General features: G+C 42.9%; 1 long non-coding RNA gene across 1 annotated transcript; it reads left to right on the top strand.

The window, feature by feature from the left end:
• Positions 1-2,707: 2,707 nt before the first annotated feature.
• LOC140847279 (uncharacterized) lies at positions 2,708-35,769 on the top strand. The gene is made up of 3 exons (XR_012127118.1): positions 2,708-4,571; positions 31,774-31,876; positions 32,240-35,769. It is a non-coding gene; the product is annotated as an uncharacterized lncRNA (long non-coding RNA).
• The last annotated feature ends 25,744 nt before the right edge of the window (positions 35,770-61,513 follow it).

Here is a 61,513-nt window from a genome sequence, read left to right as displayed (position 1 = left end):
TCAAGTTTCCATTTACATATATTATCCTTGCATTCCTAGTGAACCCCACCTGGTCATGTGAAGAAAAGAGCATAACAGGCCAGACACTGCTATTTTTAGAAAAGTCTGTTTGCAAGGTTGGCCCTTGGCTGGTGGTCTGGAAAGTTGGCATCTCCACTGTTCCTTAACTGATAAGGCTGATGGGCAGTGTGATTTTTCCTGTACACCAGTTTTCCATCCAGGAATCTGGCATTTTGGGAATTGCCAGGCAGAAGATGTCTATGCAATGACCACTAATAAAATCCTCAGGCACTGAGTCTTTAACGGGCTTCCTGGGCAGAAACATTGCACACATTCTTGTATTTTTCACTGCTAGAGAAAGGAGTGTACTTGATGTGTTCCTCACAAGACGGAAAGGGTGTAAATAGCTTGTGCATGGATTTCTTCAGACACTACCTGGGTCTTTTTCCTTCTGGTGATCCTATCGTGTATCCTTTCATTGTAATAAACCTTTACCATGAATACAATTGTAGGCTGAGTACTGTGAGTCATTCTAGAAAATCTTCAGATTTACATTTGCTAATATCTTATGTCTTCTTATCAATATTCTTCAGATCAACTCCTATTTATCAAGATTTTATTTCATGCATATGTTTTAGATACCTTGACATATAGCAACTTCTTTAATCTTTTGAGGTATAACTCATTTTACATGATAACTCATTTTATAGCTGAGAAAACAGGCTCACAGAGATGGAGTGACTCAGCCACAGTCATGCAGCTACTGACTGCACAGCAAAGCTTGGAACCACGGCCATCTGCTTCCACATTAGGGTGACCAACCATTCCGGTTTGCCCTTGACTAGAGGGTTTCTGGGACTTGGCACTTGAGTTCTGAAACTGGGATGGTTCTGGGCAAACTGGGATAATTGGTTACCCTACTTCCAGTCTTCTGCTGTCTTATACTTACCCTAACTGGAGACTTCTATTTACCTAAAGAAGAGCTTATCCCCATTAGGAGTTGGCATCTTAGACCCTGACTAGAAGAGCCAGACACCTGGTCTCTCAAGAACAGTTTCCACAGTCCTTAGAATCAAGCACTCTGCCCCTCCCAACCTGCTTTGCTCTGCCCGCTCTTTCCCCCTTTCCACCAAACCCTCTCTTCCCCAGCTCTGTCCACCACATTTTTCAGCATTACTGTTTTTAATTTCCTTTACCATCCCCTTCGCAAAAACTTCTTTCCTGATTTAATTTCCATTTCTCTTAATTCAATTTCATTCTCTTGATTGTCATTAAACTCTTAAAGTTGTTTCCAAAGAATTCAACACAAGGCCTTGTGCTTAGAGATTAATTGTCACCATTTTCCCTTCAAACACAGGTAGTTTCTTACTTCTCCTCAATTATCTCTGGGAGAAAGGAAAGTGACCATCCTTCTTCCCAGGGCCTCTCTGAGAACAAACACTGCTGGCGGCTGCCTTTGGGGACAGAGAGAGAAGGCAAGTCTCTTATTTTCTTCCTCCTGTTAACTGTAATCTTAGGATCTGAGCGTAGCCAGAGAACTCCAGGCTCCTCAGGACAGCTCAGGTTGTGAACAGACTGGGGGGCTTTGGGGGCAGAGATGATGGCTATCTGCCAGGAGGGGTTTGGGATGGTGAGGACGGGGAGCAGAGCCTGGCTCTGGCCTCAAGCATCCTGCCCAGCCAAGATCTCTCAGAGGAACTAAGGCTGTACCTCAAAGGAACAGAAACACTTTGGCTAGAATTTCCCTTCCCTGAAATGTCCCCCTTAGGAAATGAAAACTTCAGTGTTCTTTCTCACCATCTTTCTCAAGTTCTTTTTACGGCAGCCCTTTGACCTTTAAGAGACCCCGCCTTCCCCACCAGCCCTTGAACTCTATTTTCCCCAGCTCTCTCACCTCTGAACCTTCTCTGTATTTGCATACAAACCTTGAACAAAGGGTTGCAGGAGGAGTGGGGATGGCGCCGTGGGGCTCTGGCCAGCCTCCTGTACAATCCAGCTGGCCGCAACCACTGATCCTGTGTGGGTGAAGCACTCGAGAATCAGAAAGCACGCGTCTGGGTTCTGACACCTGGCCGGTGCTTAGGAGCTGCACGATCTTGGTGCTCTGCTGACCTGGAGCCTCGTTCCCTCATCTGCAGATATTCAGACAGTACCACGTAAAAGGGATATAGGGCTGAATTTTATTTTGTGTCAGGGCTAAATTAAAGAATGCAAGTAAAGTGTTTAACCCTGTGCCTGGCACTTAATAAGCCTTCAATAACAGGTAGTAGTATTTACACTGAGTAGCATTTGATTCTCTATGTCATAGAATCCCCAACTTTCAGGTCTGGAAAGAAAATTGAAGTTCTTCAGGCTACCCTTCCCTGACCTCTTTGAATATGAAATCCACTATTCATTCTCTGCCTCTGCTTGGGTGCTTCCTGTGGGGGGTGTGCACTGCTCTTTGGGAACCCCTGCCTTCTTTGGGCCACTGTATAGATGCCAAGCAGGAACTCTCTCTTCAGGTTTGATGTACAAGTGCAGGAACAGGAGTCTCCCTTCTTGGCTAAAATCATTTGGGCTGCTAGAGACAGGACCAAATGATGGTTTGGAGGATAATTTAGCAAATAACTTGATGGCATACTTACAGGTCAGGGTGGGGACTCTGGATGCTCCCCTCGCCTAGCTCCTGGGAGTCTAGTTCATCCGCAGACAAGGCCCTGGGGTTGAGGAGGACCCCAGTGAATGCAGGTGCATTTTATAGGCAAGGCCTCAAAGATCCCCAAGGAATCTTTGAAATCACCTTTCTCCTGGGTTCAGGGGACTCATAAACGATACCATCCGTCCCTGGTTATTCCTGCTCATTAAATGCCAGAATAAAGAGCTTCAAGCTCACGAGGGGCTCCATTCCCATTACTTCAGGACGCTTGGCTGCATTTATGATGAGAAGGCCCTGGGGTATTTAATAAACTGCTAGATTTGTCTAATAAAATCCTCCCGTGGCCTGGCTGATGTTACCAGCTTAATGTCACACACTCTCGCACTATTGGGACAGTACCAGAATGTATTTTAAATTCCCATTGTATCTATTTCATTTTTATTTAAAGGAAATGATTTCCAAGTTTTAAGGCAGATTTTCTGATGTAAACATACCTATGTACCTAGGTATGAGGAGCTAGAAATGTGGTATCGTATGTATCAAGTCTGTAAGGGGCTGGTCTACGGCTAGGAAGGAGCAACTATGCACTGCTGGCTCATCTAATTGTAGTTCCAAACTGTTCTCCTTGGAACTGTGATTCCTCAAATAGTGGATTCTCATAGTTACATACCATATATTTATATAAAGCTGCGTTTATCCTCATTTAACAATAGATTTAATCTTCTGTTAATGATGTTTTATATAGTCTCCTAGAAGGTTTGGATTGGGCTTTAGAACTTAATCTGGCAACCCCTCCTGTTACAGAAGGAGAAACTGAGGCCCAGGGAGGGCACGGGATTTGCCCGAGAGCACACTGGTAGTAAGTGTGGGCTGGAATTCAAGTCTAGATCTTAAAAATTCAAAGGTGGTGCTCTTTCCACCATAATAAGGATCCCTTAGTATATATATATGTGTCTGGCTTTCATGGACACCCTGACATGGGAAGGAGGCATGTGCACATCAATGTGTTTATGGTGAGGGAATCTGGCTGCTTGCACCATCACTGGCCCCCAGGATCGTGGGGCCTGTCTGGTGCTTAGGTGACTCTTCTCTTGCCCCCCTCGCTGCTCCCTTGCACCCCAGGTGTAGCTCTGGTGTAATGAAAGACAGGCAGACCTTGAACTGGAAAAGCTGGCTTCACCCCACCTCTCTGGCCCAGCATTTCCTCATTTGTAAAATGGAGTTACTGCTCCCTGAAATTCTCACGTTAACCGCAGGGCCCGCCTGGGATGCAGATGGTATTGGTTCAAACTCACCACACGTGTAGTGAGATAGGGTTCATCAGTAGTCTCTCTGGAATGAAAGGGAGTTCATGTTTCCTTATCTCCTGCTCTATGATCCTGTTTATTTTTAATTAATTTGGTAGACAGATCAACTTGCTATCTCACAGGTGCTGTCCCTGCCTCACACCACAGTGATGAGGAAGCACAACCCCCTTTTCTTGATCTCCACCCCCATGCACACAAGGCCTCTACTTAGGCGTAGCAGACTTTATAGAAGGCTCAAGGAAACAGAGAAGTTTGCCTCACCCTTGTTAGAGCACTATAGCCTTCATCCCAGAAATTCCTTGCTCCTTACTTCAAAACACAGATAGCTTAGCTCATTGATCTCTATCATTTAGGAACTATGTTTTGCTGCAACAGAGACCTATAAAACAATGCCTTAAATAAGGTTTAAATATTTCTTCCATGTAAAAGAAGTCTAAAGATAGGCGTTCTAGGGATGGTGTGGTAGTACTGTCATCTCATCAATGTTCTAACCTCCTCTTGTCTCTGTTTTGCTTTTTTTATCACAGGCCTATTGTTTCCAATCAAGATCACCTCAGGACTGCAAAATGGCTGCTTCAGCAGCAGTCATTACATCCGTTTTTCAGGCAGTGGAAGATGGAAGACCAGTAAGTTTACCAGCTGAGTCAGTCCCCCTTTCAGGGAGCATTTCCAGAAGTACAGCACCACAGTTTATTCCTTCATTCCATTGGCCCGAAGAAGTAAGCTGCTTTTATCTGGAAGGGAGTCGGGGAAATCCAATTTGTCATCTGGGCACCTTCCTACCTCCGGCAAAACCAGGGCCCTGTGTGAGTAAGAAGAGAGGAATACATTTTGGGTAGGGTGAGAGCAATGTCTCCCACAACCCCCAACTCAGTCCTGGACCTATCTTTGCATAGCCCATGACTCACTCCATTTAAACTAAGAGGCCACCACACTGCTGAAGGGAGGGAGCTGGAGTAAAAGAAATGGCTGTCTTTCATCTGCTGTGCTTACTAACAGTCTCTGAAAGTGGAAGGGGCAGCAGAGAGATTTGTCCTCCCACTGATGGGAAATTTACCACCCTCCTTGGAAAGCAGAAGCAATTATAGTTAGCCAGTTGTCTTTTATTTTCCTATTGCTATACCCAAGGATTGCTGTGAGACTCAGAGGACAGGTATGAGGAAGCATGTTGTAAATTAGAAAATGCTATTTCCTAGTAGCAATGATCATTTATAATTCTGAGAGTTGTCATGTCTACTAAAGCTGCCTGCTCAGTTGAAGAAAAGGGTTTTCTGAGAGCCAGCCAGACTGAGAGCCAGAGAGGAGGGGAGAGGAGGGCGCGAGAGGGAGGTGGGGAGAGAGGAGGCAAGTGGGACGGCAGAGTGGAGGCTTTTTTAAACAGAGGCAGAACAAAAATATATTGACATAACTGAATGCCATGACTGACCCAAGGACACGTGCAACTGTCTGGGAGACAGAATCACTATTCTTTATACTCAGGTGTCTCCATTTTTAAACACCTCCCTCATTTCATAGTGATATATGTATGTTGAAGACTATGTAAAACAGATGAAAAGACACAAGGTAGCCTTTTTTAAAAAAGCTGCACTTTCCATGTATAATTGACATATAATAAACTGTCTATATTTAACATATGTATGGAAGAAACATTAGCATTTGCTTTAGAGCCTTTTAAAAGTAAAAACTACGGATAGAGTTGAAACCCAGCTGGCCTCCTGTCCCCTCCCTTCTCTCTCCAGAGGTCACTCTCAAGTTAGTAAGTCATATTTCTGTCCTCACTATTACTTTGTTTTTAATACCAGTACACAGTATTATCCTGTGTGTTCAAAACATTTCATAAGCACTACCACAGGGCTTGTCTTCTATTTCAATTGGCTCTTGTTTTTTCATGCAACACTGTGGTTTATCCATATTAATAATGCAGATCGAGTTCATTCATCTTATCTTCTAGATTGTACTGTTTCCTCTGACATTTCCATGGTGATAGATATGATATCACTCTTATTGGTTCTAAGGCTTTGTACATTCTCTGGGATTTTCTCTGATGATAATAAAATCACCTGGAATGACAGTTTTGTTTCTTACTTTCTATCCCTAAACCTCTCATTTCTATTTCTAGTAAAATGTTGAATAGTTGTTAAAGAGGGATTATTTTCTTGTTCTTTTGCTGATTTTAAAGAGATTGTAAGGTTTGCATTTTTAGGTGTGATGCTTGTGGTAGGTCTTTGGTAGATATCTTTTTATCAGATTAAGGGATTTATCTCCTAATACTGGTCTGCCAAAAGTTGTTTTCCCCAATTGCATTCATAACTGACTTCATTAAGTTTATTTTTCTGCAGCTTTTGCTATAATTATGTAATTGTCTCCCTTCAATTTCCTAATTCAGTTAATTATATTAACAGATTTACCACTGTTAAAGTATTCCATCTTATTTAGGAAAAGATAAGACAGAGAACCATCCTTTATTTGGTCATGATGGACTTTTTATACATTGATTAAGATTGCCATCTGTCTGCTTTATGTGTATCTATTTTTTAAATTATTGTATTTGTGTACATATTTGAGATTGGGGGGATCTGTATATCATAACTGTCCTTATAATACTTTGTTTTTGTTATTTAGACTTTATTAGCTTTGAAAAATAAGTTGAGGAGTTTCATCTTTTTTTAGTGTCTGGAAAAATTTATATGTAGTTGGAATTGTCTGTTTTATGAAAGTTTAGAGGATCCACCTGGAAAACCATCTGGAACCGTAGTTTCTTTGTGGGAAAATGTAGAAATTACAAATTTAAGTTCTTATTTTGTTATAAAACTAATTGGATTTTCCATTTCTTCTCAAGTTACTATTGGCAAATGTGGTAGTTTAGATCAGGGGATGACCAACTTTGGCCTGTGAGCCAAATGCAGCCACTGCCTGATTTTGTAAATAAAGTTTTATTGGTCACTTACCAACTTTACATTTCCCTGTATGGCCCCGGAAGATGACTGGTTAGCCAGAGACGGGTAAGATTCCTCAAGGGAGGAACAACCTAAGACAGGCACAGTCGCAGGGGGGCCATCAGGTGAGAATTTGGGGATCAACAGAGGTGAGGCTCAGAACCTCACCCCCCCTGCTTTGAGAGAAATCTTCTGCATCCGTGGATGTCTTGCTGCCCTTGTCTAGCCTGGATTAATACTTAGTCCATAGGCACACACCTGATCATCTGATCATCTATATTTGCCTTCTTACAGCACTAAACTATGTTTTCTACCTTTATCTTGCATCTACCTACCACTTCAGCATTTTATTAAAAATAAAAATAATAATAATAATAGGAGAAATGTGGGATCAACATATAAATCAAGTACAAAAATCAAATGAATATTCATATTTGACCTGATGGTTTATAGGTCATATTGCATGATCAAAACCGAAAGTTTCTGTGATGAATGCCCTTGTACTGTTCACCATGTAAGAATTTATTCACTCTGTAAGAATTCGTTCACCATGTAAGAACTTGTTCGTTATGCTTCAGAAGATTGGAGACTGACGAGAATTAGGCTTGAGATGGATTAATGATTGTACATTGAGCATTGACCCCCCTATACTGAATTTTATTGTTGTTAACAACCATTTGATCAATAAATATGAGAGATGCCCTCTCAAAAAAAATAAAAATAAATAAATAAATAAATAAAGTTTTATTGGAATACAGCCATGGTCATTCACTGACATAATGTCTATGACTGCATTCCTGCTACAACAGTAGAGTTGAGTATTTGCAACAGACACTGCATGGTCTGCACATCTTGAAAGAGCTACTATTGGGTCCTTTATAGAAAGTCTGGCAATTCTTAAGCTAGGTTTTTTCTAGCTTTTCCTAGAAAATTAACATCCATTCTATTTGTCTAACTATTTCTTTCTATTTTTGTTTTTTTCTCTCTTTAGTTAGAACTCCTATTATTTGTATGTTGGAACTTCTAATCTATTTATTAGGTTTTCTTTTACATATATATTTAAACTTTTCTGCTGCCATCCAGGAGAAGTCCTCAGTCTGATCTTTTAGTTCACTAATTCTTCAGGTGAATCTGTCCTACCATTTAGCTGATCTAATGTGAATTATTTATACTTGGTTTAAAAAAATAATTTATTGTCCATGTCTCATAATGAAAATGTGTTTATTTTAAGTTTTCATCTATTCTGCTTCATATGGTAATAGTGTTCAGCATGCTATTTTTATTGTTTTTTTTGGGGGGGGGGACAGTCTTACTTTTCAGATATCTAGTTTTTTTCCAGTGAGCTCATGCTACTTTGGTAATGTACACAGGGGGATTTCCGACAGAGAGCTCTAGTCTGTGTCTATCCTTGTGCGCATAAAGTGTGGGTAGTGGGTAGTGACACCACAGGGCCTCTATTCTATTGATCATGTCTGACTGCTGACTGCCTGGAAAGCAAGGCTTTGGTTCAGGGTTTCAACTTTAAACCTTTGAGTACCAACTGCACTGTGGTGTCTTGGACTGGATCCTAGAATAGAATAAGAACACTCATGAAAAAATGGATAAAATCTGAAAAAAGTCAGTAGTTTCATTAATAGTAACGTACCAAGATTAATTCTGACAAATGCACTACAGTTATGCAGGACATTAACAGCAGAGGGACTTGGGAGAGGAGTATGCCAAGAAACCTCTGTACTGTCTTTGCAGCTTTCCTGCAAATCTAAAATTATTTGAAAATAAGAAGTTTTAAAAAATGTTTTTTAAAATAAGTGAGCTGTACAGTCATGATATATGTACTCATCTGTAGGTATATTTCACTTAAGTAAATGTTTTTTATTAGACACCCACCCTAGAACCCTTTAAGTAAGAGCAACGCTGGGAAGACAAAGCCACCCTTATACACCAGCCTCTGAGGGTCTGAAAGGGGAGAGTTGAAAGGGTGAATGTGCAAGGGAAGTGGTCATTCTTTATTTCAGTTTGTCCCACAGTTCACTGCTGCTCTTCTTTTTGGAAGTTCTTCTTTTCTGTGTTTCATTTTGCCTTGGTTCTGTTGTAACGCCATCAAGCTCACTAATCCCTTTCTCCTGCATCCTAACCTACTGGTCATCCAAATCAGTGTGTTTTCCATCTTATATGTTGCAGTTTTTATCTCTGGAAGCCTTATTTGGGTCTTTTTGTTTATTCTCCAGTTTACTCAACTTTTTGAACATTGAGAGTTCAATGTAATAACTGTTTAGGGTCCTCTCTGCTAATTCTAACCCCTGTGTTAGTTCTGAATTGGTTTTGATGGACTGGCCTCATTATGGGTCATGTTTTCCTGATACTTTGCATGCCTGGTAAACGTTGACTGGATACCAGACATTGTGAATGTTACCTTGTTGGCGCTGGATATTTTGTATTCAATCAATCTTGATTTTTGTTCTGGGATGCAGTTAAGTACTTGGGAAATGGTGCGATTCCTTCAGGTCTCAGTTTTTATGATGTGCTGGGTGGGTCTGAAGCACTGCATGAGGGCTGGTTATATTCTTCACTGCTGAGTGCTTTACCCCGTGCCTATGAACAGCGAGTTTTCCTGTCTGACTGGTGGCTGTGGGCCCTGCTCCCATTCCTGAGTGACCTCTGAGCCCTGTTGCCCCTAATTCTGTTGACTGGTTCCTCCCTCCACCTCCAGTAGCTCCCTACAAGTGTGTCGTTCGTTGATGGAGGCACAGATGTCCGAGGCGCTCTGCATGAGCTCTCCTCTCCGGCGCTCTGGGTCATAGCCTCTGGACCCTCAGCTCCATCTCTTTAACTCAGGGGGTCTGCCCGGTTCTGCCCCAGCTCCCCTCATGCTGCCCAAGGCAGTAAACTGGGGCAACATAGGGCTTACTGCATTTGCCTCTGGTCTCTCAGGCGTAGTTGTGACTGCCAGTGTCTTGAAAAACCACTGTTTTATGAATTTTGTGCTTTTTTCTCCCTCCCTCCCTCCCTCCCTCCCTCTCTCCCTCCCTCCCTCCTTCCTTCCTTCCTTCCTTCCTTCCTTCCTTCCTTCCTTCCTTCCTTCCTTCCTTCCTTCCTTCCTTCCTTCCTTCCTTCCTTCCTTCCTTCCTTCCGTCCTTCCTTCCTTCCTTCCTTTTTCTTCTCCTTCTCCTTTTTTTGTTGTTTCAAGCAAGAGGGTTAATCAGTCCCTGTTACACCATCTTGGCTGGGAGCCCAAGTCCCCACATTCTTATTTTGTTCCCTATATTTAAGTGAGATGTGCTTTCCAGGTCTATTTAGGGGCGGTTCTGTGGAGAGGTCAAAGAGGGGCCAGGACAGCCTTCCCAGTTTCAAAGTGCAAGGCTCCCTCTTCCACTGGCACGGTGAACAGCTCACTGTATGGCCTGTCTGTAGCCACTTAGCCTCTCAGAGCTAAGCTCTCCGCCTCCAGCGTGGGTTTCATGGAGTTCTGCAGGCCTTACCTTCCAAGGTGGATGTGGCACAAGTCTTTAAACACAGAGAAAACAACAGACTGTATTGAACGGGAAGCCCATTTGTGAAATGGCAGGGATGAGGGAGATGCCAGGCTGGGCACAGAGGCAAGGTGGAGGCAGGGCTGAGGCCAGCAAGATGTCTCGACACACGTGAGAGCCACGTTTAAGGAAAAGTCCTCTCTTTCATTCACATGTCCCACGTCTGGGGCAGGGGCAGTGGCAGGTATGGAACGTAAGTCTGCCCAAACGGAGGAGACGGCCGGCGTAAGGAAAGGCCCACGTGTGTGTCTCAGTAGGATGCTGAGCATTTGAGAAGACCCTGGTGTCTGCAACTGACACGTGTCAGAGACGGCTGGCTGCCTGCTGGAGAGAACTGCTGCTTTTCAGGGCTCCCAGAGTTACTGCAGAGGGGTTGTCTGCTCGGGGACTACACTTCCAGCCCCCTCTGTAGGTAGACATGCAACTTGGAGCCAGCCCACGGAATGTGAGTGGCAGTGATGTGTTCCTCCCATGTGGGCCAGTCCGTGTGTTCCTCCGCTTCCGGCAGGTGGGAATGGAGGCGACCCCAAGGGCAATCCTGAAGTCCCTTGGGGCCGATGGCAGAGCCTGCATATCTCAGGGCTAGTGCAACTCACTAGGGCATAAACAATTTTGCTATCACGGTGGTGGAACTACAACATCATATTAAGGGCATTCTCAGTAATACAACAAATTGATCATTTGGAAAATTGACTTTTGACAATCTGGTTTTCAGCAAATTCTTCCTTGAGGATATATATATATGTATTTTTTACTTCACTTGCTTCCTTTAGAAAGATCAAGTAGTGTTCTGAGTAAAATAACACACCAGTTTTAGGTAAAAGGCAGCTGATGTTACTCACAGATTTAGTTCATAGATGTTCTATCCTGTGGCTAGGTCGGGAAGGACTTGCCTTCGTTGTTCTTCTACCCATAGGATGCCAAGCTCCCTATAATGCTCCTTCTCTCTTAAGAGGAAGAAACCAGGGAAGTAGAGAGAGGGAGAGAGAGAAGGGAGGTCACTGAGGATTCACTCACTTAAGGTCACCAGTGCTAGCCTAGAAGCAGACCTACACCACTCATGGGGAAAAGTAAAGAACATCTATCTCATCCTCTGGCCCGCGTGTGTGCCCCCTGGATTATGTCATTACTAAAACATGTCCAGTAATGTCCTGCCTTCTTAGTATTGGGAGTATAACAGTGCAGTTGTAGGTCTAAGCCCTTCATTTCACAGGTGGGCAATCTGAGACCCACAGAGAACAAGGGGCTGCCCCAGGGCACTGTTTGTAAATTGCAGAGTTGGGTTTTCCCACCTTTACTTGATTGAAAGACTTCATAAGGCCCCCTCCCACTCCTCACACCCATATGCACCTTCTAGCAGCTGCACTTTCCTTCCTGTGAGTTGGTGAAAACCACACGGTGGGCCTGCAGGGCGACACGCCCGCCGTCACTGCTCATGTGTCATCAGGCAGGCTGCACGGTGCCCCAGATGGAAGGACGTGGCAGAGGAGCTTCTTGCACAGGGCCTCCCACCCATGCGTCTGCTCCTAGTTACATTTCTCAGGGGAATCCCTCCTGCCTTCTGCTGGTGGCCTCATGGGGCAAATGGCTTGAGTCACTCTCACCGCAGCACTCAGGTGACCTCAGAGGGCGACCACAGGGCTGGGAGCTGGAGCTGTCTGGAAAGTAGTTTCCCTTTTAATGTCTGTCTAGAAGGGCTGTTGCTCTTTACCCCTCTCCCTGGTCCTGTCTACCTTCCCTGTGCTCCTCTTAGTTTGATTGTTCTAAGCCACGACTGTGACCATGACTTTCCGAGAGCTGAGAGAGGCATGCAAGCCCAAGCAGGGCCTTCAGGGAAGCTCTCCAGCCCCCTGTGGCTACCCTTGCCTTATGTATCTTACACAGTGGGCATGCTGTTGCTATTTCAAGAGCATTGCTGCCTTTGCACCCCTATGCTCTTGCTCAAGCTGTTTCTTCTGTCTAGACTTTTCTCCCCCACCTGGATGGCTTGGAAACACTCCCTCCTCATTCTTTTGTTTTTAAAATTACTTATTTAAAAAAATTGTGGTAAAATATATATAACATAAAATTTATCATTTTAACCATTTTTTAGTGTACAGTATAGTAGCATTAAGTACATCCACACTGTTGTGTAACCATCACCATATAGCCTATCTCCAGACCTCTTCATCTTACAAAACTGAAACTCTGTGCCCATTGCACAATGACTCCCAGTTCCCCTCCCGACTAGCCCCTGGCAGTCACCATTCTATTTTCTGTCTCTATGAATTTGACTACTCCAGGTACCTCGCAGGGATGGAGCTGTACTGTATTTGTCTTTGTGTGACTGACATTTCACTTAGCATATGTCTTCAAGATTCATCCATTCTGTGTCAGAATTTCCTTCCTTTTTAAGGCTTAATAATATTCCATAGTATGGACAGACCACATTTTGTTTATCCATTCATCTTTCGATGGCACTTAGATTGATTCCACCTTTTGGCTATTGTGACTTAATTTGTGGCCTAACATATGGTCTGTCCTGGAGAATGTCCGATGTGCACTTGAGCAGAATGCATGTGCTGTTGTGGTTGGTCTATTATGTATTACGTCTGTGAGATCTAGTTGGTTTATTGTGTTATTTAAGTCCTTTAGTTGCTTATATTCTGTCTGGTTGTTCTATCCATCCATTATTGAGAGTGGGATAGTCATGTCCAACTGTTATTGTAGAATTGTCTATTTCTACCTTCAGTTCTGTCAATTTTTGCTTTATATATTTTGGTGGTCTGTTATTAGGTACATAAATATTTCTCTTCATCCTTTAAGACTCTATTCATATGCTGCCTCTGGGGCCCTCACTCCATGCTTCCCCTCCTTGAAGTATATAACGTGTTTGCCGTTTGATCTGAAGTACCGTGGGCCCTCTTGCAATAGTCAAGGAGCTTTTTCTTATTTTGAACTAGGATCTGCCCCTTGTGAGCACCCTCCCACTCTTTCCTCTGGAGCCCTGCAGAGTAAATCTGCTCTCCCTGCCCCTGACATCCTTCCAGGGATGTGGCAACACTGACTACATCCTCCTGAGTTTCTCCTTCCTCAGGCTGAATGGTTCCCCTGCCTTCAAGCTCCTCTGTTGCTTTTCTAGGGCCCTCTCCCTCTCTGAGCCACCATCTCCAGACATGCTCCATACTGTCCCTGGCTGGGTCTGAGGGACAGGAAGGGCATCCCCAGAACAAGGCATCCCCAGGCTGGCCGGGAGAGACGGCAGGGGGCTCTAACTGTGGCTTCCTCCAGGGGGTGGGCAGCTGGCTGCGGGGCGGAGAGGAGGAGGAGAAGGAGACAGAGTCTGGGTGTGTTTAATAGAGGGGCTGGGGTTACAGGGGCCAAGCTTCTTCTCAGCCTGTGCTTGCTAGGAGGCTCTGGCTCTGGTGAGTCCACTGGGCCCTATGCTGGTTGCAGGGTGAGCCACATGGGGGGAGTGCTGAACACCCCCAGACTGTTTCTGTCCAGTGGTTGGAGAGGGGTTTCAGATGCTGGTTAGCAGAGAGTCCATACTGTGGTCCTCCATACCTTGGATACCTGGAATTTTGTTTATGTCCCCTTCCCTCTTCCAGGGGTCCACTGGAGGTGACTGGCCTTAATAGTCAAGGGGAAACAAGGACAAAGGAGGACAAGAGGGGGTCCAGTGAGGGCCTTTGGGCTAGCTTTAATGGGAATGATGATGATAATTGCACTAATTTTATAGGATTGCTGGATGTATTAAAGAAGGCACTGCATGTACATGCTCTGTGTGATGTCTGCCGCTGCCTGGTGCAGTGACTGCAGCTGCACCAGCCCTCAGCCTGTGAGCGTCTCCCAGACAGTCTTCCCTCTTGATGCCTTGGGCACCTGAATGAGGTCTGTCATCTCCATGCTCTGACAGCGTTTGTGGGCTGAGAATGGGACAGGACAGCAGGATGGCATTTCAGTTCTGGCTTTAAGTTGCAGTGTGACACAAGGCAAGCTCCTTCCTCTCTCTGGGCCTCCGTTTTCTTTCCTGCACTGTGAAGGACTTGGCTGGAAGATCTTTGAGGCCCTTCGGCCACAGGAATGTGGTGCCTGGGTCATGGGCAGGGTATTACTTTCTGATGTTATTGACTCTTTCTGGGGAAAGGCAACTCCCTCTACTCCACCTTTGCTGAGCTGATCTGCTGGTTTCCTCTACAAGACGGGCTTCTGGAGATGGGTCTGCACCTGGGGGATCTGAGGTCAAGACTCTGTTCCACTGCCTCCCTGATGCATGCCCTGAAGACAGCCCAGGACAGGGGTGTTGCCTGGGTTACTTTCAGGGCTCTTGCCCCATTTGGCCTGCACAGCCCAACCCTGGAGGCACAGGGAGCGTTCACCGTGTCCTGCTGTGACACGTGGCCAGAGGGCAGTAGAACCCGAGCCCTCCTGGCAGGCAGGGGATCCTCATGGAGCTAGCCAGGCCCGGCTCAGAGCCGCAGCCTGCCAGCCTCCAAACCAGCTGTCACCTGGGCCACTACATAGAAGTCACGCCATGGGGGGTGGCATCAGGCTGCTGGAAAGCGTGTCCCTTGCTCTGGGGCCAAGGAGAGGAATGAGACATCAGCCTGGCGCCGACTGGCCTGAAGAGACAGCTGGCTGTGCAGGGAAAGCTGAGACAAAGTCCCAAGTTCAAGACTGGCTGGTAGCCTCAGGACAGGGATTGCTGATGGTCTGACCCACTGCCAAGAAGAGAGCAGGGCCAGACCTACTGAGGCCTGGCCCTGAAGCCCATCCTCCACCTGACTGACCTGCACTTGGTTTCTGCTCCTCCTCTGGGCCTTGGCTTCCCCATCTGGGCCAAATAGGAAGGTGCTGAGAGAACAGATTTTGTGGTGTCTTTACTTAAACCTTGGGGACCCTCTACCTTCAGCCTTTAGTGGCAATACTACTATGAAGGGTAAGTACGTGCTGTGTAACTGTCTGCTGCTGTAGACACCCTCCTCACTGCAGAATAACCTTTCCTCACATGTCCTGGGCCAGGCTGGTACCTATTCTCCCATTCTCTAGAAGGGAAACGACTTTTGTTATGATTATAAGGAATGACAATCTGGATGGTTCAGTACATAGTTGAAAGAGGTCTGCGCTGACTGAACTCCAGCTCTCCTAGGGGATCTTGAGGAATTCTCTTCCTGTCTGGGCCTCAGTTTCCCTCTTTGTAGTGTGAGCTCTTTGGGTCAGGAGATCTACAAACTTCTTTCCAGTTTTGCCTCAAGGTCTCTAACTTCCCCCTGGACATTTAACCTTTTTCCCCTTGCTTTGTCTCTGAAATGGATTAAATGGGAAAGACTAAAAGTCAAACAGCTTGGCTACAGACCAGTTCCAAGGACAAAGACTCCCCTAACCTCTCCTGCAGAGGGCAGTTAGAAAAGTGCTGCCCCCAACACTGTTGGCAGAAAAAGACAGGGTGCTTATGTTCATATCTGGCCACGGTGGAGGACTGTTACTAGTGGTCACAGACACACTGGGGTTTTTTTGAGAATGTTTGTTCCTGAGTGAAAGTCAGCTGACACTTGGCACCAGGCCTTTCTGGAATTATCTTCATCTTAGAGCCATGGTTTATTTTTCCACAGGCCTTGAGGTTAAGGGGATTCCAGAACCTTCACGTGAGCAGTAGTACCCAGTATCCTGGGGCTGCTGCCTGTGAGGCTACCTCTCCCAGCATCTGCCACCCCACTGCTGACAGGGAGCTGGCTGTGGCACCCAGGGCCCTCAGGGCATCCTGGATCATGTGAGACTCTCAGGAAGCCAGTGCTCACCTCTCAGGCATCTCCCCGAGAACCGCTGCCACGGCGTTGTCAGCACGCCTGTGTCAAATGGCTTCACCTGCATGTGCCAGCAGAAGGGCCACTCTGTGGGCAGGCCTCCTGGCTGTCCTGTCACCCTGCTCGTGGCTGACACACACTCACAGCCACGTCACTCACCCATGCTGCCGGGTGCTTGTGTGAGCAGCTGTGCCTTTAGGTTGTTGCTGGGGGAACCCTACACTTCTGCCACTTAGGAGCTGGGCTCTGGACAGTGAGCAGGAGAGAAGGAGGAAGAGCTTTCTGGATGTAAAACTGCACGGGGAGATTCAGACAAATTTGGGTAATACAAAATAAACCAGTTTGCCTAGACCAGATCCAAGATCCCTATGCACCTGGCCACAGCCTGTGACAATTTCTGAGGAATGGTCATCATTCACACCAAAATGGGAAAAATAAAGCCAATAGAATGGATTTCATAAAATTAATGTAGCTTGAGGAGTTCATCTTCATGTTGAGAGAGATTGATGCTGCTTTTTAAGTTCAAATGCTTTTTTCCTTAGAAAATGATACTGATGAGATGGTAGTTGGTTTTTAAAAATGTACCTGCCTGACAACCCCATGTCAATCCTCTGTCATTAGAAAAATTTTTTTTACTGATGAAGGAATTAAAAAAATCTAGGTATCATCTGTACTCTCACATACCACACAGTGTACTCATTTAAAGTGTGTAATTCAGTGGTTCCTAGTCTTAATGGTTGTGCAACCATTACCATAGTCAATTTCAGAACGTTTTTTATCACCTCCCCAAAAAACCCTATACCCTTTAGCCATTAACTCCTACATCCCCCATTCTCCCCTGGCCCTAGGCAGCCACCAATCTTTCTGTCTCTATAGATTTGACTACTCTGGGCCTTTCGTGTAAATGGAACCATAGAATACACAGTTTGTGTGTCTGGCTTCTTTCATTTAGGACATGTTTCTAAGGTTCATCCATGTTGTAGCATGTATAACTACTTCATTCCTTTTTGTTGCCAAACGTTAAATAATATTCCATTGTACAGATCTACAACATTTTATCTATCCATTCATCAGCTGATGGACATCTGGGTTGTTTCCACTTTTTGGTTATTTTGAGCAATGCCACCATGAGCATTGGTGCACAGGTTTTTATGTGGAGGCATGTTTTCAATTCTCATGGGAGTGGAATTACTAGATGATTACATCTCTGACCTCATATACCACCCCTTCACACTCCCTACCCTGGGACTCTATCCCCACCCCACCAGCTCATACTTTCAGGCTGCTCTCCTCCCCACCACCTGACTTCTGCCCGCACTGCTATATCCCCTGAGAAGCTCTTCCCTGCTGTCATTTTGGGTCTTAATCCTATGTGTTACTAAAGGCCCAGCTCACCTGTCCCTTCCTCCACAAAACCTTCTTCCAGAGCTGTCTCAGAGTCATGCAACCCCCCAGGTCTGTCTTATAGCACTAGGCCTTTGGGCTTTGCACTGCAGTTAATCTGTTCCCAGATCTTAGTACCTTCCTACTATACTCTTCCTAGCTTCCTCTAGACTCTGGTATTTGGATTTACTATAATATCCCAAGTGCTTTGCATACAGGAGACCCTGCATAAATGTTTGAATAGTGAGCACTCAATGTGTTCTGTTATTTAATGATTTTAAGATGATACCTCTACTTTCTATATGGCTATCAGGGATGGTGGAAGCCCTTCCCAGCTTCTCAGAATGAAGACACATTGTACAGGCAGCACTTGGGGAGCAGGGCCAAGCTGCCTTCTGTCCCTCAGGCCCATTTCCCTTGTCTCCAGTCTGACACAGGCACCTCAGCCTTCTCAGCACGTTTCCAGCTAAAATCTAATGAATTACTCTGAAAAACAAGGTTATGCATTTTGGATCCTGACTTCTTTGAGCATTGCTCATGACTTTGAAATTTATAAACATAGACAGCTGTCTTCCCAGATGACCTACCAAATCATATTCCCCTAGAAAGCAGAGCTCAATTAGATGTTTAAGGCATCAGATAGTGAAATGGACGAGATGACTTCCTGCCCTGTGAAGGTAGGGCACAGCCCTGACAAATGGTCATCTGGTTTCTGAGCATTTCCAATAACAAGCAGATACCTTCCTCCCAAGGCTGCCAGACGGGCAGAAAAGTTCTTCACACTGAAGTGAAATCTGTCATCCTGCAGCTCCCAACCACTGTTGGCTCGGCTGCTTGGGGCCCCTCAGGCCATCCCCACTCCTGTTCTCAGCTCTTCACGTTTTTGAAAACAGGACTGTCACATCTGTGTTTGTTCTTATCAGACAGAACAGCCCCAGTTCCTTCAGGAAGTTCTCAATACTTCAAAAACAGTAAATATAATACATAGTAAACAATTAATTAGTAATAATGAATACTTTCAAGTCAGAAAAAGTACTAGTAATATTACCATAAAATATTAAAATTGTAGTCTTTCATCTCTGACAACTGAGCATGTAGCATATGCCAGGTATTGGGCCCATGCACTGACTTTCTACTCATCCAACAGCCCTCCCAGGTAAGGACTATTATAATTCCCATCTGACCGATACGAAAACTGAGACTTGGAAAGAATAAGTAATGTGACAAAGGTCATGTAGCTACTGGAGGAGGGTTTTGAACCCAAGCATGTCTTCTTGAGTTCAAGGTCTAAATTTGGTGTATGCAGCCCTACTATTGGGCCCTGCCAGGCAACAGTGAGCTTTTCCAGAAAGCTGGTTGCAAGCCTTGTTCTTTTGTGGTTCAGTCAGAGGAGCATGGATGGGGCTGAAAGTCAGGAGCTAGGGGTTCCAGTGTGGACACTCCTAACCTGTGGTGTGAATCTGCACAAGGTCCTCTCCTTGCCAGACTCGTGGTAAAGTCATCTGCAAAACAAGGAAGTTTAACTGGATGGTTTGTAAGATGCCTATTGGTTTTCTATTTGAATGCTCCCACCTTCCCTGAATGTACTAAACTCTGGACCTTTGAGTCCCTGGTCCCGTTGTCTGGAATTTTCTTTCCCCTCTACTGCTTGACAAATGTTACTCATCATTTGAGTCTGAATATTGCTTCCTCATGGTGCCTCCCGACCCTCAGTGTCGGCCAGCCTTGCTCCTCTCTGTTCCCTGAACACCTGTGTAAGTCCTGCTCGATAACCTGTGATCGTCTCTCCAGATGGACAGTTTACTTCTGGAGGACACACTTGTTCGTTCACGCTGACTTCAGCACTTAGCCCAGAGGGAGCTTGTCTCCAAGGAAGGTAGCAGGCCGGTGGTTGGGGTGCCAGTTCCCCGACACCTCGACTAGATGGCGCTGCAGCCCATGGGAATGTCCTCCCACCAACTGCAAAACTTCCGTCCGGCCAGAGGAGCCTTAACCTCAGGCCAAGCTGGGAGATCACTTGGTCAGAAGCCCAGGAAAAGTACAAGTTTCTATTTTCTCCCTATCTGCTCAGTTTTGAATGCTGCTAGGATTGACCCCTCTACATTTCCCATTCCTTGAGGTCTCTCCCTTCATCTTTCCTCTGCTGTCTCATAGCAGAAAAATTTAGACCATTCTTTTCCTCTGTCTTTGGACTGTTCCATGTTTTTGTCCAATGCATGTATGATCTGCTGATTTTTGCCACATGCCATCCTCACCTACTCCTCTAAAAAAAAGGAAAGATATTGTACAATACCTTATGGTAATATTTCTGATACAAATGAACATCTTCTATTTCTGATCCTTTTACTGTTTGTTCAAGTCCATTTTGTTTTTTCTGCTTTCCTGTATCTCCTTTTCACCCTGTTTGGTGCCTCTGCACACCCTCAGCACACCTCTGGGGCTGAACTGCCTGGGTTTGCATCTTGCTTTTGCTTCTTCTTTGTCGTATGACTCTGGGCAAATTACTTGACCTCTTAGCAACTCAATTTCCTCATCTGTAGAACGGGGTCAGCAATAGTTCTTAGCTGAAACGGGTTGCTGTGAGGTCAGAATTAGCTCTTTGCACTTTACATAAAGGGGACCAATAGACACGACATGCTGCCAAGTGCTTGTGACATGCCCCTTTCCATCGCAATCCATTATGCGTTGAATGCACCTCTTATTTGTGAGTCCCAGGAAGGCAGGGGCTGGGTTTGTCTTGTTCACTGTCCCATCCTCAGTCCCCAGAAAAGAGCCTGGAACATGCGAGAGGCTGAATTAAAATTTTTGGAAGAACCATATTAGGTTTTGTTTCTCCTTTATCAGAAAAATGAACTAAAATTATGATACATGTTTCCCCATTTACATTGGTTAGGATTTAAAATTAATAACACTTAGGGCTGGCAAGGGCATAAAATGGATGCCTTTATTTCTGGACGAATGTAAAATAGTAGAACCTTCTGGAAGGCAACTTGACAATATGTAGAAAGAGCCTGAAAAAAACTTGACTCAGTAATGTTACTGCCACTTTAAAAAAAAAGGCCAGAGTGCTTAGACGTACACACATTGTTCACAACAGCAGGGTTTGTTCTATTAAAAAAAAAATCACTAACAATTGAACAGAAATACTGAAATGGTTAAATAAATGATGACAGGCCCATGTAGTAGAATAGTATGCAGCCATTAAGGGAATCTCTTTTGTGGGATAGTTAATGATGTGGGAAAACATTTCTGATATAAGCTTAAATGATAAAAAGTAACCTACAAAAGTGGTAGACGGAATGGGCACATACCTCTTCAATCCCGATTTCCTTATCTGTAAAATTAAAATAATAATAGTGCCTATTTCTTGGGATTGTTGAAATGTTTTTAAAAGTATTTTTAAAAAATTTAAATTATTTTATTAGCTCTGGGCATAGGAGGAAGGACTCAGTAAATGTTAGCTCTTGTTCCTTAACACATCAGAAGAACAAGATTGGAAGTAATCAGGGCAGAGTATTAATGGCGGCTAATCTCAGGTAGTGGCGTTACAGAAGTTTTAATTTTCTTCTTCACAAGATAAAATATACATAAAGCAGCTAGTCAAGTGCTGGACCATAGAAGGTGCTCAATAAAGGTAGCTAACATCGTGCTATTTTTTGCTCTCTTATTTTAAAATAATGAGCCTGTATTACTTTAAGGCTAATTAATACAGCCACAGCACCAGTTCTTGACTATTTGCTAATTGATTAACCAACCATGACCTAACCTGCACTCTGCCTGGCTTTGTGACAGCCACTTAGCCTATGTGGCAAGGGGGACTGATTATGGACCTCTTCCCTTCAGCTCGGAGCCCAGTATTAACCAATTCAATTCTGTTTGCATCCTCTTCTTTTTACGACTCTCCTAAATAATCTTTCCCAGTGGCCAGCATTTTTTTGATAACACGTTCCTTCCGTGTCTCAGTAGTTTTCTCTTTTGCTATTTCTTCCTCAGACTTTCCTTCTTCACAACAAATTCCATGACTATCTTTACTGCCTTCTCCTGATTTTATCCCACAGTACACTCTCCTTTTCTATCCAAAACAAATAACAATTCATCTTTCCCCTATAAATGAAGTCAAGCTTGTTGATAATAACCATGTCAATCTCTTTAAAGTCCAAACAAAAGTATATGAGTAAGTTGGGATTACAAACCAGAGAGGAAAGGATGACTAATTTGATGAAAGATATTGGGAAATTTGACCAGCTATGTCAGAAAAAAATAAAAGTGAGATTCCTAAGGCATACCACACAACAAAATAAATTCCAGATGGAATAAAGAATCCCAGCTAGGAAAACCTAAAGAAGATATTGGCAAATATCTCTCATCTTAGAGTGAAGAAAACCTTTCTTAACACTTATGATATACAAAGGCATATGTGTCTAAATAAACATAAGATCTTTTCTAACTTAACAAAGTCCAACACAAAATGGAAAACAGAAACACACTGGCAAGATTAGTGACAAAGGTAGATATCTTTAAAATAGAAAAAGTCTTTACAAATCAATGGGAAAATTTGAATAAGTCAACAGAAAAATAGGCAAGGGTAAGTAAGGTTAAAGATTAGTAACAGACCAGGAGAAAATTTTTGTAGCATATAAAACAGATAAGGTATTAATAAAACATTAATTGTATAAAGAGCTCCTTCAAATCAATATGAAAAAAGGCAACTCAAAAGAAAACTCCGCAAAGGAAGGAAGGAACTCATCACGGAGGAAGGAAGAAATAAGAAGACTGAAGGTATAAAAAGATGCTCAACCTCACCAATAACCAGAAAAATGCAATGATTATTTTTTTGAAGTTTCCTCTCAACGTAACAAATTGGCAAACATTAAAAAATTAAAAATCGCCAGAGTTGTAGTGGACATGAGGGAAGCAGTCATTCCCCTTATTCTCGCACTGGCGAGAACATATAAATCAGTGAGGTCTTTTGGAGGGCAGTTTGCCAGTAAGTTTTAAAAATAGTCATTCCTTTTGGCCCAGCAATTCTACTTCAAGAGTTACATCCTCAGAAATGCTATACATGTGCAGAGATAGGTGCAAAAGATACTAATTGTTTATTATAATAAAAACAAGTGAAGGAAAAGGCATTCAAATATTCTAGAGAACACTAACAGAAGTGCACCCAAATGCATGCATATTGTCATAGTAGTTCTGGCAGGACTTGTAAATATATCAGATGTCCAATAAGAGCATATTATGTAAATAAATTATGTGCATCACTTAATGGAATGCTACTCAGCTTGAAAAATGAATGAGGTAGATCTATATGTACAGCTATGGAAAGATGTTCATAATAATAAAAAATAAATAATGTCCAAAATCACTACTTAAAGAAAAAAAAGTTTGGAGGACTTTAGATGAAGTCTGATCCCATTATGAATACCAGACTATGACCCAGCTGTATGTGTCTGCTTGGGTGAGTGGGGGCCCTGTTGACTGAGGCTGAGAGGAAGTCCCAGCTCCCAGCATCTCCTGCTTTTCACAAATCACTCTCAGGGGAGGGCTGTACACATCCTTTCTCTCTTTGGTCTGCTGGGTGGGTTGGGACTCTTCTGCCTTGTGAAGCTGGTTTCAGGTAGGACAACCCTATTACCATTCTGGAGGTTTCTTCATAGGAAAAGAATGGGAAAGCCACAATTTCTGCATGAGTGTAAAGGAGGACATACCAGTAGAAGCTCCAGAAGACTTGTGGTTCCGTCCCACGAAGTCTTTTCCAACAATAACAGTGGATCACAAGTAGGCAGGGCAGGAAGCCCTCCATTTTAGAAGGAAGGAGAGAGAACAACTGAGGCTGAGACCACGAGATCTGTTGGGACAGCCCTTCCTCTCAAGGTTTTCTGCCTCATGTGAAGGTGAAATCTGCTTCTTTGAGTTTCTTGGGGTCAAGCCCACCTTCCCACGGAGAATCCTTTAGAGACCCAAAATATATTGTCCTGTTCTCTCTTGTGTCAACCTCATGCAAGTAGAATCTCCCTGTCACTCAAGGTTTCAATAGCAGCCACAGTGCCATTGTTAGAAAAGCTGAGCAGGGGACCCACCATGGGTGAGAGACTGGACTAGATGATTCCACAAACCCATGGTTCCGTAGGATCCTCTTAGATTAAGGGAATCTAAGACTTGTTGGTGAAGGGCTGTATTTATATTCTTTACCCACTTGTTCCCAGGTCCTTTTCTCTGTGAGTTGCATAAAGTGTTTTAGCAAATGTGAAAAAATGGTCTCAGCAGAAATGAATGGGCTGTGGGGAACTGAGTCTCAGTCCCTGGTAGGAAAGAATGAGATCCTCAGTGGGGCTTCAGCTTGAAAGGGGAATAATTCTTCTGCATGATGAAGCAATTTATAAGGGATTTCAATCTTGTTATCAAGATAATAACTTTTTATTTTTATTTATTTTTCACTTTTTTAAAATTAATTAATTTTGTTGTCTTTAATCTACAATTACATGAAGAGTATTATGTTTACTAGGGTCCCCCTTCACCAAGTCCCCCCCACAAACCCCATTACAGTCACTGTCCATCAGCATAGTAAGATGCTGTAGAATCACTACTTGTCTTCTCCGTGTTGCACAGCCCTCCCTGTGCCCCACCCCCACATTATACATACTAATCGTAAGGCCCCCTTTCTTTTTCCCCACCCTTATCCCTCCCTTCCCTCCCTTTCTCCCCAGTCCCTTTCCCTTTGGTAACTGTTAGTCCATTCTTAGGTTCTATGATTCTGCTGCTGTTTTGTTCCTTCAGTCTTTCTTTGTTCCTATAGTCTTTGGGTTTGAGGTGAGTCTCTTGTAAGCAGCATAGAGATGGGTCTTGCTTTTTTATCCATTCTGTTATTCTGTGTCTTTTGATTGGTGCATTCAGTCCATTTACATTTAGGGTGATTATTGAAAGATATGTACTTATTGCCATTGCAGGCTTTAGATTCGTGGTTGCCAAAGGTTCAAGGTTAGCTTCTTTAGTATCTTACTGTCTAACTTAACTCACTTATTGAGCTATTTTAAACACTGTCTGGTCATTCTTTATTTTTTCTCCCTTCTTATTCCTCCTCCTCCGTTCTTTATATGTTGGTTGTTTTATTCTGTGTTCTTTTGTGCTTCCTTTAACTGCTTTTGTGGGTAGTTGATTTTATTTTTTGCCTTTAGTTAGTATTTGGTTGGTCTGCTTTCTTTACTGTGATTTTATTTTCTCTGGTGACACCTATTTAGTCTTAGAAGTGGTCCCATCTAGAGCAGTCCCTCTAAAATACCCTGTAGAGGTGGTTTGTGGGAGGCAAATTCCCTCAACTTTTGCTTGTCTGGGAATTGTTTAGTCCCTCCTTCATATTTAAATGATAGTCATGCTGGATACAGTATTCTTGGTTCAAGGCCCTTCTCTTTCATTGCATTAAATATATCGTGCCATTCTCTTCTGGCCTGTATTGTTTCTCTTGAGAAGTCTGATGATAGCCTGATGGGTTTTCCTTTGTAGGTGACCTTTTTCCTCTCTCTCACTGCCTTTAAAACTCTGTCCTTGTCCTTGATCTTTGCCATTTTAATTATTATGTGTCTTGGTGTTGTCCTCTTTGGGTCCTTCCTGTTGGGAGTTCTGTACACTTCCATGGTCTGGTCGATTATTTCCTCCCGCAGTTTGGGGAAGTTTTCAGCAATTATTTCTTCAAATACTCTTTCTATCCCTTTCTCTCTCTCTTCTTCTTCTGGTACCCCTATAATGTGGATATTGTTCCTTTTGGATTGGTCACACAGTTCTCTTAATATTGTTTCATTCCTGGAGATCCTTTTTCTCTCTCTGTGTCAGCTTCTATGCGTTCCTGTTCTCTGGTTTCTATTCCATCAATGGCCTCTTGCATATTATCCATTCTGTTTACAAATCCTTCCAGAGATTGTTTCATTTCTGTAATCTCCCTCCGGACTTCATCCCTTAGCTCTTGCATATTTCTCTGCAGCTCCATCAGCATGGTTATGAGCTTTATTTTTAATTCTTTTTCAGGAAGACTGGTTAGGTCTATCTCCTTCTCAGGGTTTGCCTCTGTGATCTTGGTCTGTCTCAATTTCTTCTGCCTTTTCATGGTGATAGATATATTTGTGGGGAGCTGGCGCATGTGTTGGGTAAGAAAAAGTCCCTTCTTGACAGTTTATGGCCTTCCTCTCCTGGGAGAACAGCAGCCTCTAGGAGCTTGTGCTGGGTGGCTGCGTGCAGACAAGGCTTCTGAATTTGCCCAGCCACTATGGAGTTTATTTAGTTCTGCAGTTGCTGTGGGCGTGGCCTGCCTCAGGCTGCTGCTCCAATATGGCGGAGCCATGTTGGAGGGGGAACAGGCGGGAGGCTGTTTACCATGGTGAGGGGCCTCCAAGCTGTGCTGTGGGGGTTCAGGTGCCCAGAGTTCCCCGGGATTCGCAGCTGCTGGGCTAGCTGTCCCAGGGCACTTCTGTCCAGCTGTGGGGTCCCTGTCCCTTTAAGACTTTCAAAAAGCACTCGCTTTTCTTTGTCCCAGGGGTGCTGGCTGCAGGGACACGCTCACAGGTCTTACTGTCCTGTTTCCCTAGTTTCCAGCACCCCACACACACACTGTGTGTCTGCACTCCGGTGCGGATGGCTGGGGCTGGGTGTTCAGCAGTCCTGGGCTCCCTCCCTGCTCCAACTCCTCTCCTCCCACCGGGAGCTGGGGTGAAGGGTGCTTGGGTCCCGCCGGGCTTGGGCTTGTATCTTACCCCCTTCGTGAGGTGCTGGGTTCTCGCAGGTGTGGATGTGGTCTGGCTGTTGTCCTGTGTCTTCTGGTCTCTCTTTTAGGATTAGTTGTATTTGTTGTATTTTCAAAAATATATATGGTTTTGGGAGGAGATTTCCACTGCTCTACTCATGCCGCCATCTTGGTTCTCTTCAAGATAATAACTTTTTATTTAAAAAATTGGGTAGAAGCATCAGATTATTTATTTTGCTTCATGAAAAATTGAATGTGGATAGCAAATTTCTTCTGTCCTATGTGAGGTTCATGGATGGTCTTTTGCCCTATTTTTGAAATACTAGAGAAAAGATAAACTGTGTCCATTTAAAAAGTGGTCATATTTTCAGTAGAGCTTGGAATATTTATGAGACCTCTTTGGAACATCACATTCAGTGAAGCTGAAAACTGAGGTATATAAGCCAAGTTATTATTCATTATGTTATACTCCAGGCATTTATAGTTCCATTGCCCCCCAAGATACTGCAATGGCTTCTGAGGTGTACACTGCTCCCTTAGGTAGGATTTCTCTCTGAGAGATAGAATTTCCAAGAGAAGGCATGCAGGGCAGACCTCAGAAATTCTCTGGAATTTCCTCCCCTGTAATCTAATTACTGTCCGGGAATGGCTCACTTACAGGTGGAAGGAGACTGGTGGTGGTGTGATGCACCCCACAAAGTGAGGGTTTCCCATGTATGATGTCCTAGGTTGTTGGTGGTTCTCAGAAGTTCGTGCCAAATATTCAAAGACTAGAATTTCTGGCCCTGTGCACAAAGCTCTTCCCAAACGGTTTGACCATCAGATTCATTTTCTCAAACATGTGATGTAAGAACAATGTTCCTTCAAACATACTTTGGGAAACACTTTTCTAGATGATAATGAACTTAAAGTGCTTAAAAGTGCTTAAAAGAAAAATGTTGTGACCCAAGAAATAAAGACACTTCTCTACAAATTTATTTTTTCTTTTTCACTTAATACACCTTGGTCAATTCTTCATTTCAATGGATATGGAAGTCATTCATTCTTTTCAATGACTGCGCATTTTCAAATTCCCCCCCCACTAGATAATGCTGTACAAAACATTGTGTGTATTATATATTAAAGCATCCTTTAAATTTGAATAGACTTTGGCCCTTCATTGTTCTCATAGGGACACTGAGTCCTGGAGAGTGAGCGGGTGTAGCCCCAGGAACAGAATAGCACACTCATTAAGGGAAATGACTGGAGGCAGACTGCCTAGCTTCACGTTGGAGCCTGACCTCTTAGAGGGTGTGTGACCTTGGGCCATTATTTAACCTCTCTACCCTTGATTTCCTCATGTGTAAAATGGGGGAAAGCAATAGTACCTATCTCATTGGACTGTTATACAGATTAAATGACATGTTGTTTAGTGCTTGGCATCAAATAAGAGCTTAGTAAAATACATTATGATGTCTGGACCATGTTCCCCCGGCCAGAGCCCGCTGACTCAAGGAGGCAGCTTTCTCCAGTCTCAGGTGGTTCTTCACCTTGCCTACGTCTGCAGACTCACAGAGGGCTGTCAGTCATGTCTCTCTAACACTTGCTTCACTTTGCCTTGCACTTGAGTTAGTTGCTGGCTTGTCTGTCTTCTCAAAAGCTGGGATCTCACTGAGGGTTACCAGGGGGTGGCTTGACATCATCTCTCCCCAGCACACAGCCTGGCAAAGACTAAGCCTTCAGAAGAGCTTTCAGGGGAATAGATATCTTTGATTCCCAGAATTTCTGATTTACAATCAATGACGTGTAGGTTGTCTAACCCAACTGCCCACCCAATTCCAGGGATTTCACTTTAGACCATCAAGCAGATCCTCTTACAGTAGTGAGAAACACATTATTGCTCAGAGAAGCCCATTCTATTTTTTTAAAAGCTCTATTTTGAGAAATTTCTTGTTATAGTCAATAGGATTAACTTTCCCCCATTTGCTTCAAGTTTTGGTTGGAGACTGCAGAAACATGCAGGGACAGGGCTGGTAAATAAGAATTGTTTGGGGTTTATGGCTGAGGTGACAAAACAGTAAAAAGGATGACAGAGTACACAGTATAACTTTAATAAGCTTTACTCAACCAGTCAGAAACTAGCTCTCAGACATGTCTATACATTTCTGCCTCCAGTGTTTACTGGGGACATCTTTATAAGGTTGTTATTTACAAATCCAGACAGGAGTTTATAGAGGGCTTGAAGACAGAAGTTTATAGAGAGCTTGATGTATTTGTGTGCATGGTAATCTTCTTAAAGTTCTTTTCTGCTCTACAACTTTGGGGAGTGGAGTTGTTCAAGTTCTGAGGGTGTTTTTGAAAGCCCCAGTAGGAAAGGAATTGGACCTTCATTTCTCAGGACAGTTTTTCTGCCTTCTGGAAGGGACGCTAGCATCTTAGGATACATGCCTCCCAGACACTGAACTCTCTGGAGTTTAGCCAGAACATTAGCCTTCATGGATTAATTTGGAATTCTCTCAAATAGTCATCCCTAAAGACCTACTTTATGCAAGAACTGCCCTTAAAACAATCACAACTGGGTAGAGGGTGGACAGACAGGTTGGTGCAAATTCTAATTCCAGCCAGAACATTCTTAGAGCCTTCCCGTGGCCACGAAGTCTGCAGTGGGTTGAGGCTTTGCAGAAAACATCAGAGAACTGTTCTCCTAACTGCGTCTAGAGCACGTGCGTGAGGCTTGGGCAGCCATGGTTTAAGTGCAAGGACACTATAACAGAGAGATGTCCATTTCTGCTAACTCAATTTTTTACTGAAAAGTAAAGGCTCTAAGATGCCCCAGCTGAAAATGGAAAACTAACAAAGCAGGCACACTCCTCTCCAACTGTCTAGAGTCTCCCAGGTTCCCATCCTGCCTTCATTTCAATCAGATCTTCCTACCTCTGAGAAGTAGGAAAGAGGAAGGTCATGATTTCCACTGTATAAATGAAGAAACTGAGGCTCAGATTTGATGACATGCCAAGGTCACAGTTGGGGCCTGGTGGCTCCTGCAGTCTGGCTCTGTCCCCACCCCCCACGGTTGTTACTAGGCCTTCTGACTGACAATCCACAATAATGCGGTCAGCCTCAGTCCAGCGAGACATCCAGTGGGGGATGTGAACAGTTAGGTGGCAAATGTGACTTTTATGTGGAAGGTGTCTCAATACAAAAATGTTTTTCTAAAAGGAGACAAAGACTAGGGGCTCAGACTGTCTCTGGGATAGTGATCTTTTGTCAGTTTATTAAATTCAGATTTATTGCTGACTCCCTGGCCAAAAACATAGTTGTTAGCAGTCTATAACATGGAGCAGAAATATGAGTTCTCAGTGAATCTGAGAAAAAAAATAAAGAGATCTTAATGACCTGTCACTTGGAATAAATCTTAGTAGTCACATAAACGGGGATGACAGGAATTTATATTGTTCCTCCTCACTTGAATGACTAATGTGGTCAGAGTGGGGAACCACAGAAATTATTTCTCTTAACAAGCCAGCACCTGTTTGTAGACTTTTAGAACTGCTTTGATGAAGTTGAGGAGTATCATCTTGATATCCTTCATGCTCTTGGTGGGCAGGAACCTTCCCACACAACTAGAGGCAGAGGTGGCATTTCAGTCGCATTCTGAGAAGCTGATCTTGGCTGCTTCCAGGGGCCCTGGAAGTTCTGAGTGGGAGAAGTACCCCCAAGGGGCTAGAGAGAACCAGAGAAGAGACATGGACAGTTGCCAGGCAGGGGCACCCAAAATGGATCAGAGGTTTTTGGAGGGGTGAGGGTGGGAATGTACAGCTGACCCATACCCAATCCGACCCCATGCTGGGACTCTGGATTCTGCAGCACCAGGATTACTAGGTTAGAGCTAGAAGCATCTCCAGAGACCATTAGTTCCAGACTTCCATTTCTCAGATGAGAAGGCTGAGGTTTACAGGGTGGAAATAACAAGTCAAAGTTACCGGGCAAGAGAGTGTCAGATGCAGAATGAGAGCTCAGATTTCCAGACCCTGGGGCATCATGTAGCCTCTGATAGTGTGACTTCACTTTATTTGAGCCTTCATGCCACTGATATCTAATAGATGTTCCATGTTCAGTGCTGGGAATGTAGTCCCCAGCCCCCACCAAATCCCACTAACATGCTCCCCATGAAAATCATTACTGACCCTCCAAATCCCTCTCCTTTTACAGCATGTTACCATGTACACCATAGTTTCACATTATTCTCATCTAAGTCTCACAACCACACCCAAAAGGCAGGCAGGATGGCTACTTTTGCTTATGTTGTACAGACAAAGATGAACTGAGGTTCATAAATTAAGGTTCACAAGGTTATGCCTCCGTGATCTCAAAGGAGGAAGAGTCTGAGGAATCAGTGAACTGCTGAGTGTATTGTACTGAAGTGCTGTTCATAGGCTAGTCAACAACATTGCTGGGTGTCATTAAGAATACAGAGAACCCGGCTCTGACCTGGTGCCCTGAGACTGGCAGTCCACTGGGGGAAAAAAGAGGCCATTGAACCCCTGGGCTCTTCTGCGGCTGGGGCTGCCCTAGCCTCCCAGAGGCCACTAGTCCCTGGCTCTGGTTAATTAAACTAAAGCCAGTTTTCTCTAAAAACAGTTAATCTAAAATGCAATCTTTCAAAAGGGCTTCTGTATCCAATTTGGGTGCACTGTTCTTTGTTACCACTGAAAAAAAATTTAGCTATTTGAAAACCTGTTCATCCTAGAGCACTTCTGGCTAAATTTTATGATTCTATTCATTTATCAAATTTGCAGTATTTTATGGAGATGGCATTTCTTATCTATGCAGGTCTCTTTCCTTTTGAGAGATATAAAACTACCCTTTCCTCAAAATGATATGTCTCTAGCAATAAATACTTGCATTAAAAACTTGAATTCCAGTTAATTGTTATGCATAGACACACATGATCCTGTCCTTGTAATTATAGATGACATGTACCTATGTACCAATGTTGAATATTTTTTATGTTGTGCCTCTTAATCAGCTATTAATTTATGAGCTAAAATATGATTCTACATCCCAGAATGAATTGCTGCGGGTTTGATTTACTTTGATCTGAGAATGGGCATTAGTGGCCATCTAAGTAACACAGGGGGAGCAGAGGTGGACACCATCAGAAGCCGGAGGGGAAGGGGTCTTTGAATTTTGGCAAATGCTGCACTTGTGAAAGAGTTGACAGGAATTCTAGGGACCTGGCATTGGAGCCCATCTAGATCTCAGAAGACTTTAAAAATGATGGCCTCAGTAGTCATTTCTTATATTGATTATTCCACCAGTTAGCACATAATTATGGAGCATCCACTGGGCTTGATTCTGGGGATAAAACTGTGGACATGAATACACATGCTCTCTGGTCTTATATAGCCTGCTGTTTAGTGAGGGAGACATAGCGTTAAGTCACAATCACACATTTGTGTTACTCTCCTGTTTCTTAATAGAATCCTGATATTTGAGGTGGCAATGTGCCCAACTGAGAAACTACATTTCCCAGTCTCCCTTGCAGCTGAGTGCAGCCATGTGACCTGTTCTGGCCACTAAAATGTAAGTAGAGATCTGTTGGGTATTGCAGGAAAATATTGCTTTCTGAAGTAGGTGTTGCCCCCTCCATTTTGTAATTGCCCCCCCTTTCCTCCTAGAAAATGAGCATGATGCTAGAAGTGAATAGCTATCTTGCAACTATGAGGTTGCCATACAGATTGTTAAGTGAGAGGAAAAAAAGGCCTCTTCTCTTTGGTTAAACACACAGTAACTGCACCTCTCTTATATGCTGTCCCTACTGATAACTCTCTGCATGGGTGGTGAGCCTGGAAAGGGTGATCCCAGTAGTGATCAAGTGCCAAGACTTCAGAATTATGTCTGCAAGGGCTGGCCTGATAACTAAGGTCTAGTCTTCTCTGTTTTGAGGGTTCCCTCAAGGTGGACACTGTGCTGATGTGGGCTCTTCCCATCTACCATCTGACAGCACCGGCAAGTGGAGGGAACTGCATCGTCATGCCATCTTCACAAGCCTGTCAATTATGTGCAGGACATGGGACAGTGTGGGTGGAATCTGTAAAACCAGCTATCAAAGGTTAGTTCTTTTAATACCAGGCGGCCTTAAGTTAGAGGTAGCAAGGCAGGAAACACATATGATGAAAGCCTAGGGAAGAGGTAGACTTTAAACTGGCCCCTAAAGGACAGTGCTGACTGAGATGGATACAGAGCTGGGGGCCAACGCAGCAAGGCCAGGCCACAGGAGAGGCTGAGGAGCAGCATATTAAAGAGCTAGGCCAGGACCCAAGTACTTTCATATGTTGAAGAATAGATTGGAAACCAGATCATTTCTCAGTGTAAATGACCAGTGACAGGGTATATAGAGCATATGGAGTACGTGTGCGTGCGTGTGTGCGCGCGTGTGTGTGTGTGTGTTCATGTTGAGGCTGATGTGGGGGAAAGGGAGGCACTAGGTGGAGTTTTCTCCAACATTCAACTAAGCTGAAGGGGTATGGAGGCTAGATGAATTTTTTTGAAGCAGTATTTCCAAGGCCTAGGACCCAGAGTAGAACTTACTCTGTGGCACAGGCTTAGAAGAAATCCAGGCCCAGAACAGCCTCCCCCTTCCTTCCCAGAGCTGCCCACCCACTATTGACATGCACAAACTGGGAGTTCTTTCCACAAGGCATGGCAGGGCCATGGAGAGACTGCTCCCTGGTAATGAGACAATTAGCTCCTTGCATTCTTCCTGCAGGAACAAATCTGGGCCCCCATGGCATCTGTCCCCTCCTGTTCCTCCAGCTGGCCTCCTTGCCACGTGCACACCCTGCAGGAACCAGGCCCCGGCTGCCTGCCTCTCCCCTGCCCACTTGTGCTTCCAGGAGGTGTTCAGGGGAGGCTGGAGGAGCAGGGAAGGAACCAGAGGCTTGCAGGGGGCGGAGTGATTGATGACAGGGCCACGTGCCCCTGAACTCCTTGTCAGAGTTCTCCTACAGGGTTGGCAGCCCCTTCTTGAAAGCTGCTCTGTAGCTGAGGCGGCATATGGACTGTTGACAGAGCAGCTGCTGGGGAAGAAGACGCTGAAAGGAAGCCTCGAGGGATAAACAGAGAAATCCATGTCAACACGTGGCACCCAAGGCGCCCCGCTCGGCACTCCAGCTCCCGACTCGCATCTCCTTCCAGGCAGGGAAAGTGGTTTGGGGCTGCTGAGCTAGAGCTTAAGCTCTTAAAATAATGATCCTGCTCATCTTCATCATCATCACATTTGTTAAGGTCTTAATATGTGCCAGCCAGTTCTGCAAACTACTTTAGGTGCCTTATTCTGTTTATTCCAAACAGTTCTCTGAGGGAGAGCTCTTACTGATTCTGTTTTATAGTGAAAAAAACCAGAGCCAGTGAGCTTAAGGATATCCTGCTGGTGACACAGTGAGTAAGTGGCCTAGGTCTAACTCCAAAACCTTTACTCCAAAGCCTTATTGTAGTTTCCTCTCATGAGCATTCGAGTGCCCGACCACTGGACTGATATTGATTACTAAGACGCACTGTGGTGTAATTTACAAAGCAACAAGGCATTCATTCCTTCATTGGGCCTCCAGAGCCTAGGGGCAGGTTACAGTCACCTCTGCACTCCAAGCCTCCAGGATGGTCTGGCAGGGAGGCATGCAGTGAATTCGGTGAATAATGCATGAATGAATCAATCACCCCTGCCAGGAGCTGCTTCCACATCCATTCTGCAGGTGGGAAAACGGGCTCTTCACGGAGCCTTGCCTAAGAGCTCATAATAAATGTGCCAGAGAGACTTGACCTCTCATCTTCAGACTACGGGTCCAGACCTCTCCCTGCCCTGGAGTGTATCAAGTTAAGTGGGGAGAGGTGAGTGAGAACATAAAGCCACGAGTGTGGTTTATTTCAGAGTCAGTTGCCTGTATCTTAATAAATCCCTGGTCTAGAGAGCTTGGAGAATATTGTTCCAAGAGCATCTAGCCTGAGCAAAGAATGTTAATTTTTTTTCTTGTTGTCAGAGCCTTGTCTACAGCCTGATCCCTGGAGAGCTCTGGGTCAGTCTCTGCTCCTCAGGTCTGTCAAATAACATTTTCCCCAGGTAGATCAGTCACACCAGTTGGGAATCTGGACCAAGAATCTAGACATTGAGACAGAAGCCAAGAGCCCACTCATCACACTGAAAGCTGATACCCGACAGAGATTCAATCCCCTCTTGAGGCTGGGAACTTGGAGAGAAATGGACTGGACAGATTTTCTCAGGCTCCAGAGGGAAAAGTTCCCAAGTAGAAAAGACAGCACCATAAACCACATGAATGACACCACTAGAGAGCTCCATTTCAGGGTGTGGCAAATCAGGGCCTGGCTGACGGCAGTCTCTTGCTTCCAGAACGTGATTCTAGAAGGCTCTTTAGGTGCATGTCACACAGGAGTATTGCAATCATAAACTTATTATGCTATTTGGAACAGGGAAAAGAATATATGGAAACTGTTTGCTTCCTTTCAAGTTAAGATGGCCTGTGAGTCTGAAGGAAGTCAAGTTCCTAAGGATGGGCCTTTGCTGAGCAGAGTACTTGGGTAAGTATGCAAAGTGGATTAGCCAAGAGAAAGCTAAATTGCTAATGCTTTGTGGGGTTGATCTCAAGAATTTCTGAGTCCTGCAGAATCCTTGGGCATGAGGACAAGAAAGGAAGCTTGCCATGTCTGGACTGCAAATTTAAAGGTCCACTGAGACCACAGGCACTTTGTCTTCAGCTCACCTCTAGCTTGTGAGGCACAGAGTACCCTGAATGGGTTCTTGCAGGTAGAGAGAGAGGAACCAGCCTCCCGGGCCCTTCTGATTTACCACCTCCACCTTTCTATCCTCCCTCCAACTCCTCCCTCCCCACCTGCCTTTGATACTCCCTCACCTCACCTCTGGGCATTGGCTTATGCTATGCCTGCCGTGCGCATCCTTCATTTCTGCCCTCTGAACTTCTGTTTCTACTTGGAAGTCCAGCTCAAGTCACACTCTTTGGACTCCTCCTGGTTGTTTTCTGCTCGAGATTCCCACAGCACTTTGCACATCCTTCTACTTCTCACATTCTAGCGCCTGTTTTTGCTTTATGACTGCTTCTCACACCAGGCAGAGAAGGGAGTAGCCAGCCCTGTTCCCTTTTGGAATTCCAAGGATCCCGGAGATTTTGGTGCTTGCTTGCTGATCCCTTTTGAATGAACAAGGCATAACATCTAACCTGTTGGCAACCTCGGGCTGATTTCCTTTTGTATTATTCACTCGGTATAAATTCCCAAGGGCGTTTTGAGAGGCCAGCAGGGAGCAACTTGGAGGCCTTGAGGTGAGGGGCTCCTGGCATTTTGCCCACCCTGAATTTCTGTCCAGCAGAAATGTGTATCCAGAGAAAATGCCTTTGCAGGCCAAGCCTGGGCCCCAGGGGAGAGGAGGGCTGCGTGGCTACAGTAGGTCTCAGCCCCAAAGGCCTCCATGGGGTCTTCTGAAACCATGATGGCTCTTTCCTCAGTCTTCCCAAGTCAGACCTGAGGAATCTGTGCCCATCAATTTGGGCTTCCTAGTCATTCCACTCACCAGCCCTGTGCCTGGGGCAAGTCACCCAGCCTCAGGTTCCTTCACTGGTGGGTAACAATGCTGCAGACTTCATAGGATGGCGCAAGGATGAAATGAGATGTTATTTATTTATCCACTTACATATTTATCACTTGTTATTGCCATATAACTAACATAGAATGAAATGCCTAAATCTTAACTGCAAGCTTGCTAATTTTTAACCATATGCATATACTCAGGTAACTACCACCCAGATCAAGATGCAGAGCTAAATGAGACTTTAAGGGCTGACACAAGCTTATAAACTGTAAAGTGCTGAAGAAAATGTTGCTTTTGAATATTACCAGGAGGTGGAGCCTCTTTCCCATCAAATTCCTCTCCTTTACAACTTCTAGGTTTTTAGAAATAATTAGCATGAGTTGCAACCATCCTTGCAAGTTGTTGTGGGTGCCAGGACCGCCATATCCCCACTCTGCAGGGGGGCACGGAGACCAAGACCAACAGTGGCCGACCCCTGCGGCCCCAGAACCACTGCTCTGCATGTAGCTCCTGTTCCTGCTTCCTCGGGCACTCGGACGGCCTCACAAAATTGGGCCAGTGATAACACAGCTCGTGTGTAGTTTCAACTCAAAACAGCTTGATTCCAAAGATATGCCCTGTAGGTCAGGCCCTGGGCAGAAAAGGAGAGAAAGAGCTTCCTACTCTGGGCCCTCCCAGGAGGCCTACAGACTGCAGGACTGTGAACGTGAACATGGATGTCCAGGAAAAGTGAGGCCCATAGAGGCACAGGTGCTGACTGTCCCTGTACTCTCCCTGGGCCACTCTTCTGAGGTTCTCATACTCTCCCTGCAGTGTCCACCACTCCTCTGTTTAGCCAGCTCTCTGCTTTATCTGCTGTGTGTCTCCACCTGGCTGCTCCACGGCCCCTCAAACTTGGTGTGTCCCTAAAAAACCCATCTTCTTCCTGAACCTGGCTTCTTCCTCCTCCATTCTGGCATCACTTGCCCCAGTCATCCAATCAAAGCCACGTCTGATGATCCATTTTACTCTTGCCATGTCCTTTCTTCCTGTCCTTCTCTACTATCACCTCTGCCATTACCCCTGGAAACCCTCACTCTGCTGGGAAACTCCTACCTGGTTCTCTGCCAAAGCTGGGGTCTACTGCCCCCTTCCTTGCCAAATCTTACCCAACCTTCAAAACTGAGAAACATGCCTCTGCCTCCGGAAGTACTCCCCGAGTTGTTCAGTTACATGTCAGTGACCACCTCTGCCCGCTGACCCCTGCCACCCTTTATTTGCACCTCTCTCAGGGCCCCTGGACACTTCCTATCTCCTCTCACTCATTTACCTCCCCATCTGCTGGTACCTAGCACAGTGTCTGGCCCTTGGTATTGGTGAATGAATGGCCAAATGCTGCGTTATTGACTAGACAGCATAAGTAAAGGCAAAGCCATAGAGCTATTAATCATACTTTCAGAGACCTGAGCCATTTTATAAAGGGCAGGATATGCTAATTCAAGTGGGGACTTTGAGAGTCTTTCTTCATCTCCTCCATGCCTGACCCCTGAACCTAGCAGAAAAGGGTGCCTAATGCCTCACAGTCCTCAGTGCATGAAAATGCTGAATCTAGAGAAACTTTGTCATAATTACCCACTTACTTGAAAGTACAAACTATGTAATTTGCCTTTAAGTGATCTTAAATTAATATAAATAATGAAGTATGCTCAGTATACTCAAGTACTGGTACATCCAATTGAACACAATTAAAAATAAGATGGATTTATTAGTATTGTGACTATTATTGATTAAAATGGTAATGATAAATAAGGAGAAATGTTAAGTACAACAGGGAATTGGTAATATTTCTTCAAAGTAATCATTTTGCTGTGACTATCCAATTATTAGTACATTTAATGTGTTATTCAGTGCAATTAATTACCCACTTTGCTTCTGGGAAGGCACTAGGAAAAAAATTGCTTTCTGCCTGGAGTGGTGGTTGCTCAGGAAAGAGACAGGGAAAAGCCACTGCTTGCTGGGGCCTCAGTGACAAGACCGCGTGCCATGGAGATGTGGCTCCCAGCTAGAAGCTGTGCATGCCCTTGGTGAAGGGGAGATGTGCCAGAGCCCAGGAGCTGAGTCTCATGGTCAGGAGCTTTTGTAGCTGTGGCGTGGGATGGTGAACAGGCTGGGGAGTGGAATCTAGAAACCTGGCTTGTGTCTTGTCTGGGACACCTAGCTCTGAGGCCTGTGTTTACCTGCAGCACTTCCCAGGGGCTCATTTTTCTCATCTGTGGAATGGGTGTTATACAGCCTGTCTGTAAAGGTCTGTATGTGAAGGGGATTTGTTGGAGCAGATGTGTGTGGGCCACGGTGAGCGTTTGCTGAGACGCCCATGTCCTCTGCCAGGCTCAGCCTGACTTGTGGATTTGCTTCTGGTTCTTGTCATCCACCTCTGGGAGTCATCTCTTGCAGCCTGTTTAGATCCCCCATGCCTTAATGCAAGGTGATGAAAGGTCACACATTTGTCCTCCAGTTCACCTCCGTGGCACTTGACCCAGGGTTCATGAATGTCCTTTCTGGGAAGAACGTGGGTGGGTGAGATGATGTAACAACCATTGTTGGATACTTTTACCGAGTTTTCGCCTACTCAGTTTCTTATCCTGCTAAACAGAGTAGGTTTTATAAGTTTCATTTTAAAAATGAGGACTCTGGGGTCTAGAGAGGGAAAGTGACTTGCTCAAGGTGACAGAGCTAAGTGGTAGCTTGGAGACTTGAACTCAAATCCTCTGACACTAAGAACCATGCACCCTGCCTCTGTAGCTTTCCTTCATTCTTGCCACGTTTCCTTATCCCTGGAGTCCTCTGGCTCCCAACCCTCCCCAATGCCAAGGGTTCACTGTATTGTTTCATAAAGCTAATTGCTAGTTTTTACATAAAGGTTTTATTTTATGAGCTTCAAATTGCCCAAATTAGATTTTATTAAGCTCACATGTATGATTTTACTTGTTTTTATTAAAATTAAGTTCACTCATTTACCATTTGCAAGGGAGTTTGAAATTAGGATCACTTTGTATCCACGGAAACACAGGGAGACTCTTATATGTGATCAGACTTTTTACCCACAGAATAGGAAGAAAAGGCAGCTGGTAATTAGGTGCGTAATTCATAGGCAAGCTCCTGGAGCACAATGGGCCTGCTCTTCTGCTTTGTGGCTCAGTTTAGGACAGCTCTTTCCAGCATGGCTATATGGTGGGCAGAATGGAGGGGTGGAAGGAGCTGGTACCAGCCCCAGCTCTGCCCCTCACTTCAATCTGTGGCTTTGAGAGAGGCATGTCTCTTGTCTTGGGCCTCAGTTTCCCCAACTCTTAAATGGGGAGATTAAGGAAGTTAGGCAGAGAGAAAAGTCTTTATCCCTTGTCTCAGTTCTGACTATTGGTAGTGAGTGGCCATAATACTGTGATGGGAAAGATTTTAATCCCATCACTGAGTCATCAGAAAAATGCATCTTAATTAACTGACTCATTCAGTAACTACTAATTGAGTAACTAGTAAGTACCAGGAAGTCTTCTAGGCACTGGGGCTAGCTGAACACATCAGAAAAGGCTTCTTGCAATGTATAAACAGTGTATCTTACAATGTATGAAACAATGACAACAACAGAAACAGACAACTAAATTAAATTTTGAAAAATTATATGAAAGATAAATCAGAGAAAATGGTGCTACTTTAGTTTGAGGCATCAGCAAAAACACCAGTGAGGAGGTAGTATTTGAGCTAAGATCTGAATGACAGAAAGGTCCCGTCATGAGGAGACCTGGTTGCAGCAAATGTGCAGGTCACACGGTAGGCTGGAGGTTGGCACATTCAAGGAACAGAAACAAGGCCAGTGGGCAGGTAAGGTGGAGATGGGCTCAGAGTGGTAGACAGTAGCTAGATGGTGATTGATTAGTTATGTCTGCCACTCGCATGGGAGGAAGAGTGTTGCTAAAGTGTGCTTCCTCTTTGCAATTCCTGGACTAAGTGATGGTCTTAGCAACGATATTCCAGGATCCTGCTGGCAAGAGCCCCTTCCTGGCATAGGTTGTGGCTCCACTTGGGCGGATGGGGCAGTCATGTGAGGAGCAGGTGACATGAACTGGGCTTTGAAGGATGCTCATTTCTGTACCAAGGGCTGACATGTCCCTCTCCATGGCATCCAGTTTGGGTCTGCAATGTCTGGGATATAATATACTTCTTCAGCAATGTAAGCAAGATGTAGCCTGGTTTGGGTAAAGAGGCAGAGTACCGGGGGGCAAGTCCGAGCTCTGCTGTCATCCATCAGGTGACTTAGCCAGTGACTTCAGTTTCTGAACAGTTTCCTAATCTTTAAAATGGAATAGTAATAACATTTATCTCTTAGAGTTCTGTGGGAATTAAATAATAAGTTAGCACTTAAGGCTTTAGAGAAGGTGTTATCTGCATTTTAGTATTTGTAATTTGTATATTAGCTACTATACACTATAAAATAGTTTACTAGGATTAAAAATTGTTAAAATTATTAAGATGACTCCTGACATCCTTCAAGAGAATTTGATTTTTTTTCTTGAGTTCACATTGTTACAGCTTTATGGAAAGGACCTAGCAGTATGCATGATACAATGGCCTAAAAAAATGTTTGTTCCTTTTTGCCCAGGAATTCTTAGAATTTAATGAAAAGAAATAAGGGGACTTACAGCTTCTGGCTATGATCGGGTAGCCTGAGGCAGCTTAATTCTCCTGCTAAGAACTAGAAATGATCAACAAAATAACAAAACAAAAGTCATTCCTCTATATTCATTCAATGAAATAATACACAGCACTGGAAATCAATGAACTGTTGCAACAAGCAAAACAGGAGTGAATCTCACAAACATAATATTAGGCAAAAGGAACCAGATGTGAGATCTGCATAATTTTATATAAATTCAATATTCAAATATAAATTTATATATAGATGATATATAAAACTATTTATGATATAAATATACATAAGATATATAAGTATGAAATATGTAAGTAAATATATAAAATACACATTGTATGTTTTATATACATACAATGTATGTATATATACATACAATGTATTATGTATTTGAATTTATATAAAAGTTAACCCATTGGTGTGTTGAAGGTTAGGATAACGTGACCCTGGGGGCTGCTGTAGTGACTGAATGGGGGCCCAAGAGAAGCGGGGGTCTGGCAATGTTCTGTGTCTTGATTCAGGTGGTGCACCTATGGGCTATTTACTTTGTGAAAAGTCATTAAACTGTATACTTTTGATTTGTGCATTTTTCTATATGTATGGTTCACTTTGGTTTAAAATAAAGTTTACCTAAATAAAAAAAGAAGTATAGGGGCCTCAGGATAAAGATGTGTGATAAAAAGCTTATTGCTGCATAACATGTAACAGTGAAAAACAGAAATAATCAAATAGTCCCAAAATGGGAAATATTTAAATGTGGTAATGATGCTGTCTTTAAAATGATGCTTTCAAAGAATTTTTAACCATGTGGGAGAATTTTAATATTTATTATTTTATAATTTAATATTACAGTGTTAGTATGAAACTTGTGTGCAGAATCAGAGCCTGGTTTTTAACTGGGCCCTATAACTTATAAAGTTATATATAAAGATAACTTAGCCCTAGAGGCCCAGTGGGGGATGAAGCCCCTTCTGCTCCATACCTGCTGCTCCCATCTTCAAGGGAAGGTCAACAGATCCCTGTCTCTGGCCTTGCTTTCTTTGTTCTTGTCTCTAAAAGTGCCCTCATCCTTTAGCCACTCCCTTTAAATCCCCACATTTTGGGAACCCCACGCAGGGGCCCTGGGGGCCTCTCCCGGTCACTTGCCTTCCTCCCAGGGCACCTGCTAGCTGGTCTGGACAGAACAGCTCCCAAGGACTCCCAGCCAGCACTCTCCGGTTCTCAGTCGTGTAGATCAGTGGTGTGCGAAGAAGAGAAGCCTTTCCCTCCCTGCTCCCTTGTTTACAAAACTGCTCCTGCCCCCAGTGTTCTCAGAGCTGCATATTATTCCATAGAATTGTATTAGCAGCTGTCCGTGCCTCTCACCACTTTGCCACCCACCCTCCTGGGCCAGTCATACTGGGTTTAGGAGCTGCCCCTGACCTACACAAAAATTGAGGGGAGGCTTTGCCATCACCTCATGCAAGAGCCTAATTTTGTTCCCCTTCAAGCCTGCTTGCCTTCTCCCTTACAGATGGGAGTGGGGTGGGGTGATGCTTTCCACATTCTGTATGGTGAGTTTTTCTTACTTTTATAATCAGAAAAAAATACAAAATAGCAGTGTTTATGTCTATGAGCGCTCTAGATCAGTGCTTCTTGAACACTAATGAGCCATTCGACAGATCACCTGGGGAGCTTGTTCCACTGGGCTGTGATTCAGAAGGCTGGGGTGGGGCTGGGGGCTCTGCCTTGCGGACATGCTCCCAGTGGTATGTGGTCCACACCGCATTTCAAAGAGCCAAGCGACAGAGGAGAGGTAGAGAGTGGATGCAAACTGTGACCTGTCTCCTTGCTCTTCACCAGAACCAAGCCTGCCTGTTTCACAGGTCTTCACATTCTGCTGACTATTTAGTGTAATGATGATTAAGTGAGAAGTTTTCAAGAAGGTTGGAATCTTCGTATGTATCTGGGCTAATCAAAACACTTTGGATGTTAGTTCCTTAAGAGAACAGGAGTCTAGATTTGAGCATCCTTACTCTCCAAGCAGATGAAATCAGCTGAACTCACAGAAAGGGACTGAGTGAAGTAAGAGTCAAGAGGCCAGGAATTCAGCTTCAGCTGTGTCAGTGACTCAGTTTCCCTGAATGTAATTGATGAGGTTTAGTATAAATGGTTGGTAAAGACAATGATGTTCCTGATCCTGTGGGAGGGGGTTGTCATGGAGGTGGGGAGCACTTAGTCATTGAGTCTGCCCCTGGAGGGCAGCTTATACCATAAGGGGTATTTGAAGGTCAGAGCGGAAGGCAGCTGAGAGACCCAGACTATCCTGATTATGAGTTGCCACTAGCTTTCACTTTCTACTTCTATAACAAATAAACTCCTATTATGTCTTCTTGGAAAAATGAATAGGAAAACATTATAGCTACAATTGTGAACTATTTGCTTCATTATTTGAAATTGCAGAATCAAGCAGTGAGGGGGGAAAGGACCTTAAAGACCTTAGTTCCATCTGCTCATGTGGGCGGTGTGGTGAGAGAGGCTCCCAAGGTCACGGGGGTGAGAGCCTTTACGATGCACTGGAGAGCCTCCCAGTGCGATGCTTGTGCTTATCTGGCCTCCAGACAAACACTGCCAGGGACAGGGACGGACTTCCTGGCAGTCTTTCCACCACTAGGTGGATCTGATAGTTTAGGAATTCTTGCAGGTGAGTGGAAATCGGACTCCTGTGGCCTTCACCCACTGACCCCGGGGTCTAATGCAGGTGTTTTCAAACTGCCCAGATGACAAGTATCGCCTGGGAGGCTTATTTAAAATTCAACATAGGCTGTGACCTGCACAAAACAGATTCCCAGGTTCTTCCTGGAGATATTTGATTCAATAGGTCTGAGAGGGGGCTTGGGAATTTTTTAAACATAGCCATGCTTACTGCCTTCTGGCATATGAAATGAGTGAAGGAGGCATTTGGATACAAAGATTCATTGTTTTGGCTCAAGAAAAAAATCCATTACTGAAAGAGGCGGATACAGGCTGACAGCTTTATTTGATATTTACCAAAAGAGCTGGTGACTTTTTTTCACCTGAGATTAAATATGAGATGCATATCTATACATTTCTTGCAAATGTTTTAAAATGTCCCCATCCCTGAGACTGTGAGAAAGATGAGTGAGGCTGTTTTAAGGCAGATAAAACTGATCAAGGGATTGAGAATGAAAATATTAAAATACAAAAACCAACCCACTCCTATAGTTGTGATTAATAGTAGCAAAATTGATGTCAATGTCCAATATTTAGGATAGTGGATTAACTCTAATCTTAAATATGTTTCTCAAAACCTAGGAAGAACTACGAAGATACCCATGTGCTTCAATCCAATACCTTCCCCTCCTAGAATTTTAGAGTAGGTAAATCATTCAATAGAAGATAAAGGAGACTTATGCACAAAGATCTCATAGTAGCATTATTTATAACTTCAATAAAATTAGGAACAAATTCAATATCCAAAAATAGGGTATTAAATAAATGGAGATATAACCATGAATGAAATACTATACAGCTATTAAAATGATGAGTAAAATCTATATCTCAATATGCACATATGTTCATGACATTCGGTGTAGGTTAGCAGAATAAAAATTAGCTCCATTTATACTTTTTTGGTATATGGCTGAGTAATAGAAGGGAACATGGAAAAAGCACACCTTAGTAAAATAATTACTTGCTTAATAAATATATATATATTTAAATAGTGTCATTAATACAATGCCATGCCAATAAAGCCAGTGGAAAATTCCATTTAGAAGTAGAGGTCAGGTCTTTGATAAATATCCATTGAAACTAAGGAACCTAAGATCTTCAAAGTGCTGAAGGAGGGCCCTTACGGTCAGCTCAGCTAGTTCAACCTCCTAAGCAACGTAAGGACGTTCATTTTAGGAACCTTGACATAAGATACCCTGCACTCTTCTTGACTTCTGAAACTGATAAGCAACCTGAGAAGTTCTTCTCAGTTCCCGTCTACCATTGGGAGAGATCCAGCATAGGGGGTGGTGGGGAGAGGCAGATGCTCAAAAGCGCAACTAGGAAAGCCAGACTTCCAATCTCAAATTTTGTTTTTTTCAGACCAAAATTCTTTTGTTCTGAACAGATTGGCACCAACTTCTCAAAATTTGCATCGTAGAACAAAGATTCATGTCTGAGTAAAAACAATGAGAATGGCACAGCTTGTGTCCCAAAGGTTTCTCCTGCTCCCACAACCACCCGCTCAGATTCTCTATTTCTAGTCTGCTAGAGACGGAGAAGCCCACCAGATCAGATTCGGAGGAGTTTACTGAGGCGAGGGCCCCTGAAGGAAGGATGGGGCCCAGGGCAAGCAAGCTGATCTGGGGGCTTGAGCAGGGGCATGTCTCCTCATGTCTGGGTTAGGGACAATGCTTTTAGCAGACTGAGCAGATTAGAGCCAGGATATATGTGATAGTACTGGTTATTTTGGATTGAGCTGGACTTCTGTAGAAAGAGCACCTATTTTAGGGTCAGAAAGCTGGTATTCAGTCTTGGCTCTGCCTCTTATTAGTGATTAGATTTGGGTAATCACATTCCCTTTCCCGGTCTCTGTTTCCTTACTTGTGAAATGGGAAAATAATCCCTGTATCGCACACTCTCAGAGTTATTGTAAGGATCATTTAAGTGATAAATTGAAAATACTTGATAACTGTAAAATATTATGCATGCTAATTATTTTAATAGTTACTAATGGTAATACTGACACTTACATTCTAAATTTTATTCTGGGGTCTTAAGTATTGATTTCCACAGACTTGTAATTATTTACGGGGTGATTTATAGGTTGCAGTGTATTGAGGTTGTAGCGTTAGATTCTTTTTCCTTCTGCACTGGCGGGAGTGCCTGCACTGGGGATAAGCCAGGCAGTCAGAGCATCTGAGAGAGACACCTCCTGCCCTGAGAAAGCCTGACCAGACACCTTAGTCCTTGCGAATTCTAAATCCTTGAGTTACATATAAAGAGGAGTATGCAGGTCCAATGTATTACAGCTGATGGGAGAGCATTTTGAAGTCTGCTTCAAGAATGATGCATTGGAGGTGTCCAAGATGGCTCAGATGGGGACCTCATCACGTAGGACTGCTCATTGACCAGTGCCACTGACACAGATCCCCAAAGGGGATACAGGGTGACCGAGAAGGCGGGGCATCTTCCATAGGAGCCCTCTCTATACACTTCCTACCTTTCTTCCCTTTCCAGGTCTGAGTCCTAAGGCCAGGGACAAGAAACCCTGAGAGGTGTGAGTCTGCAATTCATTGCCTTCTCTTTCCCTTGAATCGCGTCCTCCAGCTATACAGTAATAGCCACGATGTGTAATGCATGTTTCAAGACATTCTTTATTACTCAAATGATACAATTCAATTCTTTTTGTAAGAGAGCTAAATGAGACAGATGTGATATATAAAAAGAGGAGAGCTCTCCTTTCCCTACTCTTCCCCACCCGCCAGGGGAAGTGTGCTGTAACCTCTTCTCCCTAATTGGTACATTCACACACATACGCATATTAATCACATACTGTTTTGCTGCTTCCTTTTTTCACTAGGTAATATATTTTGGAGATCTTCCTATCGCTCTGTCTCTAATGCACTCTGCTTTCTGAAGAATGGAGATTCCATAATCTACTTACCTATTTCCCTCCCTATAGTAGTAAATTCAGCTTTTAACTTTTTACTACTGCCCGCAATACCGTGATGGGCATTCTTGGGTCTATGTACATAAACTTGTACAGTGATTTGTGTGGGGCACATAGACAAGTACTTCTTTTGCAAAGACTTCTAATAGTGGAATAGCCGGGTCCATTGATACATGCATTTGAAATTTTGATGGAAGTTTACAAAGAGTCTTCATCCACTGGCCTCACCACTTTACACACAGTGTATATGACAAAGTCTGTTGCTCTACATTTTTGTCAGCATTGGTATCTATCCTTTTACTTTTTGTCAAATAATTCTCTTTTGCCTGACTAATGCAGGTTTGCATGATTATTGTGTGTGAATTATTAATTTTCTGTGAATTGCCTGTTTATTTCTTTTACAATTTTTTTACAATTGAGCTGTCTTTTTCTTTTTTCTTTGTTACAAACTCTATATGCTCTGGATACCAATTCTTTACTTGATAAGGGTGTCATGAATATTTTCTCCCAGTCTTTTAAAACTGGTTCTTTTAACCTGGCTTATATGGTGTATTTTCACTTTCAGAATTTTATAACTTTTATGAGTTTAAAACTAGAACTTTTTATAGTTTCTAGATTTTCTCTCTTGCTTAAGAAGGTCTTACCATCCTAAATTCATAAAAGTTTCACCTATATTTTCTTCTAATACATTCATAGTTTTGCTCTTTAGCTCTTCTGAAGGTTATTTTCTATGGATGGATGGTGTGAATTAGGAATCTAATTTAATTTTCCCCCCAAATGAATAGCTAATTGGTCCAGTCTCACTTGTGTGTGGAGAAACCCACTGTTTCTCTACTCATTTGAACTACCACCTTTATTGTATACTTAATTTTCATATATATATTTGGGTTTGTTTCTAGGTTTATTATTCTCTTCCATTGATCTATTTGTCAATATCTGCACAAATACTAGATCATTTAAATTACTATAGCTTACAGTGTGTTTTGACATCTGTTAGGATAAGCCTTGAATAAAAATTGCAGTTGGATCTAGACTAGAATCGCACTGTAGAATATGTGGAGAAAATCAATGTACTTTCAATATAAGTCTTCCCAACCTGGTTTACCAATTCATTAATTTAGGTTTTCATATTTTACCTTCAGGTAGATCTCACATATTTAAAAATTACATTTGTTTTCCAGGAATTCTATGTTGTTATAAATTAAATCCTCTAAAAATATTGTTTAATTAATACTAGTATATAGGAAAGCTATTGGATTAACTATATTGATGTGTCTATCCATAGTTTTGAACTTTATCAGTTCTAAGAGTTTTCAATTGATTCCCTTGGATTTTTTTTTGGTGGGCAACCATATTATCTGCAAAAAGTGAAAGTTATTTTTTTCCCCCTTTCTAGCTCTATGTCTCTATTTTCCTTGCTTTTTGACCTCCAGGGCAATAATGACTACTATCACTGATAGCAATCAATTCTATCTTGCACTTATCTTTAGTGGGAATGCTTGGAAGATTTCACCCTTAAGTATTTAATGGCTAATGATTTCTGATAGATGTCCTTTTTTATGTTGAGAGGCTTGCATTTCATTCCTGACTTACTGAGATTTAAAAAAGTTAATTCTGAATGTTGAATTTTATTGAATGCTGCCATAATTATTAAATTATATTGAGATAATTAATATTACTATATTTCTGCAGTGAATTACATGATGAATTTCCCTAGTGCTGAACTGTCCTTTTCCCCTTGGATAAGTTATCTTTGAACAAAATATATTCTTCAGTATGCTTTTGGATTTGATTTGTTAATATTTATAATTTAGGATGTCTGCAGCTACATTCCCAAGTGACAACTGACCGTACTTCCCTGTGATTCTTACTCTCCTTGTTCTCATTTATGGTGTCCTACTGTTGGTCATAATCTATGGCCACTCTAGCTTTCTTAGTCTTTTTCAAACACATCAAGCTTTGTCACATCTCAAAGTCAATATACTGAGTGCTTCCTTCGACCGGGATGCTGTCTCCATGAGGTTTGTGTGGTTGGGCGCTGGACGCTCACTAACACTCAGGCACCTGGCCAGACATTACCACCTTCTGAACAAGCCACCTTCTGTCATTCTCTGTATGTCATAGCGTAGATGCTCAGGAAATGCTTACTGAATGGATGAATGATTTGTTTTTGTTTTGTTTTTGACAGGGGGCATAGGGAACAGCATTTCCCAGTCTCTTCAGGTTTGAAGCATGTTTCAATTTTGTCTCCTTCGTTGCATGTTCATTGGTAGGATTCTAATATTTAAGTGCCAGTCCCTACATGTGCAAAGTTGGGATAATAAAGGCATTCATCTCATGGAGTTTTTAAGGGCACCAAATAGGAAATGTATACAAAGTGCCTCTCACAGCGCCAGGCATGTAGGTAGCTAGTGCTCAGGGAATGCTTGCCGTTATTGTCACTGACCTTCTTGTACACACAGAGAGCACTCTCTCAGTCTCAGTTTCTCCTCATGGTCCAATGTGGACAGTAGTCCCTGCCCTGCTTATTTCACAGGGTGAGTTGAGGATCAAAAGTGAGCATGGGATTTGAAAGTGAAGTGTCATGGGAATAGTGGGATTCTTCCCTGCCAGGCCCAAGAAAAAGCCCCTTTAAAGGAACCTGAGAAGCAGTGTGCCCCATGGGCAGAGAAGAGGCCTGGAGCTGGACGGACATGCGCTCAAATCCTGACTCTGCTATTTATCAGCTGCATAACTTTGGGAAAATTACAAGACCCTCTGATCCTCATCTATGCTGTTGCTGTTCATTCTATAAACTAGGTGATAATACTATTTTCTTCATGGGGTTCCTGTAGGAATTAGATGAAACTGAATATATGAAAAACCCAGTTTAGCATTTTTCACAGAAGTGGGTATTTAATAAATGACATCTATTAATATTATATTTGTCTATGGAAAGGATTGGCAAGCCATGATTTAGAGCATTCTCTTTCCAATTTTCCATCATCGAAATAATCACACTTCGCACATCTTCACTGGCAGATCTCACAGCTAGCGCATTCAGGAAAAATTATTTACTTGAATAACAAATTCTTTGCCCAATTCCCTGAACTGCACGTTCTAGCAGGGGCTGTTATAGGTCGGCAGTGTGGGGTGCGTTAAGGAAGGTGTGGGAATGATGGTCATAGAGTGAATGTGTGCGGGACACTCACTGTGTTCCAGGCACTGTGCTAAGAGCTTTACAGGCCTTCCCTCATGCATCCTCACCTTATAGATAGGAAGCAGAAGCCCAGAGAGGCTAGAGGCTGTGCCTAAGGCCTCACAGTTATCAGAGGCAGAGGCCAGATATGAGCCAGTAGCCTGATTTTGGAATCTCTGTTCCGTATTATATTAGAATGGAACAGAGGCGTCAGGGCATAGCAGCTCTTCTCTGGGAGCTTGCAGAATGGAAGGTCATCCCCAGGCTTCGAACATGTCACTTTTCATGGACATAGGTCATTTGCTCATAGTATGTGCTTGATTAATATTTGTCCAAATGAATAAGAAGCAATGAACAAATGTATAAACCAATGTAGTGCTTCTCTGAAGACCTCTGTAAACCAGACCATAAGGGTATACTGTAAGACTATATGCTTTTAAGAGTATAAAACTATAAGAGTGTGCTGTAAACAAGACTATAAGAGATGACAAAGAGAATCAAATCATTCATTTTTAGCTCATAACTATAGGCAATGCTCAATCTTAGCGTCTATTTTTGGTATATCTTTCCTTCTATTAATTATATTAATATATGTGGCAGGCTGGCTAGCTGCTTGCCAAACCTAGAGTTTTCCAGCTTCTTCTGAAGTGGTTTGTGTTATGGAATGGATTCATGACAATAGGATGTGAGTAGAATTGATGAGTGTCATTTTCTGGCTGTGACAGTTGAGAACTAGGTGTACGCCTTTTCCCTCCCATCATTTTCATCTGCTGGCTGGGCGCAGGGGGTCCTGAAGCCCTGGAGATGAGGACAGAGCCACCATTTGGAAGGAGCCTGGTCTCGGGAAGACTGCCCACCACCCACCTAAACCTGTGTTGCGTGTTCACATGAATGAACTTCTATAGTGTTTGGCCACTGAAATTTGGGGACTTGTTATTGCTCTTAGCATAATTTTATTCAAAACTTTGATTCCTTCTGAATTATCCAATCTGCTTTGTAAAGTTGCAGATATATATATTGGTTCATTTTAACATGGACAACTTGAGAAAGTATGATTATCAGTAAAACACAGAGACATAAGAAGGATGCACTGGCTGTTCCTTCTCCCTCTCCATTCAAGGTACAGAAATGGCCACTATAGTTTACAAAGCAGTTTTATATAATCACTTAACCCTTATAATTTAGTGGCATACTAATCACTGTACAGAGGAGGAGACTGAAATTCAGTTAACGGAATTCCCCCAGGCCACCAAGCTGGTGACGATGATGCAGTGCGGGGACTCAAAGTTTGTTTGGCTTTGTATCCTCCAATTTTTTTTTTCCTTTGGTCACAACACGGTAATAAATGGGAAGTTCTATGTGGATAAATTCCCTTTCTCTGAATACAGTGTCCAAGATGGTTCTGACAAGTGCCTTGTCCCTTCCTTCTTTACACCTTTGTCTCTGCCAGAGTTTCTTTGGGATGTAATGCCCAAAGCTTGTGATTAAAAACAGCTGAAGAAACAAGAGGAAAACACCTTCTAAAAATAAGTAGTGCCTCGGAACACAATGTACATGGACTTTAAGGAGGTGCACAGGGGTGCGTGACACAGAGCTGCCATGGGGAGGGCTTTGGTTTTCCACAAAAGGTGTCTCTTTCTGTTGTCAGCCGCTCCCAGGAGGGCCCATAAACTGGATCTCAGAACCAGGGGCAGAAAAATTGGACTCATCCTTCCACTGAGGAATGAGAAGACTTTGGGAGTTTGAACTGCTTCTAAGATAGAGGCTAATTATCCCCCATAGAATATGTTATTCTGTTATATGGTATTTACTCCTGAAGAGCAATCAGAACAATACAATATAAACAACTGATAAACCCCAAATGCTGACAACAGTGGGGAAATCGGTAAACCCTACAGCCTTCGCGGAGTCACCCCAGAGACACCCATCAAGAGCTGGCAACTACCACCCGGATCGCTCCTCTCAGTTATCTCATTATGGAAATCTGTGCAGATAATGCAACAGAAATAAAGGCCAAATAAAGACAAAAATTAATTCTAGTGTTTTCTCTAGGTGCAAGGAAAAAATATTTGAAATAACCCAGTGTTCTACCAAATAGAAATGGAAGTAAATTCTGGTACCCCAATTTAATGGAATATAAGGCCATGAGTATGACAATTATGAGGGCCACATAGAACTATGAAATGTATTTACTACACAACATTAAATGTAAAATAATTTGGACTTACATTTCTGCTATTATTTGAGTGTAATATTATATATGTTTATGATCAGGGATGGAAAAGAAGAAAACATGAATGCAGTCACCTCTCAGTGACCTTATGAATGACCTTTCTTCTTTCTCAGACATTTCTAAAAGATATTGTATTGGATGTGCATTTTAACCTACTCATCTCCATAAATAAAGAGCTTCTAAATGTGACACCCTATGAAACTTGAGTTGACTTAAATCTTGCTGCTTATTAATGAAAAATGACTAAGATCACTATAATTGGTGAAATAAACAAATGCTTATTGAGCTTCATATTTGTTTTTTATGGTTGTGGTAAGAAATTACCACAAACTGAGTGGCTTAAACAAATTTACTATCTCATGGTCCTGTAGGTCAGAAGTCAGACCTGGGTCTCACTGGGCTAAGCCCAAGGTGTTGGCAGGGCTGTGTGTTTTGTGGACTCTCAAGGGGGAAAGTCGTGTTTCCTGGCCTTTTCCAGTTTCCAGAGGCTGCCTGCATTTCTCGGCTCATTGTACCCCTTCCTCCATTTTCAAAGCCAGCCATGGCAGGTTGAGCCCTTCTTACACTGTATCACTCTGCTGCTGTCCTCTGCCTCTTCTATTTTTAAGGACTCATGTAATTAGATGAGGCCCACCAGGATACTCTCCCTATCTCAAGGCCAGCAGATTAACAATCTTAATTGTGTCTGAAATCTCAGATCCCTTTTGCCAGGTGAGGTAACCTATGAGTCATTCTGCCTGTCACAGCTTCTACTCTGAGCCAGGTGTGGTGCCAGGAGATGTTGGCGAAGGGGGTAGGTGGGTCCCAAAATAAAGCTCATGATCAGAAGCTGAGATTAGCCACGTAGCAGAGACCGACAACACAGTGCGGGCAGTGATCAGGGTCATGATGATTAATACGCAGAGGCTCGGGAAGGAGCGTGGTTCCTTTTAGCTGGAAGACTCAAGGGAGGTTCGTGGTGATTGGCAATTGGACTGGGCCTTAAAGGGTAAGTAGGTACGTGTGAAAAGATGGCAGAGGAAGCCAATGGTACATCAAATAATATTAAATCAAAGCTTTGAAAGGGCCATTCTGTAAGGGAAATATGGTCAGATATTGACTTTCTAATTTAACCTCATGCACCAAAGCAAAAGGCATGGAGGTAAAAGTGTCAGGAAAAATTCAGAAAGTGTCTTCTACCTCTTTTCTATCTTGGTCCGAAGGTCCATTTTGCTTGTTTGTTTGAGTAGCTGTTCATACTCTTACTTTCTTCCTCATGCAGCCTCCATGGTGCCAGTTATGGGTTCCCTTCCAAGATAGGGAGCCTCCTGGCAAACTGTCATGGCTTATAAAGCTTTATGCTTTGAAAGCAGAACAAATTCTGCTGCTTTGATTGGAGCAGCTGGAGCTAAAGGCTGCCTGACAGAGAAACTCCTACTGGACACCCATCGTCTGGCTCCACGAGGTTGTACCTGCTTAGAGCCGTTGGATGGGAGAGACCAAGAGAAACTCTAGGGAGGAAGGAATGAGAGAGACGGAGGCCAGGTGAGCACCGGCTGAGAGCTGCTCCTGCGTCCTCCCCCAAAGCTCTGTTCCTGAACACTTCCTGAGTTTCTGTTTCTTGATTCAGTGAAAATAGTGTTTGGAATGTTCTAAGGAGGAATAATAAGGCCTCATCAAATCTCTGAGTCTGTTGTGCCTGCAGGTTATTTTGGTTATTAAGATTTTCATATTCATCTGATTATTCATAAGCCAGAGACAGTCCTTCTGGTAGCCAAGTGCTTCCCTTTCGCACCTCATCACACATAGCTCCTATTTACTGATTTTCATATAATTACCCATATAATTTTTTTTCTCCCAAGTCATGGATAGACTCTGTATCATATATCATATCATCATATCATATCATATCATATCATATCATATAATATCATCATATCATATCATATCATATATCACATCATATCACATCTCATCATTTTATTGGTCTGGATTCACAAGGATGAGGATGCTCTTGAACTCCTATGTCTAAAATCCTGAGAAGACAGCACCTGGTGGATGGTGTTGCCATGGATTCTGCCTCAATAGCCAACTCTCAATGGCAAAAATGGAAAGATACGGTTAGAATGAATTACAAGCCTTTGCACTCAAATTTCTGTTTTTTTTTTCCCCTCTACAAAAATAGACCTCTATTAAAACTCAAAGCAGAGGATGAGTCGTAGGAGCTGCTGAGTTACAAGGCAGGCAAACCCCTAAAGAAAGAAAATAGTAGACTAGTTAATTAATTAATTCAGGAAAGAAAAAAAGTGACTAAATGAAAGAAGACACCTTCAAATGGTATTATTAGTAATTACTGTTATAAGATGGAATAAATTGGAACAGACAGGAAGAACAGAGAAAGGAAATGGCTCATAAAGCATTTCTCGGAAATTTAGAAACAGGAAGATTTTGAATCAACCCTTTTTGATAATCACAAGCTTCAAGGAATTATAAAAAGGACATTAGAGACAATAACCAGCAAACTAGAAATCATTACCAGCCAAAAGGGAAGAAATAGAAAATAGGCTTCCAGAAGAGAGGGGAAAGACAGCAAAAGCCAAGAAATTCCGTAAGTGGGGCCGTAAAACAAGAGAGGGCCTCGAGGATTGGCCGCGGGGGAGGGGGGGGGAATGTCCTTCAATGTAGAAGTAAATGGGAAGGAAGAGTAAAAGAAAATAGGAAGAAAACTAGGAAAATTTCACACAATAATACAGTTCCCAAAGAACAATTCTAGAAACAACTCATGAATACCTGCAAAGAGAAACCCAAATAGGGGTGTACCCAGATAACTAGTGTTAAAAAATTCTGGAAGTCCATGTGGAAAGAAAGATCCTAACAACATATGAAAGAAGAAAAATTTCTGTGTAGCTCCATATAATAAAAATAGTACCATATTTAGCAACAGCCACTGCAGGAAAAAGCAAAATATATATGGCCCCTGAGTTTAATATACCAACCAAAATAATAGCCCAGCTCCAGGTCTGGTTTCCAGCCAAAATGCATCTTCACATTTAAGAGGAAGAGGAAATTTTTGCAAAGCTAGAAAGTCCACAAAAATTAATCAATGTTGGTGTTAAAAGAAAGCGTTCAGAAGTTAGAAAAAATTGTTATTCTTTTATCCTGAGGAGGTTAAGACAAGGATCATACTAGAATAGGGTGACCCAGTTTGGCTGGGACAGAAAGGTTTCCTAAGATGTGGGACTTGCTGTAAAGCCAAGACAACGTTGAGCAAACTGGGATGGCTGGTCGCCTGAGTATTAGTTTCCTCCACGTGACAGCCCAGGCAAGCTAATTAGGCTCAATGTCAGCAAAATTAAGACAGGGAATTCTCTAAACTTTTCAGGTACTGCATTTTCAAATGTGTTGTTTTCTTCTGTCTCCTAGGAAAATGTGCCTGAAATAGTCAACATTTGATCATTCATTCACTTATACAGTTAAATACTGATTGTTGGCTTCTTTTGCCCTTGGGCTGGGTATATGGTTACAACTGCAAGCAAGCCTCTGTGTTCCGGGGTGTGGAGGCAGAGTGGGAGAGCAGGGCATGAAATCAACACACATAAATATGCATAGAGTTGGAAGTGTGACAGAGGGTATGAAGGTGAAGAACAGGCTGATATGATTGAGAGTGACATAAAAGATGTGATTTAGACCCAGGAGAGGGATGGATGTTCTGGCTGGAAAAGCCCCTCTGAGGGAGTGACATGAACATGGAGACCTGAGGGGTGAGGGGAGAGAAGCCAGATGGAGAGTCAGGCTGCAGTGGGGAGGAGAGAGTGTTCCAGGCAGAGGGGTGGGACGTGCAAGGGCCCTGAGGCAGAGAGGAGCCTGGTGAGTTAACAGTGATGAGAGAAGGGGAGCATCTTCTTAAATTAAGGGGAAAGAGAAATGGCTTTACCTTCTGTTGGAAGAGCGAGGAACACCAGGAGTGATGGTGGTGAGGGTGGTCCAGCAGAGTTGGTGGGAGAGAGAGAGCAAGAGACCCAAGAAACAAAGGCTAAAGGTCAATGGATAATGATCCTTTTTGCCTGAACTCTTCTTAGAGCATTTAAAGAAATCAATATAGATGCCCTGGGGTCTCTCTGATGAATGCACATTATACCAGGCTTTGGAACACAGAGGGAAGCAGGAGCTCTGGAACAGCTGAAAATAAGAGAATGACAGAGACTTCGAGAATGAGTGGTGGAGGATAAAGCCATATTTAATCTGAGATTTGCAAAAATGAAGGGAAAAATACAAAGGCTGTGTCTGGCTATGCTAATTACAGAAAAATAAGGGAGGTATTAAAATATGGGCAATATTTTGGTGTTAGTGCGTGGCCTCATGTCCAGAAGAACCAGAAATGCTTAAATATTGCTTAATGGTCACCTTAAGAGGTCCCCAAAGGAGATATATCTGAGGGAATGTGGCCTAACAGGAAAACAACATTTCCTTCCTCCCTCCCTCCCTCCCTTCCTTCCTCCCTCTTTCTTCCTCTCTTTCTTTCTGTCTGTCTCTGTTTCTGTCTCTCTCTCTCTTTCTCTCTCTTTCTCTCTCTCTACTACCTACCCCCCCTCTCTTTTTAAGCATAAATGAATCCATAACCTGTTAATTAGGATAAACTATGCTTCCAAACTCCCCCTTATTGAATATTGTAAATAAAATCTGTATGAAGATGTTGAAAACGTGTTTGCAGTTTTGGAAGATGAAACGAAAGTGGGAGTTGTGGCTGAAATCTTGGATCACAAAAATGTATAATCACCTTGACAGGGTGGAATGACTGACCTACCCAAGAGGATGTAATTTAGCAAAGATAGGAGCCCAGTGCCCTGCCAGAAGGAGGCTCAGTGCGACGAAGAAAGGCTGGCTTTTCTGCTCCAGAGTCCAGGCTCTGGCTTGTCGGAGCTGTTCAGGACCAAAGAGGCAGCCAAGATGTGGACACAGCGCGGCGTGACCCCTGCCTAGGAGACCATTTCCATGCATCCTCCAGCAACCGCTCCTGTGTGCGCGCCCCCTGGTGGGAAAGTCCAGGGATTGCCACACATTTGCTCCTCAAGGTTCTTTCAGCTTTGCTTCCAGAGGTGGAACTTGAGCTTCCATAAAAGTGACAAGTAACTGCGATTAGTTAAATCTCTGGGCGCCCTACATGCCAAACCACAAAGGAAAACGTTTAGAGGAAAGTCAAGTACATATATGGAAAAATTTTAGAAGTGATTTTAAACCTGAAGAAGTCAATATATTGTGTGAATTTTAAAATGTAGTTCAAATGATGGTGTGACCTGAAACTGAATTTTTATTTTAAATCTTGCCATAAAATTCTCACGAGGTTTTTTATTGTATGTGCTCGAAAGAAATGCTAGAAGGTTTATGTGGCAAAAAAGAATCAATGGAAAGCCACTAATGAAGTCAAAGATCAGAGAGGCTGAACGCAGCCAAATGGTCAGCGTTACTGAAAAGCAGCTGGGTCACGTGGCGCTAAGGTTAACCAGAGCCGAGCACAGACTCTGGTATCAGAACGACCTGGGTTTGAATCATATTCTGCCACTTAGTGTCTGGGATGGTACTGTCCTATGATAAATGGGTTAGTGATATTTATTTAAGGAGGATTAATTGAGGTGATGTATGCATCTAGCACTGAGCACAGGGCCAGGCACACAATAAACACTCAGATTTATTATTATTGCTGTTATTGTTGTTATTATTAGGATAACTGTAGAACTCAAGAAATCATGTTGAGAATCCTCACTATTCACTGATTAAAAACATCACTTTAGAATCCTATCAACTGATTAAAAACATCACTTTAATAAGAGACCCAACAGACAACCAATCCATTAGATTCACAGTCCAGTAAGTATCTCTAGAAGCCAGCAAATTAAGCAGCATATAGTGAAATCATCATTGTAAGTCAAGAGATGATTTCAACTTCAAGCCTAGTGTTAGGGACTCGATGTTTGTGTTCTCCCACCTCCCCCACTTCCTATGGTGAAATCCTAACTGCCAGTGTAATGGTACTGGGAGGTACTGGGAGATGCTCCACCCTCATGAGTGGTGTTTGGGCCCTTTCTTACAAGAGGAGATGGGACAGAGATTTCTTTTTCTGTCTCTGTTCTCTGCCACATGAGGCTGCAACAAGAAGGCAGCCAGGAAGCCAGCTCTCACTACACCTAATCTGTTTGCACCTTGATCTTGAACTTCCTAGTCTCTAGAACTGTGAGAAATAAATGTTTGTTGTTTAAGCTACCCAATCTATAGTAATTTGTTATAGCAACCTGAACTAAGACACAAAGACAGTAGGAGTCTGAAAAAGAAGACAACAACGTTGGCCCAGTTGTTTAGAGGTGATAAATTTATGCAGTATTTAAGTATATAAGAAATAACACTAGATAATATCACCTACTTAGAATATGCAAAAGCTAAAATGTCTCTGCCAAAAGGCAGACAACAATGAGGTTTTAATGAAAAGAACAAATGGGATAAGATGACAACAAGGGAAGGGAAAAAGCTAATAATAGATTAAGAATCACAAAAAAGATGATGTTCACATAAAAATAAGCTAAAAAATGCACACTATTTTCACAACCAGAGAAATTAAAATAATTTATTAAAAATATCTATAGCACCTAAAAATCCCCCATGCCAGCAGAAGGCATGCATGGAAGTATTGACAAGATTATGCTATTGAGAGAGATTTTTTTTCAGCAATTAAAAAGCAATAATAATGAACACACAAAAAATATAGCTAATAAGACTAGCAATCTCAAATGTGGAAATAGGTCAGAAAGGAACACAAATATGTACAGAAAACATAATACAGCACACATACCCATTTCTCAAGAAGTTTCGTTTGGTAGGAATTATGACCTAGATATTCAAGACAGAAATATAAAGCCAAGAAAATGGATAATATTTGCAACACATTGGGTGGTGGTATCTTTAGATACATGACTTAATACATTGCGAGTTTTCTTTTTTGTCTTTTATTTTATATAAGCAAGCAATACAGGACATAATGTAGAAATCAAATTAGTCTTAAAGAAATATGAAAGCTCTCCAGTGAATGCAGAAGAAACTTTAAACTCCATAGTCCGCTGCTGAAATCTCTGCTTAGGAGCAGATGCCCTGAACCAGGCTGCCTTGATTGGCTCCAGGCACACTGATTGCCACTAGTTTGGGAACTGTGACAAGTTGCACTCTAATCCTTAGTTGATTCATCTGTGACAAGAGGATAATAGTATCTGATAGCATAGCCTGGTGCATGGTGAACATACAGAGCGGCTGCTGATATTGTATGGACTTTTCTCTGCATTTTTAGTCTTTTCTTTCATGAATTCCTCTTCTAGAAGAATCCCCATTCCCTGAATACACCCCATCATCTCCTGCTTCTGTGTCTTCAATTTGATGTTTTCAAAGCAATTGAGGCTTGCTAAGGTCACAAACTGAGTGAGTATCAAAACCTGGAATTGAACTCAGCTTTGTTGGATGCTAGACAGCTGCCTTACACCGCTTTCCATCTTATACTCACTTCCACTTTGAAGGACAAGCCTGTATCAGAACAATCCCCTTCTAAGAAAACCAGGGAAAAACATCTCTTTGAAATTGTCAGTGAGCTACCAAGCAACTAGGACTTGAAAGGTCAAGGTCCTTGAAAGAAGGGCAACTCACTGAGATGAGCCTGTCATTCTGCATGGCTTTTTCTCTGGAAGTATTTGTTGCTTCATAAGAGGAAATAAGTGGAAGCCTATTGCACGTTTATGGGTTAGAAGACTCAGTATTATCATTTCTCTTCAAATTAGTTTATAGATTATTAGAAGCCTAATCAAAACATCAGCAGATGTATGTGTGTGCAAATTAACAAGCTGCTTCCAAAATTTATATGGAGACACAGAGGGTCAAGAATACCTTGATCTTGAAGAATAAAATGGGAAGGCTTAACACTACTAGACAAAGCTATAGCAATTACAAGTGTGTAGTATAGATAAACCAGTGATACAGAATAAAAAGTCCAGATATAGACCAGCTCTTGCACAGTCATTTGATTTATGACAAAGGGGGCTTTGCAATACAACAAGGAAAAATTTACCTTTTCAATTAATCATTCTGGGTCAATAGGATATTCCTTCATATGGAAAAATATGAATCTTGTTGCCTACTTCTTACCTTATGTGAAAACCAACTCCAAGTGGCTTATAGCTGTAAATCTGGCAACTAAAATTATAAAGTTTCTAGAGGATAACATAGGAGAATATATTAACGACTTTGGAGTAGACAAGAGTTCTTCAATATTAGGGTGAGAGTATCACTAAATGAAAAGGGAAATATTAGAAAACTAGACTATATTAAAATGAAGTTCTTCTCATCACATCTACTAGTAAGAGAGTGAAAAGCAAACCAGTAAGTGGGAGAAGATCCTTGGAATACATGTTGACAATGAACTTGTGTCCATAATATGAAAAGAACACGTACAGCCAATCAGAAAAAGGTAGAGATTCCAGTATTTTAAAAATACAAAATCCCTTGAAAAGAACTTCAAAAAAGAAGATACCCAACTGGTCAACAAGGTTATGAATAAAAGCTCAGGATCATCAGTCATCATGAAAATGGAAATTCAAATTAAAAAGAGGTAACACTACACACTCACTAGAATATTGTAGACATTACCACTGAAATGCTGATAATATCACATTGGCAAGGATGTGGCAACTGAAACTTTCTTACATTGCTGATAGAGGGTCAATGTGAGGCTGAGCCATTGAAATGACTGACACTCAAATTTGACATGCAAACACTAAAATTTCCTAGCGTTCAAACTAATCCCACATTTTAGAAAACTGTCAGCAATTACTAAAGCTGAATATATACATAACTTTTGGCCCAGCAGCAATTTCACTCTTAGGTATAAGTCCAACAATATCTATACATGTGGGCACCATAAAACATGGTCAGGAGTGTTCACAGCAAAATTATTTGTAATAGCCAAAGACTGTAATGCACGTAAATATCCATCATCAGTTGAATGGAAAAATAATGGAATTGTGACATATTTATTTAAAAGAATACAGTTCAACAATGAAAATGAATAAACAAAACTATAGCTGCAGGTGTCAAAGATGAATAACACACACACAATATTGAATGAAAGAAACCAAACATTAAAGAATGCATATTGCACAAAGTTCAGAAAGAAGCAAAACGAATCTATGTTGATAGAAGACAGAATAGTGGTCACTCTTGGGAGGGGATATTAATGATGGGGAGGGACGCATCCATTCCCCTTCATTTTGTTCCACTTGTGCCTTTCAGATTTGCTGACCCCTGGCCTTTGGCTGTGCACTTTAATATGTCAACATGGAGTGTCCCTCTTTAATAAGGAATTACGGGTCAGGGTGGGGGTATTGGTGGTGTTCAATGTTTTAGAAACGATTTCATCATGAATGCCTCTACTGGAAACAGTTATATAGCTTGTCATTCAAACTTCAGTCTATTTTATCTAGTTTATCTCAGGTCAGAAGCACAGTCTGATTTAGGGGAGAGAAATTTGCTTCTTGTCAAAATTCAGTCACTCACACAGCCACAGATTTTAAAGTGTAGTCTCTTGTGTAAGAGCTTAATACAGCACTGAGATCTGAAAGGTCTCTAGATATCTTGTAGCAGTGGCTTGAGACAGAAGTTTTGAGAAGGACTTGTTTATTCTTTTATACGTTATTGTACAACTATTTATTGTGTATTGGACACAGTGCTAGATGTGGGGGAGAACAATGGTATGACACAGATCCCTGACCTCTTCAACAAGTTTTGGGTGCTGACATAATTTCCTTTTCCCTTCATCATTTTTATTTTGTTTTGAGCTCAT

Source organism: Manis javanica, chromosome 2, assembly GCF_040802235.1.
Source record: "Manis javanica isolate MJ-LG chromosome 2, MJ_LKY, whole genome shotgun sequence".
NCBI lineage: Eukaryota > Metazoa > Chordata > Mammalia > Pholidota > Manidae > Manis > Manis javanica.
Note: the sequence above shows the minus strand (reverse complement) of the source record. Positions and strands in the feature narration are given on the sequence as shown.